Below are 60948 nucleotides of genomic sequence, written 5' to 3'. Positions count from 1 at the left end.
AGAGAGATAATGGTTACTGCGGAAGGGCAGACTGGATGGACCATTGTGGCTGTCATCTGCCATCATGTTCTATGTTGCAAACATATGTGGGACCTACATATGAACTGTGCATTGCTGACCTGATTTTTAAAGAGAGACCTCACACAGGGTTCCCTTTTAAGATATTATTGTATATACCAGAGTGTGAGTGAGTGAGTGTGTGTGTATGTGTGTGTATGTATGAGTGTGTGTACAAACATGTATATGTACACAGTATATTCTGTATGTGGATACTCTGCATACTGGATTAAAACACAAATCAGTCAATCATTCTAGAAACAGAAGTTGTATTTCTGACAAAGAACAGCATCTCACAGTGATTTAGCTGTATCTGAATAATTTTATACAAGCGACTTAGCCCAACAGTTGTTTGTTACACTGATGAGGAAGCCTGGAAGATATCATACAAAAAAATACACAAAGACACATTGAGGCTTCTTAGAAGTAAAGTCCAATGCTAAATGTTCATTTCTTGTGGCCAAGTATGCATCAGGCCAGTTAAAGGCAAGCGATAGTAAAGTGGCTGCAAAATGAGGTGGTCCTGCTAGGACAGCCGGAGACCCTGAACATTCTGTCGCAAGTTCAGTTGTTCTTTCTCCTGCCTGGCTTTCTCCATCTTGAAGGCCAGTTTGTTGGCTTTCTTCTCCAATCTGCGCTCCTGTGCCCCCCCAAAAAAACATTAAAACACTTATCAGTTCTAGTATGCAACTATAGATATAAATATACCGAAACAAAACTATACAGTCACCAGTCAGCCGAGTGCTCAACTTACGGTGCACTGAAAATACAGAAGAGTGAGAAAGACCAGAATTCTCTCTTAATTCTTGCAGCAATTACAGTTAAATCTTTTATATTCCGCTACTGTCAACAAATAATTCATAGCAGATTACATATAAAGAACTAGATTAAAATATGATATACATAAACAAGACATTATCCCATTATTAGTTACAAAGAATGAATTTCTGAAATAAAGTTTTAAGAGCTTTTTTAAAAACAGTAAGAATGACTATAGATCATATTTGAATTGGCAAGATTGACCATACCTTCCTCTCCTCTCTAATGTTTTGTTTCCTGGCCTTGCGCTCCTCTCTGCTCTCAGTTTTGCTGCGTGCCTGTGTTGAGGCTCTTGGAAGATCGCTGTCATTTATCCTCTCCATGCGTTCAGCTTGCTTGGCAGTGAGCCCTCTTTGAGGAAGCACATCCAATGGGATTCCTGTCTTTGAAGAAACCTTGATGGCTTTAGGCTACCAGACAGACAGAAAGTAGCAAGTCAACATATAGCTAGCTTTTCATTTTCCTATTTCTCATGCATCTTATTCTGTTTCTAACTAGAAATTAAGTGCACTTGCTAGCAGTTGTTGTGGTCGAAATCAGTTCTTATTTTACAACTTTTCTTTCCCCCTAATCTGATGTTTGCCTGTAGTTGGGGGGGGGGGGGGGTGGAATTGGAACACAATCACAGACTGCAATAAGAATATAAGAACCAAACTGATACTGATTTTATTTCTTTACAAATTTGCACTTATCCTAGTTGTATTTCAGTAAGCTACAGGAATAAGTGACCACTGCAACAGCTACAGGTTAAAATTGCATCAAAACCTGCACAGGCTTGAGAAGAAGACAGAGGTACAGAAACCAGCCCTGAATCCTGTCCTCAAGGACTCATTCTTCCACAACTACTTGGTACAGTGGCCAAACCCAGTTATAACAAACCTTCTTTTACAAGTCTGCAAGCCCCTCACCTGTCCATTATGGAACAGGAATATCACAGTTCTTTAGAGTCTCTCCAGACCGGCACAGAACGGATGGGTTTACATTCTTCTGCCAGCAGGTGGAGACATTGACTTTTGGCAATAGTACAAGTGAGCTGTGCAGTCTCATCTACAATCAGTCTGTTCGCAGTCTCCATCAGATGGAGGTGGTAAGCCTGTGCAGTCTTTCCCTTTGATAGTTAGGGCCTGTTGGATCTGATTAGTGACCTTTTAATTGTCCCTTTTTACCATCCGGACAGAGCTTGGGGGGACTCTTTCGGGGGGTCCATCCAACATGAGGATGCCACACTCGAAGGGTTGAGTCCTTCCCCTCATTTCCCCCACCTCCCCAAATTCTATTTCTTTAGAGGAGCCTCAGCTGTACACCTGGCCACTCTTCAGGCACAGACTACAGCTTTGAGAGCCTGCGGGGTCTGCTCTCTTACCCCCTCACAGCTGTTTGCTGTGGGAACAATTGGAAAAAAAAAAAAAAGCCCGGGACAGCCAATCTAAAGGAAGCTTTGAATTGGCTTTAATTGCTTTCCTTTTGTCTAACCGGCAGTTTTTGAGTGTTGGTTTCCTGCACATATGCTCTGAGCACTTTTAAAAGCAGAAGTGCATAATTATGTGCACGCCAAGCAGTGGATGCGGCAGTTAGCGTGTGCATGAAGTGTTCTGGGCACTTTGAGGGAGAATCCACGACTGCTTTGAATACCGGTGTGCAGGGTTCCCCTTCACGCATGCACCGCTCATCAGCTATGGGCGGTGGATAAGCCCGTGCTATCCCTACGGCCCACACCGGGGTTTTCCCTCAGCCGTCGACAGTCAGGGAAATAAGGTGGCCCTTACTGCCGATGGTGCTGTGGATTCCCTTACCACTACAGTGGCTGCTGGTTGCAGTTCTGGTTTAGTGGCCGAGTCATCAGGCCTCGTTGCCACTACAGGACTCGGGGGACAGTTTTTGGGCGGGCTTTTCTCCAGTTTTGGCAGGAAGCTCCACCATGTTGCCTGTGGCCTCAGGTGACCTTTCTCCTGTTTTAGAGCAACAGGAATAGGTCCTAGCTGTTTCTTCTGCACCTGCAGCGAGTTCTATTGTGCTGCCGGGGGTTGTTTGCACTGAATTTGTTTTAGCCATGTACAAGGTTTATTTGCAGGCAGCTGGGTGTCCTACTTCTTCCCCAAGTGTCTCTACCTACTATGTCTGCCCCATTCAGTCTCCCCAGCCATCGTCCAAGTGGCCGCAGGTGTCTTGGGACGAGGAATTTTTCTGGCTGAACCGGTTTCACCGGATGAGGGCTTGGATCTTGGCGTGGACACCCCCCAAAAGATCCTGTGTGTGTGTGGGGAGGAGGGGTTGGAGGATGTGGCCCAGGGGTGTGTGTTTGGAGGCACAGTTTGGCACGGATGTATCAGTAGTGCACATGACTGGGAAGAGCTGCAGGAGCTTATTCTTCAGGTGTCTTTGGTTTTGCACTTTGAGGAGGAAGCTAAGGATCTACCTCGAGTTGTGGACCCTTGGCTTCGGGGGATCCAGTCAGTATCCTACTCTTTTCCTATGCATCAGGATATTCAGGATGTGGCGCATACATGGTGGAAGAGTCCAGATGTGCCTTTTCGCTTGGCACAGTTCATGACTAGGTTCTATCTCATTCCTGATGGGAATAGGAATAGCTTTAAGACTCCTGTGGTTGATACTGTGGTGTTTGATTCTATCGCACGTAGGTATATCATGCCAGTGGAGGGCATTTTGGTCCCGAGACCCTCAGGACTGTAAGATGGAGCCTCTCCTTAACCAGAGTTTTGACATAGCTGCCTTGGCTGTCCAGGTGGCAATTTGTCCAGGTGGCAATTTGTTGCGGTCTGGTGGCCCGAGCTTGTTTCCGGTGGTCTGAACAGGTTCTTGACCAGGAGTCTGCTGACTGGTTCTTAGTGGATCAGGAGGTGGCAAAGATTGAGCTCAGCGCTTCTTAGCTCTCTGATGCCATGTTTGATCTGTAGCAGATTTCAGCCAAGGCCATGGCCCTTGAAGTAGATACTCGCTGTACCCTGTGGCTTCAGGGTTGGTCAGCAGATGTGACCTCTACATCTAAGTTCAGTAAATTTCGTTTTCGGAACTATTTTCTCTTTGGGGAGGAGTTGGATAAGCTTGATCAGGCCTTGAGCGACTTCCAGAAGACTGACCTCACCAGGTGTCTCGGGGTGGCGCCTCCCATGGGCTTTTGCATGATTTTTGTCGGTACCACCCTGACCAGGGCTCAACTCCTTTCTCTTCGAGAGGACACTTTTTTCAACGCATGCAGTCCATTTGGGGAACCCGCCGGGGAGGTTGGGACTCTGCTGGTGGCTCCTTTTCCACCTGTCCAGCCCAATGACTCGCTGCGGTTTAGGAAGGGGTGCAAAAAAAAACAACAACAACAACAAAAAATCGAACAAAAGACCCGGAGTGGATAACAAATGAAGTGAAGAAGACGATAGGTGACAAGAAAATGTCGTTCCGAAAATGGAAAAAGGACCAAACTGAGGAAAACCAGAAGGAACACAAAAAACTCCAAAAGGAATGCCACCGAGCGGTTAGAAAAGCAAAAAGAGAATACGAAGAGAGGCTGGCTGGGGAAGCAAGAAACTTCAAAGCGTTCTTCAGATACGTGAAAGGGAAGCAACCAGCGAGGGAGGAGGTGGGATCGTTAGATGATGGATACAGAAAGGGAGTGGTTAAGAAGGAAAAAGAGGTTAAGAAGGTTCTTCTCGTCGGTCTTCACGAGCAAGGACACATCCAATATACCAGAACCCGAGGAGATCATAAGTGGGGATCAAGATGAAAAACTGGAGCAAATAGAGGTAAATCATGAGGATGTCCTCCAACAGATAGATAGATTGAAAAGCGACAAATCACCGGGCCCAGATGGAATCCACCCAAGGGTACTAAAAGAACTGAGGAACGAAATAGCGGAAACACTCCGACAAATTTGCAATCTATCCTTGAAAACTGGGGAGATACCGGAGGACTGGAAACTAGCAAATGTCACACCTATCTTTAAAAAGGGATCGAGGGGTGACCCGGGGAACTACAGGCCGGTGAACTTGACTTCGGTTCCGGGTAAGATGATGGAAGCACTGATAAAGGACAGCATCTGTGAACACATAGAAAGAAATGGACAACTGAAAACGAGCCAACATGGCTTCTGTAAGGGAAGATCGTGCCAAACAAACCTACTGCACTTCTTTGAAGGGATAAACAGCCAGATGGACAAAGGGGAATCCATAGACATCATTTATCTCGACTTCCAAAAAGCCTTTGACAAGGTACCCTATAAGCGGCTACTTAGGAAGCTGTGGAACCACGGGCTGGGAGGGGATGTACACAGATGGATCAGACACTGGTTGGTAGGCAGAAAGCAAAGGGTTGGAGTGAAGGGCCAATACTCGGACTGGCAGAATGTCATGAGCGGTGTTCCGCAGGGGTCAGTGCTGGGACCGTTGCTGATCAATATATTTATAAACGACTTGGAAACAGGGCCGAAGTGTGAAGTTATAAAATTTGTGGATGACACCAAACTCTGCAGCAGAGTTAGGACCACAGAGGAGTGCGAAGACCTGCAAAGGGACCTAAGCAAACTGGAAGAGTGGGCAAATAAATGGCAAATGCGCTTTAAGATAAAGAAATGTAAGGTCATGCATATAGGGAAAAGGAACCCGATGTTCAGCTACAAAATGGGGGGAGCATTGCTGGGGGAAAGTAATCTTGAAAAAGACTTGGGTGTGCTGGTGGATACAATGAAATCATCGGCACAATGTGCAGCGGCCTCAAAGAAAGCAAACAGAATGCTGGGCATCATTAAAAAGGGTATCACAACCAGGACGAAGGAAGTCATCATGCCGCTGTATCGTGCGATGGTGCGCCCACATCTGGAATACTGTGTCCAATATTGGTTGCTGTACCTCAAGAAGGACATGGCGATTCTTGAGAGGGTCCAGAGAAGAGCGACGAAAATGATAAAAGGTATGGAAGACTGTTCATACGCTGACAGGCTGGACAAGTTAGGGCTCTTCTCCCTAGAGGTGACATAATAGAAACTTTCAAGATCATGAAGGGCACAGAGAAGGTAGACAAGGATAGAATCTTCAGACTATGGGGAACCACAAGTATGAGAGGGCACTCGGAGAAACTGGAAGGGGACAGGTTTAGAACCAATGCCAGGAGGTTTTTCTTCACTTAAAAGAGTTGTGGACACATGGAACACGCTCCCGGAGGAGGTGATCGGGCAGAGTACACTACGGGGATTCAAAGAGGGATTGGATAGATTCCTGAAGGATAGAGATTGAGGGGTACAAAGAGAGGTAGATAGGGTATAGAAAGAGTATAGTTAGAAAAATAAGGGGGATATAGGGCTAAATCAAGGAAATCTGACAGGTCATGGACCTGATGGGCCGCCACGGGTGAGGACTGCTGGACGCGATGGACCTCTGGTCTGACCCAGCGGAGGCAACTTCTTATGTTCTTATGTTCCCTAGTTCCAGTGGGGGCCCGGTTACAGGAATTTTAGCAGGGGTGGGCTGAGATCGCAATGAATCAGTGGGTCCTAGAGGTGATTCAGGAGAGCTATGCTCTCAAGTTTTACTGGCCCTTATAAGATCGTTTACTCTCTTCTTCCTGTCAGGCAATTTAGAAGAAGTGGGCGGTTTGTCAGAAGCTGCAGAGTGGTAGTTCCAGTGCATCCTTAGGAAATTCACACTGGCAAGTATTCCATTTACTCTGTGGTGCCCAAGAAAGAGGGGTCTTTTTCGGCCTATTTTGAATCTGAAAGGTGTGAACAGAAATATACCTACTCTGCCTAAACGTATAAGCCATCTGCAAGCCTGAAGGCTATTGAAGTGGTCTACATTCAGGTATAGTAGCCATTTTTCTGTTCCTTGAGGGCTCACAATTACAAAATAAATAAAGTGGGATTTGAACTGGGGTACAATGCACTAATCACTATGCTACCCCTCTGCTCTGCCTAGATGTCTGTGTGGCCATTTTTTTCAAAATGATGACAGACGGATGTCTCCATCCCTGTTTTTTTTAATTCTTAGTTAGATCTTTCATTTTGGATGTTCTCAGCACAAAATGACCACATTTTGGACGTTCTCAGCACAAAATGACCATCTCACAGCCACTTTTGAAAATCTGGATGTTTTTTCCTGTTTGAAATTGCTTGCGAGATGGATGCTCCTTTGGATGTTATGAGCAGGATGTCCCAATTCCGTTTTGGACTTTTTTTTTTTTTTTTAATTCTCCTCCACATCATACATCGCCCTACAGAAGAAAGGAGTCTGCATACTCCAAGCTACATTCCAACAAGCTTAACAGAGGGAATTGGGCATGTATACCATGCTAATATTAGATAAATTTTATGGGAAGAATTTCGACCTCAGTATCCTGGTCAATTGACATCCCTCTTCACCTTTGCTCAGTTCTCCTTCCTTATCTCCTTTCACTTGCAATGATAAAATCCAGTACCTCTGCATCAGCTGTCACTGATGTAATAAAGCAAACATGCTCAATGCTGCAGTATTTCTAAGTCCCTAGCCGGTTTCTAACCTGCAATCAATATGTAGCTGTGTGCTTTTCAAAATGTGTCAAAAAATGGTTCCACATAATTACTTTCTAGAATCTGCACACTATTCCATGACACCAATTGACAAATCAGTTCACAGAAGAAACACACTTCAAACAACCTAAAGCACACTAGCACTGTACCTTTGGAGGCTCCTTGATCAGCTGTGGATGATTATACAAATTTGAATATGTACCTAAAGCGAGAGAAAAAAATTCAAAATGAATTACAATGAGTGAGGGTTTCATCTTTCTCTCAGATTAGAATGTGGTCCCTGCAGTACTGGACTATAACAATCACCACCACACTGAAGCCTGCATGGCTCTAAATAGAGTGCTAAAGCTTTCTGGACTCAGCTTTCCTTTTTCACAGCACTGCAGAGGTGAAGGGCCAGATTTCAGGAGAACCGAGGGCTGTGCATGGTTGAGTCTCACTTTCACCCACCCCTCTGTGGTGGTGGGAAGGTGTGTATTGGGCATGATTTCCCTTCTGTGTCTCTGTTGACATGGGAACTTTGTATATAATATAAACAGAAAGAGAAAGAGCATCTGCACACAAATCATTGCTGAGAGGCAGAAGAAAACAGCCATGAGATGAAAACAAAAATGCATAAAATTTCTAAAGTACTGTATACATTAAACCAGGGGTGCCCACACTTTTTTGGCCAAGTCAAAATGATCTACCAACAATAAAATTTTAAAAAACACAAAGCACACTGTATGCAAAGAAAATGTTAATTTTATTTATATTTGTGTTTTTTTCAGAGGTCAAGGCAGATGACTTTAAAATATGCAATGTCACCTCAGTAACAACTATACAAAAATAGACAAATATATCTCCGCCCTTTTTACTAAACTGCGATAGTGCTTTTTAGCGCAGGGAGCTGCGCTCAATGTCCCGCACTGCTCCCTGCGCTAAAATCCGTGACTGCGGTTTAGTATAAGCAGGCCATAATGCAAAATATAGACAGCAGATATAAATTCTTAAAACTGAGCATGGGTAATTGGACGCCAGCGCACTCATAAAGCTGCAGTTGCCAATTAAGCTGCTAGCTTTCACTCAAGGTGTGCAAAATAACAAAAACATGGAAATGACGCATAACGCAAGGATTATCAAAAGTTTTATTTATTGCTTTTATTTTTCCATCATGGAACTCAAAAGGCTAGTTGCATTAGCGGGAGGTCGTTATAGTTGCCAAAATGCTGGCCTTCTGATAATGATCTCAATCTGATACTTCAAAGCTCCCCAATATATACCTTCAGTCCAGTTTGACATCATTGGCCGTGGGCCAATCAAATAACAGAGGTGGTCTTTAAATTTGGACAAAGAAAATTCCTTTACATGTTTAAAAGTTTCAGAAATCATATTTGTTTTTTACATTCATCCTTGAATATACATAAACATTTTATAACATAGCCAAAGAAATGTTATCTGAAACTGCTTATTTGTGTCGAGAAAACCTACATTAAAAAGTGCTGAGAAGTTCTTGGCTCTCTCAGCATCAGAGAAAGGAGGGGCTGTTTCCCCCTTTCTCTCTGAGCTGACAGCTTCAAATTTCACTGGCATACAAATTCAGAAGCCTTCCTATGCTGGAGACTGCTACAGCAGTGTCTGACTCTAATTATTTCCAGATGTTGCTTTAGGATTTTTCCTTAGTGTTCCTTATATAAAACATTTCACTTTAAGTACCCCTTCTTTTACAAATCATTCATATCACCACATATCACATATTCAGGGGCCCCAAACATTCATAGTTTCACACATTAGATGTCATTCATATTTAATGCATGTTATATCTCAGTTTGGGATACGTAATCTAATATGCTCTTCCTAACCAGCCTAAGGCACATCTGGTATCAATTAGAACCACGAGGCTAAAAGCGGGAAAAACCTGAACAAAGACTAGGGATATATGAGTTCACTGCCTCAAGATGGAGTTCATGTATATCCAGATTTCCTTTATGATCTAGCTTAATAGCAAAGTACATAAAAAGAATATTATTATGCTTTCCCTTAATATTAATCTGTAGTGTGTTTTTCTGGCCTTGGCTACATCCATATTCAGATTTTTAGTCACCAATTTTTCATACGCTTCTATTGAGTGTGGCCTTAACTAACACATAAGCTTGTATCTAACTAGAGTTACCCAGAATCATACGAAAAGCAGGCGCTTTTGTAGAAAAACTCCACAAAATATTGCACTATCATGTCCTGACGTCCATTCCATTACCGTCGCATAGACATCACCCCCTACTAGCCACGAGCCACTACTCCTCAAAACGGACACATTTTGATCACTATATTGAAAATAAAATAATTTTTCCTACCTTTGTTGTCTGGTGATTTCATGGGTCTTGGTTGCACTTTGTTCTTCTGACTGTGCATCCAATATTTTTTCCTCTCCTCCAGACCTCATTCCATTCCCCAACCATCATCTCTGTCCTTCCATGAGTCCAACTTTTTCTTCCTCTCTTCCTGCCTGCCCCCTGCCCCTCGACACACTCCATTCCCTCCCCCAATTTTTTCTTTGTTTTTTTTTTTAAATTCTTTATTCATTTTAAATCATAAACAAGTGTACAATATATCCATTAAATTTCAATGTAACACTTGAAAATCTTAATCATATCATCAAGAACAAAACTTTTTCTTTGTCTCTCTGCACCCCCTTTCTTTCTCTCTGTCTTTCATTCTGTCTCCCTAAATGTCTTTCTGCGTCTCTGTCTCCCCTTTCTTTCTGTCTGTCTCTCCTTTCTTTTTCCCCAAGCTACCGCCAGAGCTGTCGCTGGGAACAGGCCCCCAAGCCACCACTGCCGTCTGGGAACAAGCCCCCAAGCTGCCGTTGCCGCTGAGTTCTCCCTGTTCCCCGACGCTGCAACAGGCCAGCAGCGACTGCAGAAGCGCCAGGTTCACCAGCCTTCCCCCCGATGTCAATTCTGACGTTGGAGAGGAAATTCCAGGCCAGACAGGCAGCGATTGGCTGGCCTGGAACTTCCTCTCCAACGTTAGAATTGACTTTGGGGAGGGGGGGGGGAAGGATGGTGTGCCCGGCGCATACGAGAAAGCAGGGAGAATGCAAAGGCAACGCGAGTCTATCGTGGAGCACAGGATGGGCTCTGCGATCGACTCACGTTGCCTTTGCTATCTACTGGTTGATTGCGATTGACCTTTTGGGCACCCCTGGTATGATTTCTTCCCATAGAGAAATACATTTATAACCTACTGGATTAGTTATAGTCTAATTCATTTTCTCTTCTATAGCCTGTTCTGCTATTTATCTCCAACTGTTATCTATCTAGAGCTCAGAGATATACAAATAAATAGGTAGGAAAGTTTCCCTATCTGAATTTTCCACTTAGTAGTGAAACATAGAAACATGATGGCAGGTAAAAGCCAAATAGCCCATGTAGTCTGCCCACCTGCAGTAACCATTATCTCTTTCTCTCTCTGGTTCCCAATGTGTAGATTAAAATCCAAATGGGGGGTCACAGAAACAGGGCATTCCCTCTCTCACTCTCTACATCTCACTTGTGAGCTGTGCAGTCAGTATGAGGCCTGTGAATTACTAAATGCTCAAAATCCATGCCCTTCTATGAGCTTCACATCAGACTGGGAACATATGCAGAATCCAGAGATCTGTGAGCAACGTGGAGGCACAGGCTTTCTGCTGACCACTGTTATAGCTGCCACCACTGCTGCTGTCTTCATGCTCTGGCTAAGTCGGTAGAGGGAGGGCAAACAAATGCTATTTTGTTTTCATTGTTATCTGGGATCCATATGAATTTAAGTATTAAAGTAATGTTACATTGGATAAAAAATTGAGAAGCACTGACAAGAGTAATCTAGATCAGGAACTGTAAAGATATACCTTGAACATAAGAATTGCCACTGCTGGGTCAGACCAGTGGTCCATCATGCCCAGCAGTATGCTCATGCGGCGGCTCCCAGGTCAAAAACCTGTGCCCTAATCGAGACCAGCCCTACCTGCGTTCGTTCCGGTTCAGCAGGAACTTGTCCAACCTTGTCTTGAATCCCTGGAGCGTGTTTTCCCCTATAACAGCCTCCAGAAGAGCGTTCCAGTTCTCCACCACTCTCTGGGTGAAGAAGAACTTCCTTACGTTCATACAGAATCTATCCCCTTTTAACTTCAGAGAGTGCCCTCTCGTTCTCTTTACCTTGAAGAGGGTGAACAATCTGTCTTTATCTACAAAGTCTCATACTTTCCTTTCATTATCTTGAATGTTTCGATCATGTCCCCTCTCAGTCTCCTCTTTTCAAGGAAGAACAGGCCCAGCTTCCCTAATCTCTCACTGTACGGCAACTCTTCCAATCGCTCTTCTCTGGACCCTTTAGAGTAGTACTGTGTCCTTCTTCATGTATGGCAACCAGTGCTGGACGCAGTATTCCAGGTGAGGGCCACAGGTTGGACACCCCTGATTTAGACTATTAGTCTACTCATTTTCCAAGACTGAGTTGGTTTAGGAGTCCCTCATGAGGGCACCTCCCAGTTGGGTGGTTCATAGGTTAAAATAAACCACTTTTAACATAAGATTAAACACATGGTGCATCTGAATGGAAAGAATGGGATGGTTTGGTGGGGGAGGGTCTTAAAGCAAGATTGTTGTGTAAAATAATTAAGGTTTAATAGCTGTATGTTGTCATAGCCTGAAAAAAAACCAATACAGTGTTCCCCGGAGAATTTGCGGTCCCGGTCATTCGTGGTATTTTCCGACTGCGAATGACCAGGCAGGAGAGGGCAGCCGGAGTATGAAGGTAATCACTTGCAGTATGCTCCAACCGCCTCTTCCTGTACTAAAGTCGGGCCTCACCAATCAGGAGCTGCATGTCAAAGCAGCTCCTGATTGGTGGGGCTCGACTTTAGTACAGGAAGAGGCGGTCGGAGCATACCGCGAGTGATTTCCTTCACTCGCCAGTGCCCTGGCTGCCCTCTCCTGCCTCTCCGGCTGCCCTCTCCTGTCTCTCCTGCTAAAAACCGTATTCGCGGTTTTTCAACATTCGCGGGGGTTCCTGGAATGGAACTCCTGCGAATATCGGGGGAGTACTGTAATGCTTTAAGATTTTTAAAAAAAGAAAAGAAATATGAGGATTTACTCCTTTTAACCTAGAATATTCTAAATCAGATGGAATTTTCTTAGACCATCACTATAAACTATCTGGGTCAAAATCTCATAGAGGAATAATACGCACCCCTTGTCAGGAAGAGTTACTGCAATCTCTCTTTAGTTTTTTATTTTTAATTTCCTGTATATGAAATATGCTAAAGAAGAAGGGTCCTGCTTGGGTCCCCTCAGCCCCAAATACTGGCGCTTGGTTGGTAACTGCCAATTACCTCATTTATTTGGCGTCTCACTAGTGGAGGCCGCCAGTCATAGAAACATAGAAGATGACGGCAGAAAAGGGCTACAGCCCATCAAGTCTGCCCACTCTGCTTACCCACCCCATGTCTATGCCCTAATGACCCAATTTCCTTATCTTGACCCTCGTAGGGATCCCACATGAGTATCCCATTTATTCTTAAAGTCTGGCACGCTGTCTGCCTCGATCACCTGCACTGGAAGCTTGTTCCAATGATCAACCACTCTTTCTGTGAAGAAATACTTTCTGGTGTCGCCATGAAATTTTCCGCCCCTGAGTTTGAGCGGGTGCCCTCTTGTGGCCGAGGGTCCCTTGAGAAAGAAAATATCATCTTCCACTTCGACACGTCCCGTGAGGTACTTAAATGTTTCGATCATGTCTCCTCTCTCCCTACGTTCCTCGAGAGTGTAGAGCTGCAATTTGTTCAGTCTCTCTTCGTATGAGAGACCCTTGAACCCCGAGATCATCCTGGTGGCCATCCGCTGAACCGATTCAATTCTGCGCACATCTTTACTGTAATGTGGCTTCCAGAATTGCACACAGTATTCCAGATGAGGTCTCACCATGGCCCTGTACAACGGCATTATGACTTCAGGCTTTCGGCTGACGAAACTTCTATTGATACAACCCAATATCTGCCTTGCCTTAGATGAAGCCTTCTCCACTTGATTGGCAGTTTTCATGTCTGCACTGATGATTACTCCTGATGTCAATCTTTCACTTAGCCCTTTAGGACGAGTTTTATCTCCAATAACACACAGAATTTCATTGATGATGTGCAGAACCTAGAAACTAATGTTGAACCAGGAAGTTGTTAGGTCAACCACTGTGAGAGGTCCTGTGATGACCACTACACCAGCAGAGCACTGAAAAGAAGGAAAGAGAGCTGGTGCATGACGTGGCAGTGAGCTCAGTCAGGGTCCGTCAGGAGAACAGTAGTGGAGCTGAGAGCACCGAGAACACAAGTTTGGCTTCCCCGAGATCCTAGGTAATGCTTCCAGTAATACGACCTATAAGACCTTCTGAAGTTAACTCTGGACTTGTTTTGGAATGCCTTAGCCTCTATCCACCAGGTCTGTACTACTTTACATAAGAACATAATAGCACCCATCCGGGGTCAGACCAATGGTCCATCCAGTCCAGTATCCTTTTTCCAAAAGTGGCCAATCCAGGTCAGAAGTACCAGGCAGAAACCGAAAAATAGTAGCAACATTTCATGCTATCGAACCTGGGGCAAACAGTGGCATCCTCCACGTTTGTCTCACTAGCAGACTGTGGACCTTTCCTCCAGGAACTTGTCCAAACCTTTTTTAAACCCATTGTTACCACATCATCTTGCAACGAGTTCCAGAGCTTAACTATTCTTTGAGTGACAACATATTCCCTTCTATTTGTTTGAAAAGTATTTCCATTTAATTTCATTGAGTGTCCTCTAGTCTCTGTAATGTTTGAAAAAGTGAAAAATAGATTCACTTTTACCTGTTCTATACCACTCAGAATTTTGTAGACCTCAATCATATTCCCCCCTCAGACATCTTTTCCAAGCTGAAGAGCCCTAACCTCGTCAGCCTTTCTGGAAATCTAGATCAACCAGCTCACTTTTTTTTCCCCTTTTTTAAGTTTTTATTGAATAAAATTTTCCAAATATAAAAAAATAACTTTACAACAAGTTCAGTAATAGAACAATGTAAAGTCATCCATGTGGTTTCTTCACAGAGACTTAAGATATAAATTGAGATCAAAAACAGAAAAAAACAAAAACCCAACCAGCTGACCTTTATTCACTTGTTTATTTATGCCTTCAAAGAAATGAAGCACCTTGGCTGAACCCATGTTGACTCTGTCCCATTAAACCATGTTTGTCTATGTGTTCCATAATTTCATTTTTTATAATACGGTAGTTTCCACTATCTTGCCTAGCACTAAAATCAGGCTTACCAGTCTGTAATTTCCAATATCTCCCCCTGAAACCTTTGTTAAAAATCAGCATTACATTGGCCATCCTCCATTCTTCAGGTCCTACGGATGATTTTAATGATAGGTCACAGGTCACCAAAAGAAGATCAGCAATTTCATATTTGAATTCTTTCTGTACCCTGGGAGGTTTACCATCCAGGCTACAAGATTTATCACTCTAACTTATTGATCCGGCTCAGTACATCTTCCAGGTTCACTGAGATTTCTTTCCTTACCTACACATCATCACTCTTGAAAACCATTTCCAGTACAGGTAGATCTCTTACATCTTCTTCCGTAAAGATCGAAGCAAAGAATTCAGTCGCTCTGCTATGGCCTTGTTCTTTCTCAGTGCCCCTTTTGCTCCTTGATGATCTAGCAGTCCTACAAATTCCCTCATAGGCTTTCTGCTTCTGATGTACCTGAAAAAGTTATTACTGTGAGTTTTGCCTCTGTGGTAAGTTTCTCTTCATATTCTTTTTTAGTCTTCTTTATCAATGCTTTTCATTTAACTTGCCAATACTTATGTTGTCTCTTATTTTCTTCATTCAGACCATTTTTCTATTCTTTAAAATGGATGTTCTTTTGGATCCAATAGCTTCTTTCATTTCCCCTTCTAACCATGCTAGTTACCATTTGTTCTTCTTTCCATCTTTGTCAATATGTGGAATAAATCTGGTCTGGGCTTCCAAAATGGTAAACAATGTCCCTCTAGTTTTTTTATAACTGTTTTCCTCATTTTATCATAGTTACCTTTCATAAATTAAATGCTGCTACAGTAGATTTCCTAGATAGGATCTCAAAGTTGATCATGTTAGGATCACTGTTTCCCACTGGACCGACTCCCCTCTTGTTGGTTCCTGGACCAGTTGCTCTGAATAGTAGTCATTTATTACATCTAAAATTTTATTCCTGATGTAATATCTAACCTGTCAATATTGGGGTAAATGAAATCACCATTATACAGTCGTCCAGCTTTCCTAACTTATTCAACAGGCAGGGGCCTGGGTTAACAATAACTCAAAACAAACTGCTTGGACACAGTTTTCATGCAGCAAAACTGGTGTTCGTGGGAGCATGTTCCTCCACACTAGAAGTGGCAACCTCAGCTTTGCCATATTTGAGATATGGAAAAGTTGTCAGCTGAACAGAGATGTTCTGTACAAAAATGGGGGAAAATCTAGGGGCCTCTGACTGAAATGTAGGGATGTAGGGTTCAAAAAGTCCTTTAAGATTCAATTTTTGGGTAGAAGGGTTACAAAGTTGTTTCGTTAGTATTGGTTTGTTCTGTATACCAATAAAATATCTGATTCCTTTTTTTTTTTTTAATTAATGTTAAAAAATAGGAATGGAAGAAGGAAAACACCTCTCCTAGATTCTGTTCCTCTTAAGGATCACATTGAGGGGAGTCAGGTGCTGCTACATGAAGGCACCTTTAGCACCACCTGCTGGACAAAAGGACCACATTTGATCCAGACAAAGAACCGACACCATAGTACATACCAAGAGTCCTAATACTCACTCAGAATAGACTGACAGTCCCACATTATCCTGGGCTCCTCGATAACTAGCTTTTCCATTTCTTCTTTTTCTTCAGCTTCATCATCCTCATTTAGAAAACAATCTGAGTCATCTCTGGGCTCAAGATCATCAAGTTTCACACAACTTTTAGCATCCACGTGGAGAGAGGAAGAGGAGGAGAAATAGGTGGATGCACAGAAAATAAAAAGAACAAATATGTATTGGAAAACACTCATCATTGTAAAATGTATGTATAAAGCAATCTCTATTAGGGGAAAATTATAAATGCTATTTGATCTATCATGAACAATACTGGATTCATTGGCTTTGGACCTTTTATTTGGATTGGGTTAAATGACTCTATTGAATAGATGGCTCTGATTGGAACTTTTATTTCTTGTATAGATAACTGAAAGGTGCCTGAATATTGTGTGATTAATGAAGATTGAGCTCAACTGAAAGTTTATATGCAAATTTGGGCACTATTTTATTTGTATATTCTCCAAAGAGATTGTTGGGGCAAATTTAAGTACTGTATATACTAGAATATAAATCGGGATTTTGGGGCCCAAAACTGGTGGGGTCCTGGTTTATATTCATGCCAGCGCCCCCTTCCACAATTATTGCAGGCCACCGCCAGGCTCGGCACCCTGCTCCCCCTCCCTGCCCTGTCCTCGTACCTCCTCTGACGATCCCTGGTGGTCCAGAGGTGCAGCGGGCAGGAGCAAGCTTTCCACACTCCTGCCCCGCTGCTAACCCGGTTGGAGGTGGCTGCTGCGAGATCGGGGGTCTTCAGCCGCTGAGTGGCACCAAACAGGAGAACGCTTATTGGTGGATCTTAGTAGTTGCTAAATTTAAAATACTAAAAAGTGCAACCATATACCAAGGGAGTTTTTTTGTGACTAATGATAGCTCAATGTTGGGTGACAGGACAAGAATGTTCTAAAGTCCTGCATCCTTGAGCCCTTGAAGTCTCTCTTTTCTCCCTTGTATGTAAAACTGGAAGTCTTACAAAAGTGAGATAGGTGGATGCTGGTGAAGTTTAATTCAACGGTCAGCCATAAATTTTGTATTGTTGTGTCATTTTTTTTATTTTGATTACATTCTAAATATTTTTTGTCTTTTAGATAAACAACTAGTCTTTAAGCCCGTTACATTAACGGGTGCTAGAATATATGTATGTCTGTCTTTCTGTCTCACTCCCTGCCCTTGTGTCTTTCTTCTTTTCTTTCTGTCTCCCTCCCTCCTATTATTTGTCTTTTTTTCTATTTGTCTCTCTTTCTGCCCCCTATGCAGCATTTATGTCAAGCTCGTTACATTAACGGGTGCTAGAATAGATGTGTCTGTCTGTGTTTCTTTATCTCTCCTTGGCCGCTGTCTGTATCTTTCTGTCACCCCCTTCCCCCCCCGAGCAAATCTGTCTGCCCCCAGCATCCACCTCCACCCCCAAATGTCTCTCCATGGCCCTCTTCTGTCTTCCCCCCAGAGCAAAGCTGTCTGTCCCCTTTCCCTATTTCTCCATGGCCCCTTCTGTCTCCCCCCAGCACACCCCTCCCCCCAAAGTAGACCCATATCCCTCTCCCTGCCTCTCCATGGCTGTTTGCCCCAAGCACACCCCTCCCCCAAAGCAGCCCCCTTTCCCTCTACCGCTGACTCTCTCTCTGGCCCCTTTTCTCTGTCTGTCTTTCTGTCCCTCTCCCTGCCCCTGTCATTTTCCCCATTTCCCTGTGCAGCAGCATTTCCATCCCACTTCCCTATGCAGCAGCAACAGCATTTCCCTCCTATCCCCCCCCTTTCCTGTGTAGAAGCAGTAGCAGAATTTCCCGCCACTCCCCCTTTCCCTTTTCTTACCTTCTCTTCCCTGCTCCGTTCGGCCCCTCCCCCTTCTTTTACTGGCGTTGTCGATCCGGCCTGCTCCTGACCCTCCCACCGCCGACAAACCTTGGGACTCCAGCCGCATAGGCAGCACTTTAAACACGCTGCTTAGCGGCCTTCAACTGGCGATTTCCTCTGCCGTGTCTGTCTCCGATGATGTCATCAGAGACCCGGCAGAGAAGGGCGCGAAGCAGCGTGTTTATAGTGCTGCGTACGTTCGAGAGAGGAGCCAGGGGTGAGGAAGGCCGCCGCAGTTGTGTACCTGGTTTTTTTTATTTGAAAGCCGCCGCCGCAGACTCAGATAGAGTCCTTGGGCCCCCCCCTTCCCTTGTAAGTCGGCGATTCAAGCAGCCTGTGCAGCAGTCTTCACACGCTGCTTTGGGTCCTTCTACTGCGCTTATTTGCTCTGCCGTGTCTCTGATGACATCATCAGAGATGCAGCAGAGCAAATCAGGGCAGTAGAAGGGCCTGAAGCAGCGTGTGAAGACTGCTGCACAGGCTTCTTGAATCGCCGGGTAGGTATTCGGGTCAGCGGCAAGGGAAGGGGGGTGAGCGGCAAAGAACTCCTCTGGTCTGTTGCGGAGGGCGGCCCGGCTCGATTTATTGATTCGTTTGGGGGGGGGGGGAATTCGCTGTGTTGGGGGGAAGGGTAGGCAGACGCGGGGACCGTCCAGTTCGAGAGAGGAGCCGGGGGTGAGGAAGGCCGCCGCAGCTATGGAAATTTTTTTTTAATTTGAAAGCCGCCGCCGGGGCCGCGCATGCGCAATCGTGTTTCCACGACGGGATCAGGGAACACGATTTTTTTAGTGCGCATGCGCGTCCTACCATTTTATTATATTAGATAGAAGAGTGTGTACCCTGATGCAGAGTTTTGGCTCAAAACCTAATCGCGTTGGTGTGGCTATATGTGATAGAGTGCTTTTGAACATACATTTGAAGATAAGTAAAAATATTTTTAGCAATAATTCTACATATAACTCCTGCCTTTGTTAAAAAAATGTATTTACTTCACTTTGCACTCTTGAAAATAATTTTTTTGAATAACTTTTTTAAAATATAATTATTGGCAGACATATGAACACATTATTATTTTGGGATACATGAATAAAATCCTGAAGTTGTTAAAAGAAACTTGTGAGAAATGTGAACAGTTCTCTATGTTTTTTAATGAAAATCCCAATATATCACATATTCTACTGTTTCTAAATATTTAAGAGGTTTTTGTAAGTATATATGTAGAAGTGATTTATGAAAAGATCTTCTGTATATAGTAACTGGTTTGGTGATTTGTCTGTTTCTTTACTAATACCACCTCTTAGGAGTCCGCACCCAAGAAAAAGAAGATGCTAGGAATTATTAGGAAAGGGATGGTAAATAAGACCAAGAATATTATAATGCCTCTGTATCACTCCATGGTGTGACCTCACCTAAGTACTGCAAACAGTTCTAGTTGGGTATCTAGTTCTAGTTATTGGATCATTTTGTAATTGCTACTGGTTTATACCATACACTTGATAACTAATTCTCTGTACCTTCATTGCATACGTACAGTTCTCATCTCCTGTAAACTACTCTGAACTGTTTTCTGATATTCTGTAACTTCGCTGTATATGTACAGTCTCTTCCCCTGTAAACTGCTCTGAACTATTTTGTGGTATTGCGGTATACAAAACTAAAGTTATTATTATTATCTCAAAAGAAATAGCGGAATTAGAAAAAGTTCAAAGAACAGCAATCAAAATGATAAAAGGAATGAAACTCCTCTCATAAGGAGGACAGACTAAAGAGGTTGAGGCTTTTCAGCGTGAAAAAGAGAAGGCTGAGGGGGGGGGGATATGTTTGAGATTTACAAAATCCTGAGTGGTGTAGAACAGGTAAGAGTGAATCGATTTTTCGCCCTTTCAAGAGGTACAAAAATCAGGCGACATTTGTTCAGTCAAAGAACAGTTTAAGCTCTGAAATTCATTGCCAGAGGATGTGATAACAGCAGTTAGTGTAGCTGGATTTAAGAAAGGTTTGGACAGATTCCAGGAAGAAAGGCCATAGTCTCCTATTGAGACAGACTTGTGACCTGGTTAGACCATTGTTAGAAACAGGAAACTGGGTTAGATGCACCACTGGTCTGACCCAGTATGGCTATTCTTATGTTAACATAAGAACATAAGAATAGCCATACTGGGTCAGACCAATGATCCCTCTAGCCCAGTATCTTCTTTCCAGAGTGGCCAATCCATGTCACAAGTACCTGGCAACAATCCAAATAGTAAAAAGGAAAAGTAGGTAGTGCTTCTCATTCCACGTTTTCAAATTGAGTCAGGTCACTTCAGCTGTTATATCAAAAATATTTTTACATTGCACTAAAGTAACTTATGAGAGTAATTACTCAAAACCTTTTTTTTTGTGTCCCACACTTTAGGGAGCTTTTCTAAAGCTTAAAAAAACTAACATTAACTAACCAGGAGAGGAACATCAAAGATTTAATTCAGGAAAGTGGATCATGAGGTCTCTTATAGAACACAGCTATTTCAGAGCCCTCTTCACCAAACCTGGTCTGTTTTATCATTTGTTCCTCCCCCAACCTCCCTAACCATCTAAATCCTTTTAAATTAACTTTATAATCCTGACTTTTTGAGTTAAATAATTATAAAATATTCCATAAAGAATCACAGCAACATATCTCAACATACGATATCAATCCCAACGTGTGAAACTGCTCTTATCTGTTTCATAGAACTCCAGCGCTGTCAGAATTTTTTAAAGCTTTAGAATAAGTTTTTTAAGGGTATGTGTTAAGTATTTAGATGCTTTGAATCTCCTAGTCTATTGCAACAACCCAAATAGTAGCACATTCCATGTAAACTAATCGCAAGGCCAGCATTGGCTGCCCCATGTCTGTCTCAATAGCAGATTATGGACCTTTCCTCCAGGAACTTGTCCAAACCTTTTTTAAACCCATTGTTACCACATCATCTTGTGTTATCAAGATTATATGCTAGCACAGCAGATGTTAACTTCATGGAAACACAGTTTAAAATAAAACAAACACCCCCCCACCAAGGCATCTCTAGTCATAAATAGCAGCCATTACGCCTGACAATCTCTGCCCAGGTGACCCACCAGACACTTACTCCTTTGCTTTCTGCTTGTAGAAGTCTTTTATGACCTCCTTTAGTCGCATACCGTCTGGATGGATGAAGCCCTCCAGTTCCACGTTATCCAGTGCTCCGATCTCGTCGTCATCAAACTGCTCGTAAAACTAAAGAAAGGGTCATGGATTTGACATACTGCCCGTTTACTTATATTATATACATAGCCAAGTAAACATCAGGCAAATGCAGCAAAGGATACAGTCACACACACCTCCCTCTGCTGCATATTAAAACTTCACCTACTTTATCCAGCATGAACCAAAACAGAGAAATGACTAGAGTCCTAAGGTGTCTATTTTCTGCAATTCACAAAGGGTGCACGAAGTGCAAATTTGTTTGTTTAGCTCAACAGTTTCCTGTGCTCCATGGAGAACCCAAGGATATCTAGCCCAGAGAAAAAGGGTTAAAGGTTTTAGAAGTCTGAGGAGTCTGAAAAGGAAGACAGCGTGAAGAAGAAAGAGGAAGAGGAAAAATGTCCCTTCTAAAAAAATGGAGAAATAAAAAAATCATATATGAACAGATATGAGGCAGAGGAAATTAAGTCTAGGTGGGAACTGCCTGAAATTGGACTTTGTGGAAAGTGTGAAATAGCGGATGTCCCCCACAATGGTGGTTGGATAGGAAGGTTAAAGAAATCTTTACTGAGCAAATCAGGTGGCTTGAAGGACTTATCCTAGAGGGCAAGGGAGAAGTTGGAGCTACTTATGCTTGCAGGAGAGGGAGTTTGGCAAGAACCATAAACTACAGTCATGTGTTCATGGATCTCCTTTGGCTTTTTTCTTTCTTTTATGAGAGATATTATCACTGAACAGTGCTCCAAATCTAGCAGTTTCTTACTTGATTTGCACGAGGACTATCCTGACATCCTGATTTGCCTTTGACTTTAATTCTAGTCTATCAAGGAAAGAAGCTATCAGGGTAAGGATAAAAACAGCCATTTGACAGGCAGATGCCAGGACAAACCAAATTATTATTAGTATATGATAAATACCTCACCTAATGCCTATGTGAAATGTCAAAGGAGTGTCTATTTTATGCCCATTTAATAACAGATAACACAGGCACCTATGTGCCTTTATAAAAGCAGCTGATCAGTGCAGCAGTGTATAATCACAAATATGCCTGCTCCGATGTATGTGCACAGGTTTCTCATAAAACCCCATGACCTCCCCCACAATCTGAGTCCTTTTTCTCCACCACTGTTCTTTCCACCCTCCAGTGCAGATGTCTGGAAAACACATTCTGAGTCACACTCCCTCTAAGGCCCTATTCAAATGCAGCCTAAAAGTACACATTGGTTGTTTCTAAGTAGTTTCTTTTGTTATGGGAAATGGTTAATTCTTTCCTCTTATTTGTCCTGCTTGCCTGTCCTGAATAAAGCAGCTCCCCGGAGTAGGAACTCTCTCTGTGCATGTCTACAGGAAGGATAAACAGTGGTCCTAAAACTGTTTTATCCCTGATTTCTTCTATTTGTGGAATCTCTCCTACCACAAAACAGTGGCACTGAGCACCTCCATTTTACTACCTCACAAAAGTCCACTGTGCCTAGAAACATCTAACTCTAATCCAAAGGGCTCAACCAGTGTCTCGCAAACTTTGTCAGCTGTGGCACACCAAACCGACAGCCGCAGCTTGAGGGCATCCTTAAGTGCACAGTTGTCGAGCGATGCACATGACATCATCACATCAACGTCCACAAATGCGCTGAGGCCCTCCAGACAGGGCCCTGAGCCACCAGTGGGGGGTGCTACAAAAGAAGACACACAGAGAAGAGGAGAGATGCCAGGGAGGAGGAGAGATGCTTGCGGCGGCTGACTGCCTACAGGATGTGCCTCTTGCCATGAGAGGCATGCCCTATAGGCAGCCAGTCAGTGCTGGTGCCTCTCCTCCTCCCTGGCATCTTGTAGCACACTTGAAATTTGCGATACACTGGGCTAAACCTACCAAGGCCCATCTTTAAGCTAAGAGTTTCACAGAAGCATGGTACAAGTATCTCACCTTCTCAAACCTTTCATCTAGCAAGCTGAGCTGCTCATTCCTCCTCATGACAGAGGAGGTCAGGGAGTACTCAGTGAAGCGGCTCTTCGTCTCCTCTTGCAGGAACAGGAACTCTTTCACTGAACCATCTGCTCTCCTGAAGATAGACTCCCCCTCTTCATCTGACAAAGGCCCTTCTGAGTCATAATCTTCTCCTCCGCTGCTGCCATCATCGACATCTTCCCATTCATTGTCGCTATCTGCACGATTCCTCCTGGACACCGTTGATGAAAACACAACATTGATCATTTTGAGGGTGGAGCAACAACTGATGTAGATAACAACACTCAAATGAATGTAAATTATGCATCAGCACTCAAGGAAAATCTTGGGAGTGTTGATGTTATAAGGCACAGTAGCATAAGACCACTTTGTATTTTCTAACCCACATCAGTTCTGTATGGTGATGACCCCCAATAAGATGCGATATGCTGAGAGGAGGGAAGGAACATCATATTTGGTCAAAACAACTATTCCAGAAAGAACAAGGTTAAAACACATAGGCCAGCAGAGAGGGAGGAAGAGAAAGAAGCAGATCTCAACAAGTGCATATGCCAGCACCCAGAGAGACATGACACGAGAGATATTTGAAAGGGGAAATTAAAAAAAAAAATCCCACAACAGAAGGAAAATTTAACATGGAACCAACAACCAACTAGAGGACAATTTTCAAAGCTATCTTGGGAGTAAAAGGGGTATTTACCCATAGAGAAGGGTGCTTTGGAAAACAACACTTTCTTTTCCCCTCACTCCCCAAAAACAAGTAGAGCCATGGAGGGCTGAATAAGTGCAAGGATTTCATTTTGAAACCCATTTATTCTCCACCTGTAAGATTTCCCCATGGTACTGTCAGGGTTTTGAAAAGAGAAGCTTTGTGGGGCATTCCATTTCAACATATGTTTGGAGGCTGGGGATACAGTTCTACACTAGTGGCACTAAAAGTCACATTTAAGAGATTTCCCCCCCCCAAAAAAAAAAAAATAATAAAAAAAAAATCAGAAATGTGCTTCTATAAAGAATGAGGGAGGAGAGTTAACATTACAAAGTGGTGCTTAAACATTATTTGCCCACAAATGCAGAGCCCAGTTTCTGGAAAAGATGTGCATGCTTTTAAGTGACAAAGATCATGTTGCACTATACATTTTAATGCAATTTCAACTTGTTATAAAGAAATATGGATAAATATTATTTGCAATCCTATATCCCGTCAAATCCTCACAAAGACGGAGTTCTAAGTGAGTTACAAAACAGCATATCACGGCACAGAAGTTAAAATTTACACATTTGGTATAATATATACAGATCCAATGAAGTCTACTGGAATGAGGGAAGGCTTTATTTAACTGCCTATTGCAATCATCAGTAGGAAGACTGAACTCTGCATTTATTTTCAGCCAGCATGTGGACCACCAAGATGAAATGGTGCAACCCTAATACCAGAATATGTTTTGGTTTTAGTACAACTCTGCCTTTGTGATTTTGCTCAGTGGTTCTGTTGCATTTCCCCAGTTCCTGGTCAAGTTTATTATGGTTTGATATACCGCTTTAATGCCAAAGCGGTTTACAATATAAAACAATTTTTAAAACAAACAAAAAATAATTAATAACAGGAGAAAGGACATATATATGTGAATTTGAATTGTCATAACATGGCACAAGAGGAAAAAAGGGGAGGGTTTACAATTTATAAAATAAAAAAAATTGGAAAGGTAATGGGACGAACGATATGGAGAAGGGGAAAGCAGCAGTTCTAAAACTCAAGAAAACACGTGCAAATGTTTCCTAAAGAAACCTGCATAAAACTAAAATGGTTTATCTAGGTGGTCACTGAGCCTAAATTCCTATCCGATTGCAGTTTCACTGCTGATCCAGAATATGGACTCAGAAGGTAGAGAAGCACCACGTACCAAGATGGTCCTTCTTGCTGCCCCGCTTCTGCCGGGACGTTGGCTTTCACAATGAAGTCATCTTCAAGAAGGTTGTCTGGGTCTTCATAATCAAAGTCATCATCCAAAGCCGCAACAATATCTGGGTCCAGATCCAGCCGAGGGCCTAAGAAAGCGAGCAGAAACATCAGCCACAGTGACATATCCTGTCTTCACACCACCCCTGCCCCAGAAATCTACAACTGCACATCAAACTTAAGTCACATATACTGAAGGATTTCTCTAATTTGGGGGTTCATTTTATAAAGCATTTTCCACATGTAAAGCCATATATAAAAGGGTTTTTCTAAGTACACTGCTTCTCAAACACAACAGAGATTAGGGGAGATCACAGTAGAACATAAAACTTATTTATAGGGTGAAATGTCATCAGCAAAATGGCTGTTTAAGCCAGGAGCTCCTTTAGACAGGGCCGGTGCAAGGTTCTCATCCCCTACTAATTTCAGTTCCTTCCTTATCATACTTCTCCTCTCCAGCAACAAAGTTCCTTTATGTCTCTTCTCCTTTTATCTTCCCTATTTCCACCCTTACTTCCTTAAAAGATTTGTCCCCTTTAGTCCCTCATACTCTTCTTAACCCTCCAATTTACCCCTTTTCCCCATTATTGTTTCTATGTCTTCTCCCTTTTCTTAGCATCCATCTACCTACCTCCTCCTCCAGTATTTATGTACCCTACCTTTCCTCTACCTTTCCTCCAGAAACCCTCTGGCCCTTCATCTTCACCTTCTTTCTTCCCTCCCCACACTATACATTATTTGTCATCCCCTTCCTTCTCCAAGCCCCTGCATCAACCCCAAACCTTTATAGTCTTTGTCAGCCCTCAGCCCACTTCGCTCATGCCTAGCATTAGATCTCTTCTTCCACCCCATCCCCAACCTGATGGCCGAGCCTCCTTTCTCCCTGCCTCAGCCCCCAGCATTAGCCTGCTTTTACTATCCCCCAATCACCATCTCCTAGCCCCTAAATCAAAGCCATTTAGAAGCCCCAATACTCTTCTCCCATACATCCCTTTCTCAATATAGCCCTTCTCTCCAGCTTCCTCTAACTTCAGCTCTTTTCCTCTTCTGCCACCCCGCCCTGTTTTCAGTCCAGCCCCCTTCTCCCACCTGCCACCCCTCTCCCATCCCTCCCTCATTTTCAGCCCTCTTCTCCCATCTGCTATACTCCACTATATTCTCCAATAAAGCTGCCAAGCAGCACTGATGCTCCGTAGTATGAATCAACAGATTGTTTGCAAAAGTGGCCAATTTAAAACACTGGTCCCCCCCTATATGCACTTCTTTAATATCAGGGTTGGCATGAATATCATGACTAAGTGGGTCCAAGGTCAAAATAAACAGCAAAGGTGACAGTGGACAGTGGTGTCTGGTTCCACTATGGTTCTCAAACAATGAGGATCTATAAGAACTGCCCTAGGTGACACAGAGTGCTCTGATGGCTGAAACAAAGCATCCTGCAAACCCATAATGAGTCAGAGTGGCAAACAAATAATTCCAGCAAACTTTGTCAAATACCTTCTCAGTGTCAAAACTGATAAGCAAGGAAGACAAACCTGCCTTGGTACAATATTCAAGTGAAGTCATATGGTTTTTGGCCACTGAGAAGCCTCTTGACAAATCCAAGTTGAGATTCATGTATAATCTGTGGGAGAATTCTCGCCAATCAGTTGGCCATTACTTTAGATAAAAGTTTAACTTCAAAATTAAGCAAGGAGATAGGCCAATAGGACTGGTTTGGTAGGGTCTCTCCCAGGTTTCGGAAGAACTATTATTTGGACTACATTAAGATGTTCTGACATGACTTCAGCATTAATCATCACATTAAAGGAGGGAGTTGGAAAACATGATTGAGAGTTTTCTGCAAGCAACTTGCTGGTTCAAATAGAAGACCCTAACGTTCAAGACCATTAGACACATGCACTAGAAATGCTGGTTGTGAAGTGACCATCATGCTAACCATACAGACAGCCAAACATGATTAAAAACATTTTAAACCACTTGATCTACAGTTCTAGGTGACTTATAATATCACAAAACAAAAAAGCAGTAATTTCACAACCAAATATCATAATACCACGTATTATTCATGCTCAGACCATTCAACTGTTTTCAGGAAAGCCACCTTCATGGCTCAGTCAGCACTATGGCTTTTCTAACTGATTCTTTGAAGAAGTACTAACGAAACGGATCCATCAGAGTCAGTTATTATGCCACTAAGATAAGTGGTTTCTATGATTTTTTGATAAGCTGAGTCAGTTTCAATGATAGACTTTGAAATCTTTATCTATTTATGATAAAATTGCTGTTTTTGCACAGAATTGCCATTTTGCACAGAACTTTATATATGGCCTCATACAACTTTAATATTAAATAGCACTTAATGAATTATTGAAAAGGATGGAGGCGGACCAATGACTGAAACCATAATATTGCATTTGTCAATAGCCCTCGGCTGTTATGAGACGTAGCAATACGGTCCGAGGTTTTGCCTTCCATTTATGATCTATCAGTGCAATTGAATTGACAAAGTTAACTTTTGTTTTTTCCACTTATGTCACATACATAATTCATAAAATATAAAACACTTCACACAGCAAATATGTTGCTGTTTGTAAAAAGTACCTAATAGGTGTGTGCGCAGGTTGTGAGGTTTGGGTGGAGTGTGTGAGGGTTGTAAATGTGATTTCCTTCTCCTTGGATGGAGGCAGGAGAAATTGAGATGGGTGTCTGCCTTCTGGGATAAATGAAAACAGGGAATTCTGGGGACCTTGTTGCATTTCAACTGCCTGCTCTCATAGTTACTGTTCTTCCTCTTTGGATGGAGGATAGTTTGAGATCTTGCTTCTGGGCTTCTGAAACGGCAGATTCCTTTATCTTGTACAAACTTGTTATATCCTCTGTGTTTTGTGGTAGGATACATTGCTTACTTTATTGTTGTTCTTAGTTTGGTTTCTACATCTGAGCTATTTTTCTCATATGCTTAGGGGCTCATAATCGAAAGAGAAAAACATTCAAAAACCGGCCTAGGTCGGCACTTGGATGAACATTTCCCAAATACGTCCAAGTACCGATAATAAAAACAGGTTTGGACGTATTTCTAAATGACCTAGGCCTACACAGTGCCGCTGAACGACCAAAGCTAAACGGGGCATTTCGAGAGGGGTGTCGAGGGCGGTAGTTGGGCGGGACGTGGACAGGCTTAGACTTAGTTGTACAGCATGTATAACCGAAAGTTATACAGCCCACGATCGACGGAACTTGGACGTTGTGACTTAGACCATGTAAAACATGGTCTAAGTCACAAAAACTCACCTAAAGTCACAAGATAAGCACTGAAAACACATAAAATAGACCCAGACATACTACCCCAGTTATTCCCATCCCCCCACACCCCCATAAAAATATTAATCACACCTTTAAAATTCAGCCTCCAGACCATCATCACCTGGCCGCTTGGTATAGGAAAGCCTAGTCATCCAGCACAGAGGCGGCTTAATCTGTCTTGGAGGTGGGTTAGGGACTCATGCAGAGGAGGACCCATGCCCATAAGCCCCTGTAATCACTGCATTGATACTTAAACATGTGCACTCTCCTATACACCCGCAAAACCCTTTTGTACTGGCATATAACTGGCTCCTGCAGCCATAAGGGCTATTGGGATGATAGATAAGTGGGTCTAGGGCAGGGGTGTCCAACCTGCGGCCCCGTGAAGTATTTTGTGCGGCCCCGATCGAGGGCAATGCAGTGTTTTCCTCTGCTGCCCCTGGGTGTTTACCGTCTTGCTGGCTCCCTCCTCTGTCTTGCTGTAGCGTTTGCGCGGCCCCAGAAACATTTTTTTTGGCCAATGCAGCCCAGGTAGCCAAAAGGTCTGGTCCCTGGTCTAGGAGATTCTGGAGGTAGTTTGGGGGGCTCACCATGACCTATAAGGGAGCTGTAGTGAGGAGAAGACATGGCACCCTTTTTGTGAAGTTCACAGCAGTACCCTGTAAGGTACCCCACTATTTAGGTGCTATGTCTAGGTGTTCAGTCCATCACTTTGCAGACCCTTCCCACATCCAACAGGGCTTGTTCTAGGCGTTTTGGACGAAAATGTGGTATAAAGATGGATGATTTAGCGACTTGGACGATCAGATCGGCAGGAAGTATAGTTAGACGATTTTCGAAAGTAAAAAATTTTGGATGTACTTTTCGAAAATGTGTCCTAAGCTATTTTTTACTTTGGACAACTTGCTAGTTGGACGTAAACGGACTTAGACGTCCCTTTCGATTATGCCCCTCTTAGTGTTTTTTGTCCTACTGTACGATGTTTTGATGCTTGGTTCTGTTGGAATTCTCAATAAAAATGATATAAAAAATAAATAAATAATGGATACAATTTCTCTGCATTATGAGATTAGGAGCAGGTGGAAACTGGAATGACAAGATTGTTGCTGGTTAAAAATATCTTAAAATAAAACATGTGGGGGGTTGATATTTAAAGTGATTTAACTAACCAGAAATGGCTCCTGACTGGTTAAATTACTTATCTGGAGCCATCTGCTGGTACTCAGCGGCACTTAACTGGTTACTGCCGCTAAATATCATCACAGACTGCTAAACTCAAAGCCAGGAATCCTGTGGCAGTCTGGGGGCAGAGTCAGCACTAAACTACATAAGTTTAGTGGTCAAACTGGACCGCATAAAACACGGTCCTACCTTTATGTGACATCGCTTAGGCAGTAGTCAAAAATCTCATAAACTCAGATTTTCAATGCCTTTGCCCAGACATGGCCCAGCATTGAATATCTGGGAAGAACTTATCTGGTGGCTAAAAAAGTTCACTGCCACTGGTCAATTATCGACTCCTAATTTTTTTTTTTTTTTTTACATTTACAAAATGTACAAATTTCAGTCAAAGATTATCCAATGGGTTCTACTTACATGCACATTATGCACAGGTGTTCCTGGCGCTGCCATTTGGGCTAAGCAGGCACCGAGTTGCAATGTGTGTGTCTATTTTAGAGTACAACAGAAAGGCAAGGGAGACGTCCTTTCAACCAAAAACAAAGTCTTTATTGATTCAAGGGTGTGGTCCCACCAAGGACCCTAGTTTCGGGGCTTAAAAACGCCTTCCTCAGGGGACACTGAACAAATGGCTAAGAGCAAAACTCTTAGTCATTTGCTCGTATCGTTAAGGGCTCCTTTTACAAAGGTGCATTAGGGCCTTAACATGCAGAATAGCGCACTAAAAGGCCCCGCGTGCTATCCGCTACCGCCTCCTTTTAAACAGGCGGCAATTTTCCAGCTAGCGCGCGCTAATCTTGTGCGCACGCTAAAGACACTGGCGCACCTTAGTAAAAGGAGCCCTAAGTGTTTTTACAGTTTCAGCTGTTCGAACCAGTATCTCCTGAGGAAGGCGTTTTTATGCGCCAAAACTAGGATCCCTGTTGGGACCACACTCTTGAATCAATAAAGACTTTGTTTTTTGGTTGAAAGGACATCTCCTTTGCCTTTCTGTTGTACTGTTGGTATTTGCTTGTTTTGTCTATTTTACAGTACATGCATATATTGACTCCTTTTTAGGAGCAGGTGGAAATTTGTATGTGAGCATTTGTGAGCTATTTCAATTTGAAAGAAACCACAAGAACAAGGGGACACTCGATGAAATTGAAGGGGGACAGGTTTAGAACAAACGCAAGGAAATTCTTTTTCACACAGAGAGTGGTGGACACCTGGAACACCCTTCCAGAGGCCGTGATAGGAAATAGCACAGTACAGGGTTTCAAGGAAGACCTGGATAGGTTCCTGGAGGACAAAGGGATTGAGGGGTACAGATAAGAGCAGTGGAAGGTTTAGAGATAAGTGTAAGAGGTAGGTATAAAATTAGTCAGGGACCGCTGCTCAGGCAATATGCCTGATGGGCCGCCGCGTGAGCGGACCGCTGGGCGGGATGGACCTCTGCTCTGCCCCGGCGGAGGCGACTACTTATGTTCTTATTAGAGATAGTTCCGAGAGTCTATTTTATAAAAGGTACGTAGGTGTCTATGTAGCCTTTAGAAAATACATGCATGAAACACAAAACTGAAGGGACAGCCTACCTCTTATAGGAGCCGCTTTATTTAACAGTCCAACATCTTCCTCAAACTCCGACGCAAACACAGAGGAAGGCAAATTAATAGAGGGAGCCTGAGGGGATAGAAAGAAAAAAATTAATAAGCCAGGAAATAAGATGCTGAAAGAACAAGCAGATGGGAGTTTTGCATGCCCAGCATAGTGGCAAGGCTGAGAGTAGAGAAGCTGGCCATCTTTCTGCCTCTGTCACTACTTCTACTAAACACTGTAAGGGCAACTCCAGATCTTAGCACCTAACATTAGGTGTTACGTGCATTTAGGAACACCAGCTTATACCATCCATTGACCTGTCCTAAAGAGGCACACTTATATTTCAGCCAGTATTCTACAATGGTTCTAGGCATATCCCAGATCCATTAAGTAATTAACGCTAAGTATGCCCCATCATAGCTCTACATCTTAAGCCAAGTTATAGAATTGCCCTGTGTACGCAATGCCTTACAAATACACGTGGAGGGTCATTTTCAATAGGATGTCTAAAGAGACAAACATGGTTCTTTTTATTACATAGAGCTTTTTGGACCCCTACTCGTTTACAAAAACTAGACAGTTCTAAGTCTAATAGATGCTGGCACTGTAATCTAGAACCAGGGACATTAGATCATTTATTATATTACTGTCCTTATATTAAAATATTTTGGAATTCAATTTGGCCACAAATTAATAAATTAATGGAAAATCATATTGCAATATCATATGATACAATTTTATTTGGAACAATGATGAGAAAAAAAAGTCAAATTTCACCAGAAAATAATAAACTTTTATTAATTATGACAGGGGTTGCCATTCAACATATAACTAACAATTGGAAAAATTACAACAACCTAAACTACACATTTTGGTGGAATACAATATGCCATGTTTTTAAAATGGAAAGAACAATATCAATACAAAAGGGGACATATAATAAATTTATAAAAATATGGGGGCCATTGACAAAATACTGTAATGATTAAATAATAGAATACTTTTTCTTCCTTTCTTCTTTTAGAGATTTTCTTATGACACACATATAGGGAGGGTAAGGAAAACAATTTATATATAATATATTATAATATATGATACAAAATGTAACAAATGATTAAGGGATAATAGAAGGGTGGGGGGAGGGAAAATGAATAAAATTTATCCAGAATATATTGTATTAGATATAAATATGTTATTGAACAATTATCAATTGTATTCTAATATGTTATATACTTTTATAAAATTTGAAAATATTATATTAAAGTGGTGAAGGGGTGGGGGGAGGGTGAAGGGGAAAATAAAATTCAGACATACATTGTGATAGATATAAAAGTGATACCATGCATATATCAAATGTATTTTATTATTCTGTACACTTTTTATGAAATTTGAAAATAAAAATATAATGGAAAAAAAAAAAATAGGATGTCTAAGTCTGACTTTGGCAGTATAGTAGGATTTTGGTGGACTCACACCCCTAAAAATATGAATAAAAAAATACATGCCTTCTCTAACTTGAAGCTGTTTTCATGCACTCTCAATAGAACGAACAAACATTTCAAAAATCAACTTCCATGAATTCCAGTATCTTTAAAAAGGCCTTCACTTTGCATTGTGTTCTTTGATGTTCTGTTTTGTATCCTCCAAATAACAATGAGGATAGTAGTTTAAATTGAACAATAGAACATACAAAGGACACACTGTAAATAAAATCTTTCTTGACAGTTTTTCAAAAATATTTTAAGAACATAATAATAGGCTTACTGGATCAGACCAATGGTCCATCTAGCCCAGTATCCTGTCTTCACCTGGCAAAAACCCAAATAGCACCAGCATTCCATGCCACCAATCCAGGGCAAGAAGTGGCTTCTCCCATGTCTGACTCAACAGCAGTTTATGGACTTTTCCTCCAGGAACTTGTCCAAACCTTTTTTTAAAACCAGCTATATTAACCACTCTTACCACATCCTCTGGCAACGCATTCCAGAGTTTAACTATTTTCTGAGTGAAAAAAATATTTCCTCCTATTGGTTTTAAACGTATTACTCTGTAACTTTGAGTGTCCCCTAGTCTTTGTAAATCTTGATGCAGTAAAAAAATCAATCCACTTGTACCCATTCTACACCACGATCATATCGCCCCTAGCTGTCTCTTTTCCAAGCTGAAGAACCCTTTAATCTTTCCTCATACAAGAGAAGTTCCATCCCCTTTATCATCTTAAGTCTATCCAGGACTATAAAGTGTATATTTTTTCTTAGGGTAGTAAAAAGATTCAGAAAAATTGGGGTAACTTAACAAAAAAGTTTAATGCTCCTTTTTTTTATTTCAATCACTGGCTTAAAAATTCTCCCCTCTATATACATCCAGTAAACTGTCAAGACCATGCAGCTTAGGGCTCCTTTTACTAAGGTGCCCTAGCGTTTTTAGCGCACGCAGGATATTACCGCGCCCTACTTGGCTAGCTCTATGCTGGCGTTAAGGTCTAGTGCACGGGGCAATTCAGGGCATGCTATTCCGCGCGTTAATGCCCTAATGGAGCTTAGTAAAAGGAGCCCTTAATATCCAAATAGATTCTTATACATACAGAGAAACACATTCATTCACTTTCCTCAAAATATTCATAATAACTCAGGACTAAATGCAATTTTCCACTTAGGAGTGCTCATTGTAAAAACCATTGAAGTCTAAATACTGTAGTTCAATACTGCCAGCATTTCCTATCATATTGTTCAATGAAGTTGCAATTTTAAGAAGTTTCCAAATACAGTGGTACCTTGGATTACGAGCATAATCCGTTCCAGGAGCATGCTCGTAATCCAAAATGCTCATTTATCAAAGCGAGTTTCCCCATAGGAAATAATGGAAACTCGCTTTGATACGTTCCCCCCCCCCACGAGAACCAGCATTGCTCCCCCCGAAGGCCCCCCCCCTGTGATCTGGCACCCTCCCCCCCCCGCGATCCGGCACCTCATGACTCGATTGGGCATCCCCCACCACAATCCTGAACCCCCCGACTCGATTGGCACTCGATCGCGGCGGAGGGGTTGCAGGATCGCAGGGGGAGGGTGCCGGATCACGGGGGGGGGGGGGGGGGGAGGGTGCCAGATTGCAGGGGAGCGCTCATAAATCGAGCCATGCTCGGTTTCCGAGGTGCCAATTTTGCAAATATTTTGCTCATTTTGCAAAACACTCGCAAACCGGTGCACTCGTAAACCGAGGTACCACTGTATGTTACAACTGGATTTCAAATCTGGCATAATAATTTATTTATATATCACAAAACCTTGCAGTTCAATGCAGCTAACAACTGAAAAGAACTAAACATCCGTAGCGCATACCAAAACAATCTAACACAAACTTAGGGGTCCTTTTATCAAACCGCGCTAGCGGGGTTAGCGCGTCAGACATTTCATCACGCGCTAACCCCCATGGCCGGTTAAACAACTAACGCCTGCTCAATGCAGGCATTAGAGGCTAGTGCGGCAGGCGGTTTAACGCGCATTAAACCCCTACCGCAGCTTGATAAAAGGACCCCTTAGTATATAACTAAAGTTTTTAAGAGGCTTCTGAAATGAATATCAGACATCAAAGTCAATAATAAAGGCAGCAGAGAGATTGTCTCCAGCTTACCTTTTTCCTCATTTTGTGTTGCAAAGACCATCAAGAGAAACTAGAAACTTCTACTTATTTGCTTATCCAAAAATTAATGGCTGTAGATATAAGATCTTCTTAGATAGGACCCTAGCATTTCAAGCTGGTAGGCAACAATCTTGGTTAGGTAAATGTATTCAGCAAGCTATGTTATCCTATTGCAGTTTTCGGAAATTAATTAAGACCACTTTGTTCGATAAGTTTATTACTTAGTGAGTTTTATTATTGAAATTCTATTTTATAAATATTTGTATTTTTTATTGTATTATTGTATTTCACCAATTGTCCAGCTCTTTAGTGTAAACCGTCTAAAACTTTTGGTTATGGTGGTATAAAAGAATAAAGTTATTATTATTATTAAGGCAGTAGCTGCTCTCATCGCACCCATCTAGCCTACATTTCCAGCCTTCACAGCTCAAACTTGTTATAGAGGAAGGGATAAGGAGCAGCTTATTACCTAGACGCCACATGGACCTCCTGCCCCCACCTCTCACTGAGGCCCACAGAAAAGAAAGTAGGCGGGAGAGGTTCGTGCCCAGTAAAGTCGCACTGACTGGCCCACTATATAGAAGCACTTAAATAATAGTAGTAGTAATTATCCAGTTATCACTTATATAGTGCTGAAAAGCGTATGAAGTGCTGTACATTATGACATTTAATTAGCAGTTCCTGCTCAGTAGAGCTTACAATCTAACTTGGACAGACAGATGTGACATATAGGATTGGGGATGCAGAACCCAAGGTGAGAGGAGTTAGGAGTTGAAAGCACTCTCGAAGAGGTGGACTTTTAACTGGGCCTTAAACACTGCCGGAGACCGCCATAGGGATGTTTCAAGCATATGGTGAGGCAAGGTAGAAGGGATGGAGTCTGGAGTCGGCAGAGGAAGAGAAGGGCATGGATATGAGGGACTTACTAGCTGAGCAGAGCTCGCGGGGGGGGGGGGGGGGGGGGGGGGGGGGGGCAAGACAAGTGAAGAGAGATAATGAGAGGCAGCTGAGTGAGTGCATTTGTAGGTCAATAAGAGGAATTTGAATTGTATTAATTGTATTTGGAAACAGATGGGAAGCCAATGAAGTGACTTTAGGAGAGGGGTAACACGAGTATAGTGGCTCAATATGAGTCGTGAGCCGAATTGTGAATGGATTGGAGGGGAGCGAGATGGCTAAGCGGAAAGTCTGAGAATAGTGAGTTGCAGTAGTCTAAGCGCATGATGAGAGCGTGCTGAATATTAGCTTTGACCACTGTGGCACTATCCAATTATGGCTGGAATCAGTGTGGATCCAAAGTTAATCTGGACACTGTAGGGATTCAATGCTGGTGCCCTTATAGCTAACCGGGCACAATGGACCACACATCATACACCTCCACCTTTGCCCGGGTAGTTATCCGGGTACCGCACTGAATATCAGCCATATTCTAATAATTTCCAGCCTTCGCCACATGCCCAGATATGCCATGCACGGTCAATGCTGAGAAAAATGCTGGATGGCCACACACTGAATACCACCTGGGATTTGTTTTTCTCTACTGCAGAAGTCCCTGCCACCCCTGCTTCCCTAACAAATAGATAGCAGTAAGGCAGTTAGAAAGCTTTCCCATCACTATAACAGGAAAAATAAAAAATGACGGAGAAACAACACTTAAGAAAAATCTTACCAGAATCTGCAAAATCTCCTCCTCTGCATCGATGCTGGGGCTCTGTTGACGGGGTGCTATGGAAGGGACAAGCTCCGAGGGGCCCGAGGCCTCCTTCAGGTGCTGAAGGTAGTTATAGTCATCATCAAAGAAAACCCCAAACTGCCTCTGTTCCTCTCTCCGCTTCTCTGTCTCTGTCTATCATCGCATAAACAAAGGCAGAGTTAAACAATGGAAGAACCAGTACACAAAACACTCCAATGTAGCCACTGCAGTACAAGCCACGGATTATGGTTTCAGCAGACACGTACCCTGAAGCCTATCCAAAACTGCCATTGCTTTGTGATGGCTGGGACTGGCTCCCTATCACAGGGGTGGTGCGTGTAACCTCATCAGTACAGCTAACTTCTATTGGTTAGCAGTGGTATGACATCTGCAGTCAACTTTCTGAGCACATGATGCAAAAGAAGGTTTTGTACAGAAGTAAAATATTGTGTTAGACGCTAGCATACTTCATATCAAAATGGAGGCTAGTAGCTATTCAACCCTTATACAGAAAACTGCTGCAGAAGACTTTGCATTGAGCACGATCTGAGGAGATGTAGAAAGATTAATAGCTTCCATTTCTTAAATTGTCTCCACCCCCCCAAAAAAGAAATCCCTTGTAGTCTAGTAGAGCCCATGATCTTTTATACCCACCCCAGAAAAAAAAAAAACCCTAACCCCTGAATGCAGATTCACCTCAAGTATGTACACTGTGGGTGCCTTGTAAACTAGATTGACCAGCATGTCTTATGGACTGGGTTTAGAGCCACTGCCTATGAGAACAGGAAACGAGGGGGCAGGTGTGATAATTTATAAAAGACATATTCAAAGGTTCCAGAACATGCAGCTGTGGTAGATCTGGAAGGGATTCCAATAAATAAATGTTCCTAGGACTTACTGAGGACCGCTGCCTTAGGGTAGATGTATATATGTGCTAAAGTCTCAATGTATAGGGCCTGTAGTATACAGACTCCACACAATAACTTTCCCCTGTTGCTGTCTTTACTCTAAGTCCCCCTGTAGAGAAACAGCCTCCTGAATTTGAAGAATACACCAGTTGAGGTTTCAGCAACAGCTGCCATCACCTACCATAATTCAATCTGTTGCTGGTAGGATCTCTCCCCAAGTACCCAGGCTTCCCCAAACTATTCCCAGTGCCCATTTCAAGTGCATGAAATAGGATTCCCCCTTCCCCAGATAACACTCCCAACTCTGCTGCTTCTCCAGCTTTCACTTTACCCACACATTATACATTAGCTTAAGCTGCCATACTTAAGGCCACACCCTAAACTTTTCTAAAAATGCTGCTTAATATTCCCCACATCTCCTAGAAGTGTGAACCCTTCTGGGATGCTGAGGAATCAGCTGTGAAAAGCCACCAGAGGAGAGAACAATTGAACATAGAAACAATCTACTACTACTATTTATTTATATAGTGCTATACACATTATATGCAGGCATTTTCTCTGTCTCTAATGGGTTCACAATCTAAATTTTTGTACCTGGGAAATCTAAGCTGGATTTGCACAAATATATGTTTTTATTAAACAAATACTTTTAGTATTAACCTTGGGCTTTTAAAATCATAGTAGCAGTGAAGCTCTATGCTTCCATCTTTGCCTGAACAGTTTTGCTATTTGGGTATATGGTCTGCATCTGTTGAAGAATGTGAATACGGCAGTATCTGGACAGGGGTTCCCAGGCTGGTAGGGACAGCAATGTCTGAGGCTCTCATGTGTACCTTTTCTGCTGGTAGCAGGACTCTCTGGGGTGCAGTTTCATCAGCTACCAAAGGGTCCCTCTGACTCCTGTGAACCAGGTGAAAGGTGACAGCTTTCTTCTTCTCTATAAAAGGTTTTTTCCTTCGATGAGGCTGGAAAAGAAAATCCTCTTCTGATTTGTATTCCATTACTTCTTTAAGAAATATGCACAATACATACATACTGGGACGCGGCAGAGGAAATTAGGCCAGTAGAAGATCCGAAGCAGCATGTTTACTGTGCCTGGGATTGCTGGAGCTGCGAGGTTTGTCAGCCGTGTAGCGGTGGGAGGGTCAGCTGGGAGGGTCAACGGGGGTTTCTGGTGTGCCGGGTAGGGTCGGCGCGGTGGGGGGGGGGGTGTTAAAAACATGCTGCTCAGGGGGATGGGAGGCAAGAAGCCAGACAGACTGGCATCGGGGGGGGGGGGGGGGGGTTCAATGGAAGGGGGATGGGAGGCAGGCTGGCATTGGAGGGGGGGTGGGGGGTTTCAATGGAAGGCAGGCAGGCTGGCATTGGAGAGGGGTTTAAATGGAAGGGGGGATGGGAGGCAGGCGGGCTGGCTGGCATCGGATGGGGGTGGTGGGTTTCAATGGAAGGCAGGCAGGCATCGGGGGTGGGGTGGTTTCCATGGAAACATGCTGCTCAAGGGGATGGGAGGCAGGCAGACAGGCATCGGAGGGTGGGTGGGGGGGTTTCAATGGAAACATACTGCTCAGGGGGATCGGAGGCAGGCAGGCATCGGGGGTGGGGGTGGGGGGGTTTCAATTGAAACATGCTGCTCAGGGGGATGGGAGGCAGGCAGGCAGGCTGGCATCAGGGTGGGGGGTGGGACAGTCTGGAAGATAATGATGGGGACATAAGAAGGAGGCACTGGGGACACTAAGGACATAGAAAGGGGCACCGAGGGCACTAAGGACATAGGATGCACTGAGAGCATTAAGCAGGACAGAGGCACTGGGGGCACTAAGGACACAGGAAGGAGGCACTGGGGGCACTAAGGACACAGGAAGGAGGCACTGGGGGCACTAAGGACATAGGAAGGAAGCACTGGGGGCATTAAGGACACAGTACGCTGGCACTGGGGCACTAAGGACACAGTACAGAGGCACTGGGGGAACTAATGACATGGGAAGAAGGCACTGGGGACATTATGGACACAGGAAGGAGGTAATGGGGGCACTAAGGACGTAGGAAGGGGTACTAAGGCATGGGAAGGAGGCACTGAGGGCACTATGGACATAGGGAGAGACACAGACAGAAAAAATGACAAGACAGGCAGCGTGCAAGGAGAGAGACAAAGAAAAAAAAAAAACCCAGACAGACAGATTGGAGTTTCAGCAGCAAAATATATCTGATCAAAGCTAACAAGCATCTACCAAAACTCCTGGAAAATCTTCAGCAACATTTTGAAAACCCCTGGAAAATATAAAATTAGACTCTGCCCTTCTAAGCACCATAGGCCACAGAAGCAACAGAAAGGGGGACTCCCATATATCCCTATCTCATCCAGTCCTGGTTTTACCCCATGGACTGCATATTGATTTTTTTAAATATGATGACCAGGATGAAGAGACATATAAAACAGTAGTCTTGTATCAGTTTCAGGACTACTATTACCAAGGCAGGAGAAATTCTGCTAATAGATAGCTCCCCTTCTCAGAGACAGTAGGGGGTGAACCGTAGTGATGTTTATCACTCCACAGAGAGATTAAATACCAAAAAGCAAGATTTTTATAATACACGTGGGTTATAAGTTTAGAAAGATTTAGAAGTAGCATTATTTACTTTCTTTGGAGCCTCTAAAACGATACAGTATTGAAGCTATTGGGCTCATTTTTAAAGCACTTAGACTCATACAGTACCATAGCAACCTATAGAACTTGGTGTATCCAAGTGCTTTGAAAACACGCCTCCAAATGGCTAAATTCTTTGCCCACAAAAGCGCTCTCTTCTTCTTCGAAACCCCTTTTAAACATAAGCACAGGTTTTAGAACACTTGTGCTGCTTGTAGGTGCTGGGAAAACGGATGAAAAGTGAGCTTAGATTTCTTCCCACTGTTGAGTCAGTTGATTTCTCCTCTTGGGCTTGCTCTGAAGAAAGTGCTGATCAGACAGGCTCAAAGAGTGAGAAAGCCTTCAGATGAGCGTAACATACTCTTAAGTGGGAGAAGATGCGCAAAGAAGATATTCGTCAAATGGATGAAAGATCTCCACCTCCCCCTCAGCCCCCCCAACTCCACCAGTACATCGGGAACGGGTTTTTTTTTACAAGGCCAGCCGGCGTATCGCTTTGGGAACCTTACCATGACCGCGAGGAAAAGACACCTTTAAGCTCTTGGATCCCGGGCACAACTCAAAACGGAATTTCAGTCCTCAGCTTCCCGATCACCATGCCACAGCCGCCATCTTGAGACATACCAACAGGTCAAATACATTAGGGGCAACCTTATCAGCCTCTCCTTGTCACGCTTTAAAAAAAACCCAAACCAAACCCGAATACCCCAAATTATACACAACACAATAATAAAAAAAGACAGAAAAGGTCTGATATGACCTTTTAACACGAGTCTCTACAATATACGTTTATTTAAAACATTTAAAAGTTTTCCGTAAAGTTGGGTGGTTTATTCCTCAAGACCTAAGCAACAGAAAAGGAAGTCATCGCTGGGCCAGCCATCACAATTGTGGGTGGAGCTGAAAGGAGGGCATGTCTTTCTGTTATGGGTGGGGTTTGGTGTCCTGGGTTAGTGCAACTACCTGAATGGTGGATTGTTAACGCTGTTGTTGTATGAGCGGCTACGTAGGCGCTAGGTGTGTGAGCATCCTCACTACTTTTTTCCCTGTAAGTCTGTAGATCTTGGGCAGCAAGCTCCATTCTAAAGAACTACAGGAAGGCTTCTGTATCTTAGTTACTGCTCCCTCCTCCCCTGGCTGTGTCTGTCAGACTGCAGTGGAAGGAGGGAGTTGCTGTAGCCTAGCAGCTGCCAAATGGGAAGGTAAAGTTGGAAGACCTTGACAAAAGGAACAGGCAGATTCAGATAACTTTATTGGCATGACAATTTTACCTGTGCTGACAAAGTAATGGCCGTATAAATACACACAACTTATCTCCAAAGATATCAAATATATTTTTTGAAAGCAGCTCATTGATTGATGTCGGTCCCATATGCTCAGAGATGCATAGCTTTTTTTCTTTGCTTTTTTTTCTTTATCTGTAAAAAGAAAACATTGAAGAAGCATATTATATGCTATGACTGGACATATGGGAGCCACATCAATCTATGAGCTGCTTTCAAAAAATATATTTGATATCTTTGGAGATAAGTTGTGTATATTTATATTTAGTCGTATACTTGAGTATACTGTTTCACATCTCCATTTATTTGAATGATAGTACCCTGCACAGATATTGTTGACTAACGTAATAGCCATAGCAGTTAAGGTTGAAAAAAAAAGACAGATGTACTGGGAGAGTAATAAAGGGGACTAGGAAGGAGTTAAGAGACTTAAACGGTTAACTGGCTGGTAGAGTGAAATGTTGGCAGGAAGCAGCTATAGAGGAGCGGCTGGGGCTGGGGCTCTAGAAAAAGGACGGATTGAGACATCCAGGTTTTACTTCTATTGCTTTCAATGGAAGTAAAACCCGGATATCTTCTTTTTTTCTGGAGCCATATGGTAATCCTACATGATAGTTAAGCTGTGAGAGTGAAAGGGAGAGATCATGGGCTATGTGGGAGAAGATTGCTACGGTAGCAGAAGGAGGCATGATCTGGGAGAAAGCAAGAAGAGCACACAGAGGGGGCACAAGCTGTAGACCGAAGAGTAGCTGAAAGAGATGGAGAATAGCTTTGTGAATAGAGAAAAGAGTAGCTGAGGGAAAGCTTAGTTATGGTGGAGAGAACTGATGAAGGTGAGAAAAGGGTAAGAAGTGGAGGAGGGAGTAAGACTAGAAGAAAGTAGGAGAGAAGCTGTAGAAAGAAACCATAGAGAGAGAAATATATAGAGGAAAGAGAAACATTGATGACATGGGAGGAAAACTGGAAAAAGAATCCTTAAAAGAAAGAACATGTGGATAGAGAGAAAACCAAGAACAAGCAGAGACAGGACTAACTTCAGTCACAAAGGTTGGAAAATTGTTTTGTTTTTAGTAAATATTTCTGTGCTAGATAAGCTGGATCAAGGGTAGGCGATAACTATATTTAGCCCTTCTCCTTCAGCCCTGTTGTCACTAGAGTTAATATATTATTTTACTGAAATGAGATGAGATGGGGAAGCCAGATGGGACTGTGCCAGTATTTGATGCATGGGCTGAAAAATACTTCTATAATTACTTATTTTGGCAGCTCTGAAATGTAGAGACCTATGATTGAGTCTCAAATCGAAAAGGAGAATAGAGAGTAATACCATATCCTTTTTTTTCCACAAATGAAAACTGTCAAGAAAAATGTGCAATAACTTGTAAGTTTCATGGCTCCACATCATTCTCTTCTTGGCTGGGCTGAGAACTTTTCAGTGGCCCCTCGTAAGTCATTCCCCTGTTGTATCTTATGAGAGACAGTAGCGGTGTTGGACTGTGGGCTCATTATGCTCTATTGGCCCAAAGAAATAGCATGGCAGCAGCAGGAAAAAGTGACAGGTCAGATGGATGGAGTTTGGAAGGAAGTAAAAGGTACATTGCCCTTCAACTATGTGTTTCTTGGTTTGGTTTCCTTCTTCACTCAGCTACTAAGCCCTGACTTTCCATTCTTACTCCCAGCAAAGTTCTGCTACAAGCAGATGTGTGACCTGTGTGGCTGTGCAGGGCACCATGAATGAGGGTGTACTGCTATAGTGGAGTGCTGCCCCCATATCCTTCCACATCATGCAAGGGAAAGAGGAAAGTGGGGAAAATAATAGGGTTACCAGACGTCCAGGAAAACCCGGACATGGCCTCTTTGTAGAGGATTTATTTTCCAAAACACAACATTTGGCTTTTGAAAAGCCCTGAAGCAGTGGCGTACTTAGCATATGTGACACCTGGGGTCCATCATTTTTTCACACCCTCCCCCCATCTGTATGAAAACATGATTTTTAGTAACAATCCACACGTCACACTTGAGTACCTAGGAAAAGGCAGCATCTTACATACTGCAATGAGCAGTACAACATCAATTCACCCATTGTAAAACTAAACAAGCCAGACCAGTACAGATCAATCCTGCAGTCAATCCTAACAAAAAACCATGTCTTTCGAACACACAGAACACAGAAAACACCTTCGCCTAGTATGGAATATGTAATCACAAACTAACCTCTCCCTCCCTCTTTTACAAAACTAGTGTGGATTTTAGCTATGGAGGTAACAGGTCTGACGCTCATAGAATTCTGAGCATCAGAGCTGCTACCATCACGTCTGGTGCTAAAAAACACTTCACAGTTTTGTAAAAGAGGGGATAAAATAGAAATACATAGGCAAAGGTTAAATTGAACCAGCAAGAAGCTGGACTCTGCATACAATGCAACACCACAGAAACAGTGACACATGTCTCCTAAAGCAATAAATAAATAGAACTTTTTTTTCTACTTTTGTCTTCTGTGGTTTCTGCTTTCCTCATCTTCTTGTAACTCTCTTCCTTCCATCCACTGTCTGCCATCTCTCTTCCCCTATATGGCATCTTCTCTCCTTCTATGCCTCTTCCAGAAACTGTATGCCTCCCCCTTCCATCTCACCTTTCACCCCATTGGTCTGGCATCTCTCTCCTCTCCTTCCCTCTCCCAAACCTCTCCTCTGCAATCCCTTTCCCTTTTTTCCCTCATTTTCCTTTTCAATTTATTTTCTGCATCTGTCTAGATTATGTTCTTACTACCCTCTCATCAATGTCCTTTTTTACTGTCTACCTAAAGCTTGTCACCTCTGTCCCTCACCCCTCCAGTGTTTCCCTAACTCAATCCTTCTCTCCCCATCATGTGCCCTCCTTTTATTTATCCCCTCCTTCCATCATGTACCCTTTTTCTCCAACCCTTCCATCTAGTACCTTCTCCTCTCTCTGCCCACTTCCATCCAGCATCTGTTCCCCTCTTTCTCTCCTCCCATTTCCTTCCGGCATTTGCTCCCTTATCTCTCCCATCTGCACTTCCAGCCAGCATAGACTCCCCACTATCATCCAATGTCTGCCCTTTCTCTCTCCACCCCTCTTCAATCGGCATCTGCCCCCTTTCTTTCCCTCCAATATCTTTCCCCTTTATGTCTCTCCCCTTTCTCTGTACATCAATTCCATCAGCACCACCCTTCCATACTACCCTGCCCCCTTTCTTTCCCTCCACCACTCTTCCATTCCAGCAGTCCTGCTCCTTTCTCTCCCTTCATGCAGCAAGGTCCTGCAATGACTGTAGCTGCCGCTGCCAGTCCACCCCACTCCGACGTACTTGCTCTGGAGCGGACTCGGCAGCCGCATGCTGGAAGGTCCCACGATGACTTGCTTACTGGCTCTGCTCTGGAAGAAGTAAGTTACGTCGGAGGGGGTGGACCCGCAGGCGCAGGGAGTTGCGGCAAAGTCCCGCAATGACTGCGTCTGCCGGGTCCACCCCGTCCGACGTAACTTACTTCTTCTGGAGCAGAGCCAGCAGACAAGTCATCGCGGGACCTTCCTGCACCTCAGCGTGGCTGCCGACTCTGCTGAAGAGAAAATAAGTCAGAGCTAATGTGACCATTTATTTTTTCATCAAAAGGGGACATCTATTAATTGACTGTGTATCCTTTCTTTCAATTCTTTCTGCACTCAGGCCCAACAATTGTCCCTTTCTATTCCCTCCCTCCTTCCTTCCTTCCCATGACCTTAGTGCCCCCAGTGCCTCCGTCCTGTGTCCTTAGTGCCCCCAGTGCCTCCGTCCTGTGTCCAAAGTGCCCCCAGTGCCTCCGTCCTGTGTCCATAGTGCCCCCAGTGCCTCCTTCCCGTGTCCATAGTGCCCCCAGTGCCTCCTTCCCATGTCCTTAGTGTCCCCAGTGCCTCCTTATGTCCCCCCACTGCCTTCCAGATTTTGCACACCCCCAAAGCCAGCCAGCCAGCTTGCCTGCCTACATCCTTCCCATCCTTCCGCGGAAAAAAAAGCCTCTCTCCTTCCTTTTCCCCAGTCCGCGCCGCTGCAGTTTTACCTCTCCGCTGCTGCTGCTAATCACCGACAAGAAATCTTCTTTCCGACGTCAATTCTGACGTCAGAGAGGACGTTCCGGGCCAGCCAAGCAGTGATTGGCTGGCCCAGAACGTCCTCTCCAACATCAGAATTGACATCTGAAAGAAGACTTCTTGTCGGTGATTAGCAGCAGCAGCAGGGAGGTAAGACTAATGTGACCATTTATTTTTTTCATCAAAACGGGACATCTATTAATATTCAGTCCCGCCCTAGCCCCACCCCCAGCCCTGCCCACCCCCCATTCATTTTCATGCACACACAATATCTTATTAATTCATAATGGTAAACATAAAATGTATTAAAAAACACAAAGCACACGGTACGTAGAGAAAATGTTAATTATCATTTACGAGTTTCAGGGATTTTTTCAAAGATGTCAAACAGATTACTTTAAAATATGCTATGTCACCTCAGTAGAAAATAGACACATATAGTGCAAAATATAGACAGCAGATATAAATTCTCAAAACAGACACATTTTGATCACTAAATTAAAAATAAAATCATTTTTCCTACCTTTGTTGTCTGGTGATTTCATGAGTCTCTTGGTTGCACTTCCTTCTGACTGTGCATCCAGTCTTTCTTTCTTTTGCATCCAACATTTCTTTCACAATCCAGCCCCATCCCCTTTGGGTCCAGGTCTCTCTCTCTTTTCCCTCTATTACCCTCCCCAGATCCAGTGTCAGTTCTCCTTTGTACCGTTGTTCCAGGTCTCCATCTCTCTCCCTCCCTCTCTGTCTGAACCTCCCATAGTCCTGCATCTTCCTACTGCCTTTCTCCTTTCATCCAGGCCTTTCTCTCTGTAGTCTTTCTAATCTGCTTACAACACCCCAACCCCTTTCTCTGCCTCTTTCTCTTCTTCTTTCCTCCCTCCCTCCCAGCAGATTTTAGCATATCTCCTCCTTTTCCCCCCTCAAATCCAGTATCAATCTCCTTCCTCTTTTCCTCCTCCTAGGTCTGGTATCTGTCTCCTCCCCTTCCCCCTGCTCTGGCATCTCTCTCTCTGTTCCCTTCCTCCCGTTCTTCCATGGTCTTCCTTCTCAATTTATTTTCTGTCTCTGTCTAAATTCTTTTTTATTATTCAGTCCTCAATTTCCCTCTTTCACTATTGAGCAAGGGACAGCGACGCCTTGAAAGCTCATGGTTTGAAAAATAGTAAAATATGCAAAATGACACCAGCGCAAGGTTTTAAAACTTATAATTAAGCTTTATTGAGTTATTGTTTCTATTTTTCCATTATGAGATCAAAAGAATTTGCATTAACAGTTGCGCTAATGGGAGATCGTTATAGTTGCCAAATGCTGGCCTTCTAATAACGAACTCAGCTTAATATCTCAGGACATTCTATTATATACTTTTGGCTCAGTGACATCATCAGTATAACAACCAATAACAATTTACAAAAGAGGTGGTCTTAGAAGTTAGACAAAGAAAATTCCTCCACGTTTAAAAGTTAGACAAAGCAAAAAGTTTTAGAAAAGTACATTTGTTTGCTTATAGTCATTTCTGAATATAAATCATAATTTTCACTAAAGTATATTAAGAGAAATTATTTGTTAAAAGATGCTGAAAAGTTCTCAGCCTTAGAGGAAAAAAGCTGACAGGTTATGGATCTGCACACAGAAACCTTAGCCTGGAGGAGGAGGAGGGGCTGGTTCCTCCTAAGCTGACAGCTTCACACCTCCTATGTTAGAGCAGGAGTCTCTGACTTAATTACTTCCAGATGTTGCTTTAGGATTTCTTTAGGTTGCAAAGATATATCATGTTTTTCAAAACCCATTCTTTTGTTCAACACACAGCCACACATCCACTCCAGTCATATTTGTTCATTTATACTTGCTTGGCCAAGCCTTCCATACATTCATTCATTCAAAACTATATTTAATTCCTGTTATATCTTAGTTTGGGACACGTTATATTTCTTTACCCGTCTAAAGCACATGTGGTATTAATTAACACCACCCTGCTGGGAGCGGGAAACTAAACAAAGAAAAACAGAGCAGGACAAAAAAGACAGAAACTAGTCATTGGCACAAAATGGTGTCCAAAGACAGAGCAGATTTAGAAAAGACAGAGAACCAAAATGGATTCCTCTGGTTTCCTTCATGATCTGGCCCAACAGAAAAGTACATAAAAAATATTATTATACTTTCCCTTATATTAATCTGTAGTGTGTTTTTCTGGCTTTAACTACATTTATATTTAGATTTTTATTCACCAGTTTTTCATACGCTTCCATTGGGTGTGGCCTTAACTAACACATATGCTTGTATCTAACTAGAATTACCTAGAATCATACGAAAAACAGGCACTTTTGTAGAAAAACTCCACAAAAATACTGCACTATTATATCCATTCCATTACCGTCCCATAAACATCACCTCCTACTGGCCACGAGCCACTACTCCTCACTATGTCTACCTATAGTTTGCCACTTCTTTCTCTCACTCCTTCCAGTATCTAACTCTATCCTCATCCCTCAATCCAGCATGTGCCCTTTTTTTTTCTCCTCCCCACTTCCTTCCAGCGTCTCCTCCCCCTCTCCCTCACACTTCCATTCAGTGGCTGTCCCTCCTCTCCCCCACACTTCCATTCAGTGTCTGTCCCTCTCTCTACCCCTTCCATCTACTGTTCACCTTCTGTCTTGCTCCTTCCAATCACTACCCTCTCTGCCATTTCCATCCAATGTCTGCCTTCTCTCTCTCTCTCTCCCATATGACATCTTCCTTCTTTCTATGCTCCTTTCATAACTATCCTGTGCCCCTTCTCTCCTTTGTACATGATTGATTTCAGCTCTGCCACCTCTCCATTTTTTTCTCTATCACCACCCCATCCACTATGCTCTGGCATCTCTCTCTTCTCTTTTCTTTCCTTCGCACCCCACAGTCTGGTATCTTCCCTTCCCTGATTCTCTGGCATCTCTCTCCTTTCCTTTTCTTCCATCTTTCCCTCAGTCTGGCATACCTTCCTCCTTCCCTCCAAGCCCTGGCATCTCCTTTCATTCCCTCCCTCATTTTCCTTCTCCCTCCAGTTGGGTACAGCAGCACTCTCCCCTGCAGCTCTGGACTTCCCCACACCTGCTCCCCCAAAATTGCCATGCTTCGGTTCCTCTTCTTCCTTCCTCCCTCCCCCCGTGGGACCCTGCGGCACCATCAACTCTTACTCCCTCTAACGCCGGCCCTGCAGCTCTGGACTTCCCCACACCTGCTCCCCCCCAGATCGCTATTATTTTAAATGTTATGGCAGCCGTGGCGCTGTATTCATCAGAGGAGACTTCTAACTTCGGCCTGCCCCAGAACTCTTACTGCAGCAGCCGCCTGTCTAGGCAGGAATAGGAAGTCACTGTTGTAGTAAGAGTTCCGAGGCAGGCCGAGGTTAGAAGTCTCCTCTGATGGATACAGCGCCGCAGCTGCCATAACATTTAAAATAATAGCGATCCGGGGGGGGGGGGGAACAGGTGTGGGGAAGTCTGGAGCTGCAGGGCCGGCATTAGACGCAGTGAGAACAGGACAGCTAAGCGTCCGACGTCGCCTTCAAAACCGGGCCGGCTGTGCACCCCCCCAGGGCGTGCACCTGGGGTGGACCTCCCCCCCTTGGTACGCCACTGCCCTGAAGGGCTCCGTCTGCATTTGGAGGGCCTCTGAGCATGCATGGATAATGTGACCATATGTCCCGTTTTTAGATACCCTGTCCCGTTGTCCCCAAGCACAGCTTTGGGATGCCGAAATGTCCTGTTTTCAGAGACAGTGTCCCGAAGCTGTGTGTGGGGACAACGGGCAAGGCGATTGCTTCCCCTCCCTTCCTGTCATGCCAAAGCCAGCCTGCCTGTCTGCCTCCCTCCCTCCAGCGCCGAAGCCTGACCTACCGCTGATTCAAACCCCCCGGTCCGCCACCGCTACCTCCCACTGCAACTGAAGGAAAGGAAGGTCCAGGGGCCGGCCCACAAACCTTCTTCTTGACATCAATTCTGACATCGGAGAGGAAGTTCTGGGCCAGCCAGGCAGCGATTGGCTGGCCTTGAACTTCCTCTCTGATGTCAGAATTGATGTTGGGAAGAAGGTTTGTGGGCCGGCGCATGGACCTTCCTGTCCTTCAATTGTAGCGGCGGAAGGCAAGAAGCAGCAGCGGGGGCCGGTCCGGGGAGAGTTTAAATCGGTGGTAGGCCAGGCTTTGGCGCTGGAGGGAGGCAGACAGGCAGGCTGGCTTTGGCGTAGCAGGAAAGGAGGGAGATAGGCTGGCTGGCTGGCTTCGGGGGAAGGTGTGGGACAAAGGCTGGAAGGCAGTGACGGGGACATAGGAACGAGGGAGGGAGGAAGGAAGGAGAGAAAGAGGCAGAGAAAGGGGGGGGGGGGTGGAAGCAGAAGAAAGACTAGAGAAAGGCCTGGACCAAAGGGGAAAGACAGGAGGCAGATGCAGGACTATGGGAGGTGCAGACAGAGGGGAGAGACCCTGAGGAAGAGCAGAGAGGCAAGATCATAACAGAAGAGGGAGACCTAGAACAAAGGTACAAAGGAGAACTGACACTGGATCTGGAGAGGATAACAGAGGGAAAAGAGATAGAGACCTGGACCCAAAGGGGATGGGGCTGGATTCTGTAAGAAATGTTGGATGTGAAAGAAAGAAAGAAAGAAAGATTGGATGCAGTCAGAAGGAAATGCAACCAGCGACTCATGAAATCACCAGACATCAAAGATAGGAAAAATGATTTTATTTTCAATTTAGTGATCAAAATATGTCAGTTTTGAGAATTTATATCTGCTGTCTATATTTTGCACTATATTTGTCTATTTTTCTATAGTTACTGAGGTGATATTGCATATTTTAAAGTCATCTGCCTTGACATCTTTGAAAACCCCCCAAATATAAATGATAATTAACATTTTCTCTGCGTTCAGTGTGCTTTGTGGTTTTTTAAAATTTTATGGTTACTATTATGAATCAATAAGATATTATGTATACCTGAAAAATGAATGGAAGAAATTGGGGGTGGGATTGGGGCGGGATTGGGGGCAGGACTGAAAATTAATAGACGTCCCATTTTGATGAAAAAAATAAATGGTCACATTATGCATGGATGACGTCACACACATCCGCGCATGTTCCAAGTCTTCCAGATGCAGCTGGAGCTTATCAGGAAGAAGACAGGAGGCTTTACCCATCCCCCCTCTAATTTTTTAGAATATAAGGCTGACAAATGCGTCTCTTGGCTATAACATATATCCGCATTCTGTTGTTTCAGAAAAGAAAGAGTTTTTTCCTTTTAATTGGATGATTGAGGCCATTAACATTTAATGAAAAAATTTTAAAATCCATTATCAAATTATATTAAAAAGGGACCATAAAAAACACCACAATAACAACCAATAATTCAGTAAAATTTATATTTCCCCTGCACATCCAAACTCTAATTAATAAAAATCCCTCCCCCTCCTCTCCCTCCAAATAAAATGACTGCCTTGGAGCACGCATAGGATTAGCAATCACAAAACCCCTCCCCCCAGGCTATTTTATCTTTTCCTTCCCCAATCAGAACCTTCAAAGAAATAAACCCATAATTTAATTTAACAGTATGAATAATTCCATCTTTACCAGTACAACTGAGAATAAAACTACCCCCATTCATTGTTAAAATTTTTTTTCAAAAAGCTTTATCTATTTCTTATTACATTAAGTAAAATATTAAGGGGCTCATAATAAAAAAAAGTCTAAAAAGTGGCCTAAATGGGTACTTGGATGATCAAAAAGCCTGATCGTCCAAGTACCCATAATCAAAGCTGGTTTTAGACGTATCTAAAACCAGCTTAGGCCTTTCTCCTGCCTCTAAATGCATAGAGCGAAAAGAGGCATTTTTAGAGGAGGGGAAAGGGTGGGCGGTGGGCCGACCTAGGCATGCAGCAGGTATAACCAAAACTTTAGGCAGGTTGCCTAGTCGGCACTTATACGTTTTGACTTAGACCAAGTCAAAACAGGTATAAGTGCTGAAAAGGGGCCGCTGAGCTAATCGCTGCAGTTCAGTGGCCCCAGCAACCTGCCTACCCCTACTGCAACGTTTGCTGCAGGAGAGATGGTTCATCTCTCTTGCCGCGATAGTGATTGCCCACCCCCCTCTGAATTGCGGCACTTCAGGGTGAGCATCGTGGAAGGGCATCTCCCTTGCTGGCGATCCTCACCCCGAAGTGCTGCTGTTTGGAGGGGAGTGGCCGATCACCATCGCCGGCAGGAGAGATGAGCCATCTCTCCTGCAGCGATCAGCCCTCCCCAGGGGATTATGATTGGGCAGGAGGGGACCCAAGCCCTCCTGCCCAGCGACACCCCGACCATCTCTGACAGCATCAGGGGCAAGAGGGAGCCCAAGTCCTCTTGCCCCGGCGATCCCCAACCCCCCTTCCCCCCCCCCGATTACGATAGGGCCAGGAGGGAGCCCAAGCCCTCCTGGCCCAGTGACACCCACTACCCCCCACCCCCACTAAAATACAGGCAGGAGGGATGCCAGGCCCTCCTGCCTTCGATGCATCCCCACCCTGACCCCTTGATCTCCCCACCCCAATCCCCCCCTTTAAATTGGTGGCCGGATGGACGGGTGCCAAGCCCGTCCATCCGGCAGGCCAATGGCTGGCCTTAGGGTCTGATTGGCCCAGGCGGCTCAAACCCCACCCACAGGTGGGGCCTGAGGTGCCTGGGCCAACTGGAATAGACCCAGTAGGCTTAGGCCCCTCCTGTGGGTGGGGCCTTAGGCACATGGGCCCAACCCACTCATGAACTACTAATCGGACAGTGTCTTGGCAGTCACACTGCATATTCAGTGGCACTGAATATCCAAGGATGGCTTGCTGATTGTGGATTACGCGGGCAGGAGAGGCTCTTGTCCATTTAAATCCCTTTGAATATCAACCCTATGTTGTATACTTATGCAGCGGTTGAGAAGTGGAGAGCATTGCATAACATAGCCCAGTGGTTCCCAACCCTGTCCTGGAGGAACACCAGGCCAATCGGGTTTTCAGGCTAGCCCTAATGAATATGCATGAGAGAGATTTGCATATGATGGAAGTGATAGGCATGCAAATTTGCTTCATGCATATTCATTAGGGCTAGCCTGAAAACCCAATTGGCCTGGTGTTCCTCCAGGACAGGGTTGGGAACCACTGACATAGCCCAATGTCTTTTGTGCTGCACATCCAAGTTCTCTGAACAGAATTTATTTTCATTGCACAATCTGACATTGGGTAAAGTCTGTATGTCATGGTCTGAAACTGAGCCTTTCAAAATTTCCTGCTAGGTATAGGGTTCAGAGGGTGAGATTTATGCATTCCTGTCACACACTGGGCAAACTTACTGCCCAATACTCTTCAGAGCACACTGAACATTATCAGTCTGTGTTTAATAATTTGATATTTCATATACTGAGTTAATATTCTAATGGTACCTCTAGCCTCCTGTTGTGCTGTCAGTTTAACCTCTGGACTATCACACTTCAGAGCAACTAGTGCAATTCTTGTATAGTGTAGAATGAGATTTTCAGAATAAATAGGAAAGTTAGTACAATGATCTTTATTGGACTGGACAAAGGAGAGTTTTGGTTACTGTTTTAACTTGGATTTATAGCGATTAACTCCCCTCCATTCCCCCATCATACAGTTAACTGTGGTTGAATAGTAAGAATATTTCAATGTGGCTTTCTAAATCTCATCTGAGCTCACATGTTAAAAGGTCCTGTATACAGCTGGTCTTATGAATGCTATCTTGCATTTCAGATGGGAAACTTATTTGTGTCCACAGCACACACATCCAGAAATCCAAGGCCCATCTCAGAGAACAGGAAAAGCAACTGACTAGATTTCTTTTTTTCCAACAACTTTATTGAGGTAATTTATTTTTTCATTATATAATTAAAGACCCCAAACAATATTCTAAGGCACTTAGAACTGTGCACGGCAAAGTATTCCTGTCAAGATTGTACTGTTAGGCAAAATACCATTTTTTTGTTTGTTAAATAAGAGTAACACAGTATGAACAGAAGTAACACTGGCAAGGTATTTTATACAATAATTTTATAATTGTGAAACCATGTTGCCTATGATCCTCTGACCCAGAGACTCAAAGTTACTGCACGCTGTCCTTCAGTACTGCTTCCATTACTGTGGCTACCACAGGTGTTAACTGGTCTGTAGTTTTACTTTTTCCCTCATCCTCCTTATTCACACCTATGCTGAGTAATGTCGTGCCTACTAGAGAATGACACGGGGAGCGATCCCCGCAGCGAACCGCTGCGTGGCTGCGGTTTGGCTGCGGGTTATGGTGACCTCATTAGCAAATCGCCGCAGACGCGGGGACAAATCCTTTCACCGCCCGCAAAAACGGTGAATAGATTTGTCCCCGCAGGCCAATGTCCCCCCTTCTAGGAACCGCTATTTACCTGTGTTTCACCTGCACGTTGCCGCATTGACTCTGCCCCCCAATATACTGGCTCCTCATTTGTCAGATCAACCCTTCCTGCCAATAGAACCCGCCCCCCCCCCCCCCGACGATCGCCGGCAGGAAGGTGCTCAGCCCTTCATGCCGACAGAACCAGCCCTCCCCAACGATCGCGGCAGGAGGGTACCCATCCCCTCCTGCCTACCCCAACCCCCCCCCCCAACGGCCCTCCCGACGATCGCAGCAGGAGGATATCCAACCCCTCCTGCCAGCTCCCCAACAGCCCCCCTATGATCACTGGTAGGAGGGTGCCCAACCCCTCCTGCCGGCCCCCCCAACGGCCCCCTATATCGCCAATAGGAGGGTGCCCAACCCCTCCTGCCGGACCCTCCCCCAACAAACCCCGCCATCCCGAAACACCACCCTTAGTCTTACTTTCCAAGTTGGACCGGACAGCTCCTCGCTCGTCTGGCCAGCAGGCCTGCCTCCGTCCAAATGAGGCGGGCCCGCCCCTCCCCTCCCCTGCCTAACCCACAGGATCCTAGGGCCTGATTGGCCCAAGCACCTAAGGCCCCTCCTATAGCGGGAGTGGCTTTAGGTGCCTAGACCAATCAGGCCCTAGGATCCTGTGGGTTGGGCAGGGTAGGGGCGGGCCCGCCTCATTTGGACGGAGGCAAGCCTGCTGGCCATACGTGTGAGGAGCCGTCCGGTCCAACTTGGAAAGTAAGACTAAGGGGGTTCCGGGGTGGGAGGGTTCGTTGGGGGGGGGTCCAGCAGGAGGGGTTGGGTACCCTCCTGCCGGCGATCTTAGGGGAGGCCATTGGGAGGACCGGCAGGAGGGGTTGGGTACCCTTCTGCTGCGATTGTCGGGAGGGCCGTTGGGGGGGGTCTACAGGAGGGGTTGGGTGCCCTCCTGCCGTGATCGCTGGGGAGAGGGGAGACTTGCAGCCGTAGCCGCGGTCATTATGCTAATCACGATTAGCATAGTGACCGCGATTAGGTACACGATTTGGTACACGATTAGGTACACGATTTGCCGCGATTAGGTACAGCGGCCGCGTCTACTTACCATGTAGGCTAACATTGTAAGCATTAAAAGTACATGTCGTGTTTGTTTTTGTATAGTTATTAACTAATATTTAACTAAGTTTTAAAGTTTTAAAGAATGTTTCCTTTATACGTAAATAAAGAAAAGTATTTAAAATCGTACCCGTTTGAGGCTTTTATATATGCAGCGGTGACGGTGACGGGGCGGTGAATGGGGTTGCAGTGGCGGTGACGGGGCGGTGAATGGGGTGGCACTGGCGGTGACGGGGCGGTGAAGGGAATGGCGGTGACGGGGCAGTGCAGAGGATGGTGAGACGGGGACGGGGCGGTGACGGGGACCAATTTTTTCACCGTGTCATTCTCTAGTGCCTACTTCTCATGTTTCAAGTGCGAAAACCCTAAGAGCAAACACTACAGCAGTGAAAACACAAGGAGTTGACCATGGAACAAAATTGAAGAACCACATTGAAAGATGAAGAAACTGTTTCCTGACCAGACACTGATCATATTTTGTCCTCCACTTGTGTTGGGACTCAGTTTTGGTTAGCATAAGGGATAAAAGTGTAATAGGAAACACCTAATGTTCCAGACTGCGCAGTAGAAACCATTTAGGTTTTCTTCATGAAAAACAGCTCAGAGCTTTTCAGCAAACCATCTAGTGAACTATGGCCAACTGTGTGCTTTCCTGCTCAAGTGATAAGTAGAATTAAGCTGAACACAGCTTCCTCACTATAGTCATCTTTTATTTCCAGTTACAATAGTGGAAAATAAATATTGTGGTTCAGTTCAAATCAGGCTTAAAAGAGGAAACTGTGTGCTGCTATGTAGGAGACACTTCCATTTTATTTGCATTTAATGCGCTAAAGGGATGGGATTTACTTTGTACCTGCGGCAATGAAGGGTTAAGTGACTTGCCCAAAGTCACAAGGAGCTGGTGTGGGAAAGGTGTGTTAAATGCAAAGCCTGTGTGGTAAATGCTGGGGGCGTTATCAACACCTGTCCAACATTTCAAGCACAGGGGAGACCGTCTGGAAGACCTGCGTCAAACCTTTTAGCCGCTAGCATTGCTCCTTTTTTGGGGAGCAGACTGACCCCTTACGGTAGTACTCCTAGACACACAGCATCTGATTACTCATTTGAACCATTCATGCAGCTTGCAATTTATCACAGATGACTTCTGCTCAAGGAGAACATCAGGAGATCTTTTACTAAGGCATGCTAACTGATTTAGTGCACGCTAAATGCTATGCAGCCCGCTGTATATATATGGGTTACATGAAACTTAATGCACACTTATTTGTTTAGGTGTGTTAAATCTGTTAGTATACCTCAGTAAAATGATCCCTAAATAAGACGACATACATAGAATATTTGGCCTCAGATTGCAGAGTTCAATATCACCTCGGATATTCACAAAGGGCACCTTAGGCACAATTGAACTTTCACATCTTTGCAATCGGATATCTTTGCCTGACCTGCTCCTGCCCAAAAGTGTATTTTAGCATCCACACTTTTAACCAGGCCCTTCAGTTGCAGAGCAGGAAAGCCACAATGATCACAGGGCACTCTCTACATGTCCTATACTGGATGAAGCAACAGAGTTGGTCTCTTTCCTGTTTCTTTTCATGCTTTACCGCCATCACCAGGGGTGCTGTACCTTGCAACTGAGACACATTTCCAAGAATTTCAACAAACCCCGATGCCCTCTGGGTCTCCATGGCAATTCTGCAAGCTTTACCGCTAACACAATGTATTGCTAAAAACCCCAGCAAATATGCAATCCAGAAAAGTGTCTTCAAAGAAACTGGCAAAAGGGCACCTGGACACTGGTGCTGGGAAAGCTATAACAAAAACAAGTCCTACTTTGACAAACATCCAAAATTTGCTTCTACTTTAGCACAACAGAGGAAATGTCCATTGGAGTGTGGCATTAATGAACTGGACCACAGTCATTCGCCACCTTCCCATGTGATTGGTGTTCCAGAACATGATGCAAAATGGATCATCATGCTACAACCATCTTTTTCATTTTGTAATTTTATCAAAATACTGAAAAAATGATGATGAAACACACAAATAAAAAGTTCTGATTGGTTTGAAATCATAATGCAAGGTGTCAATTTCCTAGGAAAAGAGTAATGAAGGAAAGAGGAGGTATGCTATTAGCCTTGTCTTTCAAAATTGTTTCACATTTTCTCTCCAGAGAGAACACTGGCTTTTTGGCTGTTAGAAAATGCCATTCTCATCAAGCATTATGGCTAGAATTATAACCTCACAGGAAGTGCAAAACAGAGCAAAATGATGTAAGAATTCTATAGTCAAAAAATGAAATACATTTTAACACTTCCTTATTTTATCTATAATAAAGGGGCACTTTTAAAAATAGGCTTAACATCTTTTAATAAACTTAACATGCGCTTAGCGCCCAGGAAAATGCTTACTGCAAAATGTGTTAGTGTTTTGCAGACATTTTGAATTTTCCACATGCTAAGGGACTCATAAGCCAAACCCCCCCCCCCCCCACATCTAAAAAGTGGCCTAAATCGGTACTTGGATGATCAAAAAGCCAGATCGTCCAAGTACCGATAATCAAAGCTCCCTTCTGCCTATATCGGATCGGGGGTGGGATGGGGGGGTTCACTGGGGCAAGAGGGGTTGGGTTCCCTCCTGCCTGCTTTAGATCAGGGGATTGGGGGGTTGCCGGGGCAGGAGGGGTTGGGCTCCCTCCTACCCATATCGGTTCGGGGGGGGGGGGGATCGCGGCAGGAGAGATTAGGCATCTCTCCTGCAGCGATCGCAATCATCCCTCTATCTGAACTGCCACGAACCGCAGCAGGAGAGATTGGCCATCTCTCCTGCCGCGGGTTGTGGAAGTTTGGAGGTGGGCCGAACGCCATCATGATTGCGATCGCGGCAGGGGAGATGAGCCATCTCTCCTGTCGCAATTGTTACAGGGTGTGTGTGTGTGTGTATTCTGTAACCGGTGTTGTTTTTGACAAATCCAGCTTTTAGGCGAAGGACCCTCCTTCGCCTAAAAGGTCTGATTTTGGGCGTTTGAGGCTTAGGCTGTTTTTGGGTTGATAATGTGTTGTAAGTGTAGATGCAGTGGTGGTATGGCTGTTTAAATTGCTGAAAGTAGAGGTAGGCCATTCTAAAATAAAACCCCTCATTTTGGATGTTTTTTTGAGAATGGACTTTTTCCCTGCTTCTACTTTCAGTGGGCCTAGGCCAAAAGGGTACTTAGGCATTTTTTAAAATTATGCCCCTCTATGTGTACAATAATGAATTTTTTTCAATTATTTTTGGAAGGGGGCAGGGAATGGATGTGTCTGCAATATACAGCTAGCATGTTTTGATTAGTGTGCACATACAAGGGGGAGAAAAAATCCAACGTGGTCTGCAGTGAACAACAGCAAGCAGAAAACAACGAAAAAAACTGCAGATTATGTACAAGATGCAGGCGTAGTTTATTAATAAATACAGTAACATATACAACCTTATGGCCAACCAAGGGATCCGACACGGTCCATGTTTCGGATAACACGCCTTCCTCAGGGGTCCATGGTTGTTAAGGTATAAAGCAAACTGCATAAAAGATAATAAACACATGCCAATAACGATCAAATGGGGTCAAACAAGTCTTGCGCAGTGGCAAAAAAGGGTACTCCACTGTGGGCTGCAGGCTGAAATAGAGATCTGCCCGAAATATGGGCGTAGCCAATTGGTTGATGCTACGCCCACATTTCAGGCAGATCTCTATTTCAGCCTGCAGCCCTCAGTGGAGTAATCTTTTTTGCCACTACACAAGACTTGTTTGACCCCATTTGATCGTTATTGGCGTGTGTTTGTTATCTTTTATGCAGTTTGCTTTATACCTTAACAACCATGGACTCCTGAGGAAGGCGTGTTATCCGAAACACGGACTGTGTTGGGTCCCTTGGTTGGCCATAAGGTTGTATATGTTACTGCATTTATTAATAAATTATGCCTGCATCTTGTACATAATCTTGATTAGTGTGCACAACTGGTGAGTGCTCCCGCATATATATAATTTTTTTTTCGTGCAGGTCTTAGGGCTAATGGAAAAATCAGAATGGCACCTGCAAAAAAAAAAAAAAAAAAAAAGCCCTAATTTGCATCCCAATGCGTTTTGGTAAAAGGGGGATTGCACTCAAAAATACTCCCAATGTTGTCAAATACAACCCACAGTGGATGGAAAAATGCAGTACCAATGCACACAAAATACACAACCTCCCAACCACACAAAATACACAATCTCCCAACCCCAAAAAGAAAACTGGGGTCACTGAACCAAATCTGATCACTCCTTTGCTGAACAGCCCCATTCATCATGCTTATTGGAGATATACTAAAGATGTGTTTGTTAAACAAATATATTTAATTTTTTGGCTGTAGAACATTTGACACATCACTTTACTCTGTTAATTTAACATCCACTTACAGATGTCTATACATACTATATACATGTATACAATGAAAAGCTGCTGAATTGATGGTGAATATGGCAATAGCATAGCTCCATGTATACCTCTAAAGTATTCAATATGCCTGTATGTACATATTTACATATGGGACAAGTGTATATAAATATATATTACACATACAGTATACATACAAATAGATGTATAGCTATAGATACTTAAAAGCAGCAAAAATGATTGGAGGCTAAGATACTGATTTCCAAGGATAATGTGAAGGATCCGAGTGTATTTAGCCTGGGAAATAGAGGGTGAGGGGTGGCTTGATAGCTGGCTTCAAATCCTTTCAGGGAGATTACAGTGAGGAGGAGGATTATTTTCTTTCTCCACAGAAGAAGGGGCAAGATGAAATGGGTTCAGATTAAGTCAGATAAGACTGGACATGACAAAGAACTGTCAGAGAGCAATGGAACATTGAGGCAAGTTTATTTGGGAGAGGTGGTGTGGCTGGGTAGGGGTGTTAAGGCCCTGAAGCAGCCATGAGGCAAAACAGTTGGCCATTGTCGGCTTAGGGGGACTGTCTGCTTGCTCTACATGCCTGAAAAGATAAGTTGACACCATATATAAAACTGTTAAGATTTGACTGAATGTTGGTTTTGAAAGATTAGCAGGCATAACATTGTTAAGACTGTAAAGGCGGTCACTGCTTTTGGAGGTTTTTCTGCCAAAGAAGTTATTTACCCTCTCAAAGTTAGGTGAGGGTTTCTTCTCTAACAGGGTTCTGAGGCTTTTCCTCCGATTATAAGCATCATTCTTAGCGTCTGTTCTAATGCTAAGTATACAGCAGTCTCGTTATGAGACAGCAATATTATCCCCTGTAATTGTTGTGGGATAATTATATTTGAGCATGTAATCATGAATTATCTAATTTACGGTCCCTTTTATCAAGCTGCACTAGAGGTGGGCTGGTATGGTAAATGCTCTCATGCTCATAGACTTCCTATCAGCATTGGAGCACTTATCTCGATGGCCCTTGCTAAAAACTCACCGATGAAAACAAAAACAAAAAACTGTGGATATAGATGTTCTGGAGATAATTTATTATACACTGACATAAAAAAACATGAAAATTCAATTAAAAAAGTACAATGATAAAAAAATACAGTGATAAAAATCCAACTGGACCCCAGTTGGATTTTTATCACTGTATTTTTTTATCATTGTACTTTTTAAATTGAATTTTCATGTTTTTTTATGTCAGTGTATAATAAATTATCTCCAGAACATCTATATCCACAGTTTTTTGTTTTCATCGGTAGATTGTTTTCACTGTGGATCATTGGGTCTCCCCATTTTTCTTTGTTGCCTTGCTAAAAACCTCAAGCATAGCTTGCTAAAAGGAGGGGTTAGACATTTAAAATTAATATATTCAATGACAACATGGGGGAAATTCAATAATAGT

General features: G+C 43.7%; 1 protein-coding gene across 3 annotated transcripts; it reads right to left on the bottom strand.

Annotated features, from left to right (window-relative positions):
* Positions 1-309: 309 nt before the first annotated feature.
* Positions 310-41102, bottom strand: LTV1 (LTV1 ribosome biogenesis factor). Of its 3 annotated transcripts, none has more exons than XM_033938969.1 (11): positions 40722-41102; positions 38401-38532; positions 36636-36812; positions 31324-31411; positions 25209-25353; positions 23263-23512; positions 21244-21371; positions 16242-16384; positions 7534-7586; positions 1086-1286; positions 310-697 (listed from the first exon to the last, which is right to left on the bottom strand). In XM_033938969.1, exons 1-11 carry the CDS (start codon positions 40722-40724, stop codon positions 584-586), a joined length of 1434 nt encoding a protein of 477 aa, XP_033794860.1. In that variant the 5' UTR covers positions 40725-41102; the 3' UTR covers positions 310-583. The 3 variants fall into 3 exon arrangements, with proteins under 3 accessions (XP_033794860.1, XP_033794857.1, XP_033794858.1); XM_033938966.1 differs by having other exon boundaries at positions 23263-23515; positions 40722-41101; XM_033938967.1 differs by lacking the exon at positions 40722-41102 and adding an exon at positions 40282-40535 and having other exon boundaries at positions 23263-23515.
* Between the last annotated feature and the right edge of the window lie 19846 nt (positions 41103-60948).

This window comes from Geotrypetes seraphini, chromosome 3, assembly GCF_902459505.1.
Source record: "Geotrypetes seraphini chromosome 3, aGeoSer1.1, whole genome shotgun sequence".
NCBI classification, from domain to species: domain Eukaryota; kingdom Metazoa; phylum Chordata; class Amphibia; order Gymnophiona; family Dermophiidae; genus Geotrypetes; species Geotrypetes seraphini.
The sequence above is the reverse complement of the archived record's forward strand: the minus strand, read 5'-3'. Positions and strand labels throughout refer to the sequence as shown.

Excerpts from the sequence above, each read along its gene's own strand:
- LTV1 (XM_033938966.1), bottom strand. Across the intron at positions 21,372-23,262 it reads TAGATGAAAGGTTTGAGAAG|TTTTACGAGCAGTTTGATGA; the intron begins GTGAGATACTTG and ends CCCTTTCTTTAG. Across the intron at positions 7,587-16,241 it reads GGACTGTCAGTCTATTCTGA|GTACATATTCAAATTTGTAT; the intron begins GTGAGTATTAGG and ends CTCTCGCTTTAG.